General features: G+C 36.5%; 1 protein-coding gene across 1 annotated transcript; it reads left to right on the top strand.

The window, feature by feature from the left end:
• The first annotated feature begins 39383 nt into the window (after window positions 1-39383).
• Window positions 39384-60289, top strand: LOC129277664 (zinc finger protein 747-like). Its single transcript, XM_054913816.2, has 3 exons — window positions 39384-39552; window positions 49852-50295; window positions 58538-60289. Exons 1-3 carry the CDS (start codon window positions 39384-39386, stop codon window positions 59386-59388), a joined length of 1464 nt encoding a protein of 487 aa, XP_054769791.2. The 3' UTR covers window positions 59389-60289.
• The last annotated feature ends 1336 nt before the right edge of the window (window positions 60290-61625 follow it).

The following is a 61625-nucleotide window of genomic DNA, read 5'->3' as shown; positions in this document are numbered from 1 at the left end:
CTTCGTAAGCCTAATTATTCGGAATCATGTAATTAAAAAAAAAGAAAACGAGTGCACACATAGTTACCAAGAATGTATATAGCATTTCCATTTATTTGAATGTAGCATAAAACAATACGTACTGTCGATTAAATGCGCTGCTCACCGGCATATAGGTGCCGTGGCCGGGATCGGACCAGGGACTTTCAAGTGTCAGCCAGGCGCTTAGACCACTCGGCCACGACACCCTGGATTGCACACCTGCTACCGATCTGAACGCCACAGATTAAAAGCAGCAAAAAGGTTGCCATTCATAAGCAAACTATTTAATCCTTAGAATAAGATTTAAAATTTTTGAGATTTGAGTTCGACAGGCCGCTAACCACATCAGGGCCCTGTACTATAAAGCTTAGTGAATGAAGGTAAGACTAAATTATACAATTGATCACACACAATAATAATCAATGCAATCAATCTGAGAAATCAGTCCCATGCACGATCAAGGGGCCCCTTATGTAAGTTTCTCCATTAAGACAGGGTCATGTATCTTCAACCCTGGACCCAGTAACATAAAGCTTTGTAATTGATCATAAGGCTGTTAATCTATGATTGATCATACACAATAATCAATGCAGATGATCTATACTTCCAGAGTAAAACATCAATTACCTGTTTTTGATAATATCAAATTTGCACTTCAGAATTATTTCAAGAATGAAAAATATATCGCAGAGTCAAATTGTAAAATGGTAAAGTTTACAAAGAAATGGTTTCAATTACGTGCCATGTTTACATGAAGTGATCTGTTCAGTTCCCTTTCCATGTACAATGATACATATGAATATTATTGTTCATTTACTCCTTGCTTGTTCCTTAAATTGTTTACTATTATGTAAACCTGACAGTTCAATTTATGTATTTGTTACAATTACTGTTGTATTGTATTTCGTTGTTATTAATTTGATTTGTCATTGAAAAGATATCTTGTTATGTTTTGAATAATAATAAAATCCCTGTGGAGGGGAAACAAATTGAAAAAAAAAATAATAATCAATGCAACCAATCGCGGAAATCAGTCCCATGATCAATCGCTAAGCTTTGTGTTACGGGCCCCTGATGTAAGTTTCTCCATTAAGACAAGGTCATGTATCATCAACCCTTGACCCTGTAACATAGAGCTTTACAATTGATCATAAGGCTGATATCTATGATTGATCATACACAATAATCAATGCAATCAATCTAGAAATCAGCCCCAGATCTATCACTAAGCTTTATATTACAGACCCCTGATGTAAGTTTCTCCATTCAGACAGGGTCGCGTATCATCAACCCTGGACCCCGTAACACAAAGCTTACCAATTGATCATGGAGCAGATTTTACAATTGATCACACACAATAATAATAATAATCAATGCAATCAATACAAACAGCCCTGCAATCAATCCTGATCTGGATTTACTTTAAACCCATTTAATTCAGGGTGCAGGCCTACAAAGTATAATTGCAATTATATTAATAAAAATATTGAGATTTTTCAAACTGTTCTTTTCAAATAATCCATAATAATCACGAGGCCAAGCTCCAATCTCCTTCATTCTCCCACCCCACTCTCTAACTTTTCATATTGTATGACCCTAAAAACTTAGAGTCATCTCTGCACATTCCAAAATGCTTTGAAAAAACAAAAAATTTTAACTTCTTCTTCTGTGTTGAATTCCTCCGTTCACCGGAGAGCTGCAAGCCTTTATTTGCAGTACGGCATGGTAAAATAAACAATAACTGTTAATGTTGTTCATGAAGCAGTAGTTTGACGATAACTTGTAGGTCCCTGTAGTGTTGATTTCAAAATCGTTGCATCTAACAAAAAAACTGTGATTTTGAAAATTGTCATTTCAAATTTATTCCATCCTATTTTCAAACAGCTAATTCAACATAATTTACTATCTTATCTACGCGATTCTAGATGTTCATCATAATGTTATGAATGAAAAAAAAAATTAAATTATGGTATTGAATTAATTTTTACTTTTCAGCCAAGATTACCCCATAAAGCCCAAACAAACCCCCCAAATATAAAACAAAAACACAATCAAATTAACAGTAGAAATTAAATATACAACGATGCACCCCTCACCAGCGTGTAGATGGGGGGCGGGGGCTTGGGGCCAATCGGTTCAACGACCGAGAACGAGAAAAGAATGAAAAAAAGAAAGTATAAAGGGTGAAATATGATATGATTTTCTAAAACAATGTCAAAATGTATCACAGAATGAGCTTTTCGTATTAAATATGTACAAATTCTTCTCGCTCACGACATTTTAAAACAAATTTTGCCCCATTCGCCATGGTTGACCCCCCCCCGAAAATAAAAATGTTGATCCAATACGCCGCTGTACCCTCTCTCCATTCATCACCCATTTTCACCCTTTCTTGCCCCCCCCCCCCCTCCCCGCTCCTATCCACTTTCACTTTTTTCCTTTACGTATTCTCTTCACCTTCTGCTTAAAACAAGATACAGGCAGGTGCCTAGAACTGTCGAATATTTGTCTCGAATACAAGTCTGAAATTGAATTAGAAGCTAATTCACAGTTGCATCCAGACATTATACGCTAAAATTATTAGGTAAGGAAAGGTCGAAACGCAGGAGGGAATGAAAAGATGTAATTTTGTGTCCCGTTCATCGGGGCGTTCCATCGACCAGTATGTCTCATATTTTCACTTATTTGAAACGTGAGATATCTGCATAAACCTCGATTTTTATCCCGTATCAGACTTCAGAAGGCTTTGTAAGTATTTTGCATCCAAGAATGGAGTTCGAAGCGGCTAGAATGCGAGGAAGAACTCATATAGGGAACAGCGATTTCACTGGTACACTGTATAAAAACAATCTCCGAAGTTAATGTGTTTTTTCGCATGAGCGCTTGTAATGTACGGCACGCGAAGGCGAGCTTCTATTGTGTCGCGTGGACGGGCGCACGCGTCTGAAGCAGGCACGCGCGACGCTTTGTAAGAAGGGCGGGGCTGACGGAACTCACTTTCACACCTTATATGGTCACATGAAATGACGTCCTATCAGAATAATGATTGTCCTCAAGTTCAACGAAAGTGAGAAGGCAAGACTGGTTTTTTTTCAGTATTATATTAGAACAAAATCTGAAACTATAGAGTCATAATAAGAATTCCGAATAATGTAAACATTTCGAACAATTAAACGTTTTATCCGTGTTTTCTTTAGTTCAAATCTGCCCTTTTCCCCTTCGAATTGCAATAACAGTCAAAATAACTCATATGATAGTTTAAATGCCCCTTGTGATAAAGGAAGAGATGTTAATTGATATGATTAACACTTTTCCTTTCGTAATTACAGTGCCACAATCGTTGCTAACTTGCACTTTTTTTAAAAGAGATTGATTGTCAAAAATTCGTTGTGGACATTATATTTCAAAGCGCAGACGATTTGGATGATACGAGTTTTCGTTTTGTGTCACATCTCGCGTCGTCATCAGCTGTCTCAAAACTTGGCATAACAAAACTCTGACAACTAAAATACAACTAGGAAAATGAAGCGTGCCCGAGATACAACCACAAACTGGCTATCCCAAAATCTATCAGTCCTCTTTTTCAGTGGAAGGATATATTTCAATTCTGACGATTTTTTTTCTCGGCCTCGCTCACGTCTGTAACTCCAAGTTTAACAAGTCTTTTAACAACATTGCTAACAACAGCGGAATGAATGGGAGAAGTGAGTTGGAAAATTACAATGAATCGATCATTTAATTTGTGGTCGTCTGCGCGAACGCGAGCACGAGCCTGCAATGTCAAAAAAAAACGAAAAAAAAAACGATATCACCGAATTAAGGTCGAACTTTCGATCGTTTTGTGCTGTATTCCAGTAAGCCTGATTATTTCCAGTTTCCTAGATCACTCAGTGCTCTATATTCTAGGATAATTTATATCCTTAATGACAGTTTAACTGAGAGCTGCTAATGACTCATGAATAAATTATGACGGTCTGTTATATTACAGTCTAGATTACATCTCTCTAAATTACAGCTGTTCAGTGCGATAATTTGTTTAATTTTCAAAGAATGTTTTTGCCACCACTCCACGCTGACTACTCAAAACATTTATCCTCTGTTCACTCAACGAACAAAAGGTGTAGATGGTTTAGAAAATTGGTGCGATAAATCTACCCCCGTTGCATGTATACGGACGCAATAATAACCTATAAATCAATTTGGCATATTTTTACAACCCAATATGTTTCCATTCAAATCTCGAGTGAATTATGACGTGGTATGCCCTAGAAATATCATGAAGTGCTAGGTAACAGGATTGCTCCGACAAATGATATAACAATCATGGAATAATTTGTGGAGATCAAGAGAGTGCATAAGAGAGAGAGAGAGAGAGAGAGAGGGCGAGGGGGAAGAAGGAGACAGAGATCAAGTATTTGTTCATAACTGTTGTATGTGAGAAAGAAAGAGGGAAGGTGGAAAGCGAAAAAAAAAGAAAAATAACAATGGGAGTGTGGGTATTTATGTGCCTCGTCTTACAAAGACTTACGATTGATCAAATCAATCACAACTATGGAAAGCCAGCGTCAAAAATCTCAACATCTAAAATGCATGTTTCTTCAAAATATTTTCTAGATATGATGTATATTCATACATTCACTGTTTCTTGTCAATTCAGTATGCTTCTCTGTGTTTTCAAACGACATTGTGCAAATTTCCTAAAGAAAAAATTATGACATTGATGGATTTCCACATATTTGCTGTTGATCGGATCAATCGTAACTCTTTGTAAGACGGGGCCCGCCCTGCTGTTCATCAAGTTTGTGTGTGGGTGTGTGTGTGTTTATTTTGTTTTTGTTCTTATTTCGTTTTGAATTGTTTATCGGGGTTGGCATGAATGGGGCAAGTGAGTTAATATATATAGGGTGGTGCTGGAGAGACAGAGAGAGAGAGAGAAAGAGAAAGAGAGGGGGATGAAGAGATGGGGGGGGATGGAGGGATGGGGCAAGGGGGAGAGGGAGGAGGAGATATACCTTGGAACATTGCTGAACAAAAGAACTAATCTAATTCTGATGATGTTCGATTCATTTTCCTTCAGATCTGAATTTCCATCAGAAAAACAAAACAAAAGCATGTGAAGTTTGTGGAAACATATTTAATTCTTAAAGAGCAAAATTCGAAAATGATATCGTAAAAATCTGTTCAGAGGGCGAATTGATTTGATAAGTGTATGAGTGTATTTTGTCATACCCTCTCCTCTCCTTACGGCATGTAGATAAAAAAAGCACCAGTTTCTAACTTTTAAGAAAAACCAAAGAGAAATCAATTTTGTATCAAAATCCATTCCTAATGAACTCGTTATTTTATATTTTTTATCCTTCTTTCTTTCAGCTGATCAAATATCAAGGTTTCCTAAACCTATCCTTGTTTCAACCCTTTTCTGGTTCATTTGTCCACCTTCCTATCATGTCCCTACGTTTTTCAATGATCCCCCTCGTGGATCGATAGTAACCAGAATCAATAATGTGATGAATAGCGGAGCAGCGAATTAATTAATAGGCCTGCACAACCTTGATTTTTTCATACGATTACTTCGAGAAAACGTGACACGAAATCGTGGAAGGATTTCGCCTGATTACCCGGCGTGGAAGCAGCACTGGTGGTATACGATGCTGGAAGGAAGTAAAGATTGCGAAGTTTGAGAGGGGTGTGGACTGAGGGGTTAGGGAAGAAGGGGGGTATGCACTTTTAAAGATAAACTTTTCAAATTTTAATAGAGTTCTTAGCAGAGGGTGCATTGTTTGGAATAATATATTTTATTTTAAGTAGAAATCAGACCTCTTAAATTTGTAAAAAAATAACCAATTAATCTGCTCGTGAATAAATGACCGATGACCCACACCCCAAAAGAAAAAGATATACAAATTACAAATATTTTAAAAAATGAATTAAAAAAATCAGAGTTAACCAAACTTTGCTAGGTTCTAACCAATCCTTATTTTGGTTTGTTTCAACAATATTTCCGGCAGGACAAAATAATATTCACCAAAACATTTTTTAAAGCAGTCTTTTTTATTCAAGTAATGTATGCAAATTGAGAAACAAATGCTATAAGGGATGACTATTATAGAATCCATTATTTTGTATGGGATGGGCTCACATTTTTTTTAAATTCAGACAAGAAAGAAATGGTGAAAGGGGCAACCCTCCAATCACACACCCCTGTTGATGCCATATTGGGGCTCAATATTTTTCACACAGTTTTGCATTGTTCATTTTTTGGAAATATTGAATAAGTAAATAGCTTAAGAACCATCAAATGTGTAACGAATATAAAATGTAAAAGAAAATTAGTTTGATGGGTGTGATATTCAAATCAGTTTTTGGAAAACATGAAAGTGAGATAGGAACTCATCAAATCGAAGTATTACATTGGCCAAGATTTTGAAACTTAAAAGCAAAAGGTCCAATTCTATAAGATCGTCTAGCACCATCCTGGCTTAACCCACTAGGTCTAATATTAATTTGGTCTAAATGCCGTTTCGTCCAACAATCGCTTACTCGGTTTGAATGTATCATGCACTGATGGTTTGATTTTCGTTAAGTTTCATTATGTCCAAAATGTATTTGGTTCATAAACAGATAATAATTATAGATAAAGTGATTTAAGACCAAGTGGATATTAGACAAAAAAGCCTAACTGGGAAGTAGACAGAGTGTTGTGGGCTAGGTAACCATTACACTCTTAAAATGTTGGGCAACTTACTGTCCACACAACAATTGGTTAAAACTTTATCCAATTTTGGGTAGTTTTTAACCAATATTGTGTGCTTTGGGTGAGAACTACACAGTATTGGTTGGAAACTACCCAGAGTTGGATAATTTTTTAACCAATTGTTGTGTGGACAGTATGTTGCCCAACATTGTAGGGCAATTGGTTAGTAGACGAGCTGGTTGTAGACAAACTAGAATTAGATTATGTGGATTGAGACCAAACTGAAAATAGACCAAGTGGCAATTTATCAAGTCATCTATGCGTGGTCCATGGTGCATCAAGCGCAGAATTGCTCGCTGATCGAGACACGCAGCTGCCGGCTCATGTGATACGGAAAACCGACTAGTTCCTTTTTATTCACCATCCACCGGTCAAGAAAAAAATATTGTCCGAATCCTAAAGTTGACAGGACAACGACGAACTCTAGTGGTCACCTGGCCCGTTGACCGATACCCGGCCGGACGACTACGCCATCCATGAAAAATCGTTTTTGTCTCTTGTTTATACAAAAAATACAGTTTATAGAAAAGGGCACGTCCAGCGTATAGCTTCCAGGTTTCATTGATTCCGGAGAATAATCGCGGAAAAAAATTGTTGATTTTCTTTTCTTCCAGTCTTTTTATGGAATTTGGAATGAAAAATGGAAGGGGAGGATTGTCCGATTCGGACATCACGAGATCGATAGTATTGACCGAGACGTCAGGTTGGGACGCTTGAATTTGTCGGCTGATATCGCGAAGATTGAACGATGACTTCTTCATCCGTTTATGACGAAGCAATCATGACAATGGAATAGGTCATGTGACTTTGATTACGTCCCTCCGTGTCTCCCTTCTCTCTCTTTCTCGTTCACATATTTTAATTAATCATCAGTTCGTCTGCGATAAGAAAAAAATATTTCGTTTCGCCACGAGGGTGACTATTGATAAACAATTAATTAACCTATAACTCATATACAGAAGCTGTCAGATTTTCAATTTACTGTTGAAAAAAAATCCTTTCCGTATTATTGTTGTAGTAAATCTGCTTGTAATTGGGAAACAAGATTGCCGACGTATCACTATATGCCCCAAAATAATCATCATCATCATTTTAATTCTGAATATTTGAACAAAAGTAGAGACATACCAAATTTACGCCATACCTGGTTAGAAAGTCAAGATTTGTTCATTCGTCATGAAGAGATCAACGGAAAATAACAATTTTCATTTTGAAAATGTACTGTATAATTTCTTTATTGTTATCATCAGGCAAATTCTATTGGAGAAGAAACGACAAACATATTTGTGAAAACAGAAACAAAAAGGACGCTCTAAAATAGAAAGTTGTGAACAGAAATTAACTTTAAGTATAATGATATCATAACTTATATTCCTTTTCAGCAAACAATCATGATTCAAATTCTTACGACTGTTTATTCAAAAGAGAAAAAGGGAAGATAAGAATAAGGGCAGAGCAAAATTTGAAGTAGAACTCTTACTGAAGAAGTGTTGAAATTAAGATAGAATATAGTCTAGGTGGAATGGGAGAATATGGAATATAATAAACGGATGGGGGGGGGGGGCAGAAAAGATGAAGAAATCATGCGAGTGAATTATTTTTGTAGGAAGGAGGCAGAATTTGTTGAGTTTGGAACAAAGGCGACTGAGGACGCGACGCTTGAAAGTTCCTGTCTTCTCCAACCTTTATAGTTGATGACGAAGTTGCTAATTAATTATGGACGTGGGACTTACGCACATGGACGTTCTGTAATATACTTGTTATATCCACAGTATGAATGCATCATAAAGCGAGGCCCCCATCTCTCTCGCTCTCTGTCTCTCTCCTTTTTTCTTTTTTGTTCCCCATCTTTCTCTCTTATTTCTTCCTCCAGTTCCACTCTCGCGACCTCTCTTTAAAAAAAAAATCTACAAAACCTATCTTCTCTTTCTTCACCCCTTTTGCTCAGGATTGAGTGCTTTCCATCGAAAAGTAAATGTTTTAAATCCTTGACCCTTTTAAGGGGTGCTTTAACCCCTTTTCCCTTTAATCAAATAATTATAGTGGATTTATATAGCTACAATCATGATCAAAAATGCATATTTTTGTACTGATAATGAAAAACCGTGTCCTTTATTCTCTGCTGTCATTATGTCGTTGGAAAAAAAAAGTACATATCAGCTATTATATTTTTTATTTGTAGGTAGAGTTTAGAGTTTGCTAGGTTCACCAGCGACCCTTTCAACACCAGCATTATGTACTGTATGTATGATAAGGACGTGGTTTGGCTGTCATGGTATTTTTTCCCCCAGGGCCTCTGCTTGCGTTCGCCCCGAGCCCTTAACCTGCGGCCATCGATCGGGCGAGTGCCAGGCACGCGCTGCGGTGTTTAGTCCCCATGGCCGCCTCGTGCCTTTAAAAAAAACGAGATTTAACTTTTAATTCTTGATACAATAACATATATATGAGATATTTTTAAGAATGGGTCGAGCTGGTCACAAGCTAACAAAATTTCCGGCGGAAGTGACACCCAAAGAATCTGCTTGGTTGGTTTGTTCTCATGAAAAGATTTTTTTTTAAATCACTCACAAGTCAAAGCGACACCAGTATCCTTTTCCCTATTTATTATTATGAATTTACACTCGAATTTCGAATTTTGTACAGCAATCAAGTATTGGAAGGGGCCGTCCCCCTGGTCGCGACAATAAAAAAATCTAAAATTTACCTCGACTGTAAGCAACCATATCATACTTTGTAATAATGGCATTGAAAATGATTGTGATCCATTTTCGGAAATCATTAGCTGTCTCGTTTGGATAAAAACTATTGGATGCATGTCAATATTTCCTGTTTAAAATGTAAATCTCGAAAAATTACATACTTATGTATTTGATTTCGATAAAACATTCAGTATCAAGATATTTTTGTTAATTTTCTATTCATAGTCAAATACACTTTAAAGTCTTCAAGTATTTCATCATCATCATCATAATCGCATTACCATTACCCCATCACCACCACCACCATCATCATCACCATCATCATCATCATCGCCATCATCATCATCATCATCATCACCATCATCATCATCAACATCATCATCATCACCATCATCATCACCACTACCATCATCATCATCATCATCACCACTATCATCATCATCATCATCACCATCATCATCACCATCATCATCATCACCATCATCATCATCATCAGCAGCATCATCATCATCACCAACATTACCATCAAAGTCCGTAATCATCATCACTACCACCACCACAACTACCTCACCACCACCACCATCATTATCACCACCACCAACACCACCATCATCATCATCACCATCATCATCATCACCATCATCATCATCACCATCATCATCACCACCACCACCATCATGAACATCATCATCATCATCATCTCCACCACCATCATCACCATCATCATCATCATCACCACCACCACCACCATCATCGTCATCACCATCATTATCACCATCATCATCATCATCACCATCATCACCATCATCACCATCATCACCATCATCACCACCACCACCATCATTATCACCATCATCATCATCATCACCATCATCACCATCATCATCATCATCATCATCATCATCACCATCATCACCATCATCATCACCATCATCACCATCATCACCATCATCACCATCATCATCATCATCATCATCATCATCACCATCATCATCACCATCATCACCATCATCACCATCATCATCATCATCACCATCATCACCATCATCACCATCATCATCACCATCATCACCATCATCACCATCATCATCACCATCATCACCATCATCATCATCACCATCATCATCATCACCATCATCGTCATCATCATCACCATCATCAACATCATCATCATCATCATCACCACCATCATCATCATCATCATCATCACCACCATCATCATCATCATCATCGCCATCATCACCATCATCATCACCATCATCATCATCACCATCATCATCATCACCACCACCACCTCACCACCACCACCACTACCATTATCATCACCATCATCATCATCATCATCACCATCATCATCACCATCATCATCATCACCACCACCACCTCACCACCACCACCACTACCATTATCATCACCATCATCATCATCACCACCACCACCTCACCATTACCATCATCATCATCACCATCATCATCATCATCACCATCACCATCATCATCATCATCATCACCATCATCACCTCCAACACCACCACCACCATCATCATCATTATAATCAAAACATCATTACGAATTAATAAACTGAATAGAAACAAGCTGAAATAACGTGCTTGGGGTTAACTGGTAAGCATTGTCAGAAAACAATAGATCACAAATTCAGCGTAAAATTAGACGCTCATTTCATCGCCGGCGGTATATTACTCCCGTCCCCGAGGACCAAAGTTGGAGGGACGAAGTCGCGTCCCTCTCCCCGATCCAAACGCCAGCTGAACGATGTCTCGCTATCCTGAGACTATTGTTTCCCGACTAATATCCATGAATACGAGAGGTAATTCTTCGAAGGGGAAAGGGTAGATCAATTATTAATGTTCAAGCTGAACTTCTATTGTTTATTTGGCAACATTTCGGGTCTTCTGCGTTCTCGGAGGCGCACAATAAAAAGACATAACGCAGGCTCGGAGACTCGCTGCAAATTCAAGAAAAAAAAGAAGCTTGCTATCGTCTCGCAAATGAGATTCTAAATAAGACAGGTGGCTTAATGAGAATGAATGCATTAGAAAGTGATTAAAATCGCTGAAAGGATTATATGTTTACTCGAAATAAGGATTGTAGCAATGAAAGACATTAAAAGTTAATTACATATAGAAGTCCAAACATGCCTATCCCAATTCATTAAATCTTTAATAAATCGATTGATTATTATTTCATCATTTCAACGAATAATATTTAATCAATTTCTTATCTATAACTAATCAACTAACAGATGTTTGATGGTTAATAACATTTGATAACATTCTTAATAACATTTTCTTAACTGTTTCTCGTTTTGATCTGTTATAGTTGAAAAAAAATAGAGAAACGACAAAATTCTAAAAAGGTCATGTGTTCAATTTTTGTGCATGCATCGATAAACCATAGAGCTAATAGCTCCATGGATAAACGCTATAATTGATTTGTTTGAGACACAAATAGCATTAACAATGAATTTGAATTTAAAAGAATTAAGGCTTACAGAAATGTGCATAAACATGTTTGGTAACCCATTTTTTTATTTATATTTTAGCAGAAAATAATATATAAGCGTGGGCCTCAGCCCCGTAGCCAGAGTTTTCAATTTGGGGGTTCGATTCCTTACGTGAAAATTTGACAAGCCAAAAAAGGTCATCACTATAAAATGTTGGGTATTTCGTCCCGAAAAATTGTAATCCTCCTCTATATTTCTTGATTTGGAAAATAAGGGGGGGGGGGGCTAAGGACTTGGACCTCTATGATGTAAGTTTAAGTATATCAGAGAGCATATTTTCAGGACTCTTGTGATTAAGTACCATGTTTATAAATATATTCTTCGTAATCTAATAATAATTTGCGGGGGGGGGGGGGAATGGAACTGAGTGAGTTTGATCCTGGATCTTATCTTTTAAAGCATTTTTGGGGGTTAAATATGATAAAATTGACCCCCAAATCACTATTTACAAAAAAAATAATCTATTGAAGAGAATCATGGAACTAAAATGAAAAAAGAATATGTACAACATTTTTAACATATCCCCTATAATTTCACAAATTCAATTCACTTTTTTTTCAATTCAGTTCAAATCCAATTCAATCTATTTTGAGGAAAAATCGTTGAATAACCTTGGGGGTAATTAGTTCATGTGTCATATAACTTCATCCACCTTATTGGTTGGTAAAGAAAAAAGAAAGAATAGCAACGATAATTCTTGTCTTCTGCTATAAACCCCTGTCAACGAAAACGTGCGCTTTTCTGTATTTTTTCGTCTGCAAAAGCCATTCCGGCGTGAATGCATTTAAACCAACCAGCAAGAATTGATTATCACCGTCTTCTCTGCACCGACCGGGCTACTCCGGCATCAACAGCTTGCTCCGTTCCCATCGCTCAATCCATAGCTTATGACTTAACTCTTTCTCCATATTAACGTTTCTTCTCACATCATTACAAGTTCTTCCGCACGATGAGCGCGCTCCGTCACTGCAAATATTTGAAGACGGAGCAATAAAATCGCGTCAAAATTGTGAATTTGCGCAGGGGCTCCTCGCGCGATCAATGTTAAACAAGTTACAATGATGAAACGGAAGAAGAATCATGTTAGCTATATACCTAGAGGCACAATAAATCGTCGGGGAGGAAATCTTCAATTTCAAAGCTGGAGTGAGACGGGTTATTAGACTGGATTTCTTGAAATAATTACCTAAGAGGTAATATACTTCTGTGACGATATAATCGTAGAATGCTTCAGGTGGCTCAATAATGTCGGTGAATTAATGATAAATGTGTTTAACATTGATGTACTGTACTTGCTTTCCGAAACGCAGCATCCGATAAATCAAATTATGTTTTGCACGTCTTCACTCCAACACCAGTGGGTATATTTGGCACGTCTAGTCAACGTTGGGCATAAACTGAGGAAGTATTTCGCTTCGTATTTCCATGATTCTCTGCCACAGTTACCATAGAAATGCAGTACCAGTCCCATTAAAAGAATGTGTCTTGCGTACCAAGTTTCATGAGCATTGGGCGAAAACTGAGGGAGTAGTTCGCTCCGCAAAATTTTCCTCTAATTTATTGTCATTAAATGTCATAACCATGGAAATGCGGAACACGAAACATTCCAAAATGTGTCTTGCATTTATTTTCTCCAAGACAAAAGTGTCTCACGGCATCTACCATCCGACCCACTGACCGCCCTTTCTTTCTTATGTAGGCGGTTTGTTCGGCGGGGCGATAACAAAACCCATGACGATAAATTTATTCTAATAGACGCAGAACAATTAGAGATATATATTCGTAATGTTTTGATGAAAATCCGTAAAAGAACAATGGAGTTGTGATTTATATTAGTTTTTTTGTATTATTATTTTGCGACGTCACAGAAGAGCAGCTCCTTCATATGCCGTGTGATATGAGTTCCAGTAAATGCTATTTTCTTTTTAAAAGAATTGTATTTGTGGGGTGGATATATCATCAGACACATCATTTGATATCCCCTTCTATTAAAAGTTCTCATTTTTTAAAGTATTTGTTATGACACGGCCGAGGATCGAACCCACGATCTCCCATTCATGAGGTGGACACTCTACCACTGACCCACTATAAATTGATTGCGAGCAAAGAAAAAAATAAGGAGTAAATTTAATGTAAAATGTTTCTTTTATTTCTTATTTCTAAATAAGTATCCTAATAGATCTCAAGTAATTTCATTCTTATTCTCATAAATTCGTGTCCTTGAAATGGTTTTCAAGTGCCTCTAAGAACACAAAGGGAGAAAGAGGCAATTTAGAAAAAGTACACGTGCATTTCTTTAATTGTGCACACCACAAAGACAGGCAAACTGAGGGGGCATTAGGAATAAAAGTATTTAAACAAAACACAAGCGACTAAGTAATCATAACTGTCAGTCTTACCAAGTTCACTCAAAATCTAGTCTCAAACCAGGGTGATTTATATCAGAGGAAGATTTCCTTCCCTCGCTGAAGAGAAAAGAGAGGAAAAATCTAAAGATAGAGCGAGAAATGGAATGAAGGTGGAAAGGAAAACAAATCTATCAATAACGCTAAGAGATTTTTGCAATAAAGCTCTGACATTGGACGGTGAAAATAAGGAAAGCAAAAGGCAAACACATTAAACATAGCAGCAGATGCCGAATGACGTTATTTTTCACACGCTGGAAGGAGAAAAAGAATCCATAACAGAGCCGGGGGGCGAATGCACATGCAAAAATGTTAACATTATTGCAGACGATCGCCTAAGTTGTTGTTACCATAGCAACGTATGAATTTAAACCATCATACCAAGAGGAGGAATAGTGTGATACATTGGTAAATAAACCACCAATTCTGTCAAGATAGATGACATTTATTTTATTCGTACCTTCTAGGATTTTTTTTCATGCGGTATGAACCAAGAATAGTTTCGAAAACAAAGTGTGTAGTATCAATTTCTTATACCCTCCTTTTATTCTTTTCGTGGAAGGAGTTATAGGCTCCGACCACTCCTCAGGGCTATGGAGTAATAATCATTAATTACTTTTTATTTATTGTTATTACTTAGTATTTTGGAAAACGTGGAGTATCCTTAGACCACAGCATCCAATGAGACTTAAAGTTACGAAAGAATCAATTATCATGCCTCTTGAGTCACCTCTCTTCTACCACATAATTTTTATTTATAATGTGAAAAAAAAAATAATTAAAGAAAAGTATGCTCAGAAAAAAAACATTTGCCTGAATTTCGAATGAAAACTTTTGTCAGGGTCTATTATGTTGACATTGTTCTTTAAAAAAAAAATGGCAATATCAAAATTAAAATCAGTAATTGTAGAAACAAGAAATTAACAACAAACCAAAGGGTTGGAATGTAAAATCATTTTTTAAAGGTTTTGTGTCCACTTTCATGATTTTCGGGGTCTATATTCTGCTTGTAATTCGAAAATGAACGAAAATGAAGGGAATTAGGAAGGAAGGAAGGAAGGAAGGAGGAGGAGAACAAAGTGAAAAAGAAGGTAGTAAAGAAGAAGGAGAAATTGAAAAAGGGGAAGACGAAAAAAAACAAGAATAAGAAGAAGAACAAAAAATAATAATTAATTCAAGAAAAAGAAGACTAAAACTTACAAGAAAGAAAATGGATAAAGATGAAGTAGGTTTCGACGTGACTATATCTACTCAATACGAAGGGCGTAATATGTATGAGATGGATTGGAGATCACAAAGACCGTTTACATAGGTGGAGAAACACGAAATGTTGAGGATAATTGGTATTTATCATGCTTATTGATGTATACCCGACGAGTGTGATGGATCGAGAGAGAGAGAGAGAGAGAGAGAGGGGGTGCATGGGAGCGAAGGGGCGCTTGAGGGATGAGGCACAGACGTAAAGAAGGGGGGGGGGGGCTTATGAGCACTTAACCTCCACCCCCAGAAAAAAAAAGTTTCACGACAAAGGAAGGAGAATAAAAAAGAAATAAAGGAAAGGCTATGTATGAGGCTATTTTCTGAATGTTTTGTTATTTTCAATATAGCTTTCGCTCTCTCGATTTGACTGTGGACGAGTTTTTAAACATAAATCTTGCGCCCCCTCAAATTGTTTTGCGTATTAGGCCACTCACAGAGGGTGCAAAGAGAAATAAATGGAGATAGAAATGAAGGGAGGGAGTAAGAAAGAGAGACAGAGAGAGATAAAGAGGATGGAGAAACGACGGTGGAAGGGGGAATGTGAATGGAGGAGGATGGGGGGGGGGGCATAAAACAGAGGGACGTGACAGGTGAAATGAAGCAAGAGCCCCATCTCAGAAGATGTTAACTCTAAAGATATCCCCCAATATAGGCGCTATGGAACACAATTAGATGAAAGTACGAAATGATGATGATGATGATGATGATAATGACGATGATGGGGATGTTTTTCTCGTCATTTATGTTGATAACGGTGATGATGATGATGATGATGATAATGATAATGACGATGATGGGGATGGTTTTCTTGTCATTTATGTTGATAACGGTGATGATGATGATGGTGATGACGATGATGATGACGATGACGATGGTGATGATGATGATGACATTGATGATAATGATGATGATGATTGTGACGATGGTGATAATGGTGATGATGATGTTAACGATGATGGTGGTGATGATGATGATGGTGATGCTGATGGCGATGATGATGATGATGATGATGGTGATGACGACGATGCTGATGACGATGATGAAGATGATTATGATGATGATGATGATAATGATGATGATGACGATGATGATAATGAGTATTTCTCTCATGGTGTTGACAGTGGCGTAATGAGCCAACAATTTTGAGGGGCTCAGTTGTGGTCTATTTACCAAAATTTATTAAAAGTTGCGAGCGAGCAAAAAAGTTTGTCATTTTTATTACAAAAATCAAATTTTGTGTTTGATTTTGACATCATATTCAGACAATATCAAATTTCACCCTTCTCTCTTTCCGTTTCTTTTTTTTCTTTCTTGGTCGCGAAAAATAGGGCAAGCGCCAAAGCCCCCCCCCCTCCCATTTTGTACGCCGCTGAGTGCTGATAATGATGCTGATGATAGAAATGATTATCATAATGACGATGCTGTTGGTGATATGTGGATGATAACGATGATGATGTCGATTATGACAGCATCAAGAAAAAATATATCATTGGGGATATAAATCGAAATATCAAGCTAGAGCGTTTCAAGGACTAAGATCTAAAAAATATAATTGTTTTTATATGTTAAAACAACCTCGTTGTCATTATTATTCATAATGGTTGTGAAATAATTATATATTAAAAAACAATGCGCAGTCGTATCATATCAAATTTGTGACTGTTATCATGTAATAAAGCAACCACAGAAAGTGACGATAATAAATTGTGAATATCTGACAATCATTAGGGTAGAGTAGTTTAGTCAAGTTCATCTATAATACTTGAGCAATGTATACGTAATCTGACACAAAGAGAATATCTCGGTACTTAATCACGTACTTAACACGTGTTGTATTCTCATCGCCCTTAAGTGTTATTTCTCTTTATAACCCCCTTGTTTGAAGTTCAGAACAATCACTAGAAACATAAAATGACGAACTCCGTCATTGACTATCAAGCACGTGCTTGATCTTTATTTTTGTTTATCTGAAAATGTACACTTCAGCCAAATTTGAAAGCGTCTATCGTTTTCATACTGTTCTCCGTTGTGTCTTTTTAAACAAAGATGGCAAATTTTCATTTTTTAAACCCCTCGTCACATTAAAATGGCCTGTTACACAAACGTCAAATCTGACGCCATAGACTTCATAAAGTGCACGTGCAAAAGCATTTTATTTGATCCAGTGCAAATTTGCTATACTTCGTAACGATGTTTGCGGTCGAGTGGGGTACATTATTCTTTTTACATTTTGGACAGAAAACTAATACCTAGGGGGCAATTTGCCTTCTAAATTATAAACGAACACCTTCATATTCATTGGATTTACTGATAGGCTTTTTGTTTATGAATGAATGAATGAATGAATGAATGAATGAATGAATGAATGTATGTATGTATGAATGAATGAATGATTGGATGAATGATTTAATAAATGAATGAATGATTGAATGATTTAATAAATGAAAGAATGAATGGTTGAATGAACGAATGACTGAATGAATGAATGAAAGAAAGGAAGAAAGAAAGAATCGATGAATGAATGAAAGGAAGAAAGGATAGATGAATGAATGAATGAATGAATGGAAGGATGGATGAATCAATCAATCCATTGATAGATGGATTAATAAAATAACAAAAATAAGTTAATGAATGAACGAATAGTGAATAATATAATATTGTTTAATGCACTTCCTTCAAATTTACAAGTTTGTACCTCCTTGTTAGTTTAAAAAAAAAAATTTAAAAAATTATGCAAAGCCTTTCATACGAATTGATAAAGAGCGAAATGATATTCCATTGATTTACAATGCTATGTATGTTTAAATTGTCACTTCCCACTCTATATTTTGGTGTTAATTGTTTCTGATGTTAGATATTTTGTATTTTGTATTTTTGATGTTGTTTGTTGTTGTTGTTCATAGTTATCTTGACATGTATTTTAAATTGCAGGGCGCCTTTGTAAAGCAGTTTTAAGAACTGAACAGGCCTACCCTGCAGTATAAAATAAATAAAACAAAATAAATAATAAATAAATAAAATCATCAATTATTAGGATCAAGCAACCAGAAAATCAACAGTAGACATTCTGAACTCGACACCCCTTTTCATTGAAATATGCTTTATTTTTAACGTTATAATTTTTTCATCAATTCTTTTGGGATTAATTAAATAACAGAAGAAAAAAAACACGAAATGAGGATAGCTTATGCAACTATTAAAATTACCACTTGGGTTTGGTTGGCCCCCCCCCCCCACAATTTTTTTTTGTTGTTTTGCTATAACTCGTTTGTTTATGTTTACTTGTTTATACACTTTTTTGTATTTTTTATTCATTCCCCATAGCCATTCACTCAATTAATTTTTTTTTTCATTAATTTTATTTGAAAGATCATCTTCATGATTACAAAGGCGATGTTTATGCATGTTTATTTTCACTCTTTCTTTGTTTTGCGTAGCCAAACATAGGTCCTTGTTGGCCCCTCTGTCAGCTTCTCTCTCTCCCCTTCAACTCCCCTCTTCCTATCTGTTTTACAGTTGATTTGGTCCTTTTCTTGTTGTGACTTTATATTTGTATCTGGCATAGCTATGCTCTAAACTGAAGTATGGTAGTTGAAAAGGGGGTCAGTTGATTTATGGACGACGGCCTCTGTTTCCTTGCCCACCTTTTTCTTTTCAAAGGATACTGATCATCACCTTCCAACATCGAAATTGTGTTAATCCCTCGTTTTTTAATTAATGCAAACTATAGGGTCGCACGCGACAAAACGACTCCACAATAGCACGCGAGCCCCACCGGGCACGCGACAGCACGTCAAGCCGCAAGCGTCGGCCTGCGGTGAGGCGGCAGCCGGTCGGTTTGCCGCCGCGTTCTCGTCACTCATAAACCACATGAAGTCTCGCAAACTTTCCATATCGATGAATCCTTTTGTGATTTCTTTCTAAAAAAGGCTTTCAGTAAATCACCAGAACCATCAATTCTTCCTGTTTTATTTGAACGATTAGTGACACCATTACCCTTGTTTTGCTTAGAGGATCGTTTGCAACAAACTGTGATAAGGCCCATGCGATAGTAACATTTTAGCGCCACAAAACACTTAATTTTCCCACTCGCTGTGCGATAAAAAAAACTGCATTTTATCTTTTTTTCAAAAGATTAAAAACATGCTGGCGATGTTTTATAAGGATTGTGACCCGCTTTCAAAGCATGTATCTTTTGTCGCGATCGTTTAGAAAATTTTATTCGGTATTGAAAACATCAGTTAGGTCCAATACACGGTTGAGTAATACCAGCTGTTTGGAAACAAAGGGGTACATTGGTTGGACCATTTAACACATTAAACGAAGAGATACCAAATAAATGACGGGAAACGATATGATTTTGAATGATCTTTCCGCATCTTTTTCAGATGAAATTGATTTAAAACTTCAAATCACATTGTTGAAGAGTTCGTTTCAGTTCAGTTAGTTTACCCCATTTGAATCTTCCATGGTTGATACTACATAAGAAATCATGGCGTCATGGAAACGCTGAATCATTCCTAGTGATAGCTGCATTTATTATTAATTTTCCAGAGGAAAGTTTGTGACGAAGAAAGGCATGTCAGTATAAAAACAAGTTAAAACATAAAATAAAGGCTATACAAAGATAGACAGATACATATTTCTAATATTAGCAATGACAAAGAGTGAGTGGGACATTTCTTTTCATTTTTGCTGTACCATATTTTACCAATTGTGATTGTTATGTATATCTGGGTCCCGTGTTACAAAGAGTTGCGATTGATCCGATCAACCACAACTATGGATGGCCAGCAACGTCAACATCTAAAACGAAAATTTGTTGAAAATATGATATGATGTATATTCATACATTCATTGTTCTCTTGAAAATTCAGTGTGATTCTCTTTGTTTACTAAGGAGATTGTGCAAATTTTCTGTAGAAAAAATATGGTATGTATGGATTTCCATACAGCTGATATTAATTGGGTCAATCGTAACTCTTTGTAAGAATAGGCCCTGGATTGTATATTCCGTGCAAATGTATGTCTGTCGACATTATAAGAGTTACTTTATATGTTATTTTACTCTCAGTAAACATAATACTATATTTTCTATTTTCTTTTTATAGTTTTTCAATTGACTCGCACAAAACTATCTTATTGTGTGTGTTTTTGTTAAATTGAATTTGTCATTATAATTTTCTAACCATCAAGTCAGAATAAAGCACTTAATTTTGAAGTTAAAATATATTTCGTCCTATTACACTGCGCCGGGGATCTAATTAAGATGGAGATCGAGTGCGTTAAATAATTATTATGTAGCATCATCATCATTATAATTATATATATTTTCATCATTGATATCATTATCATTATTGTTATTATGATTTTTATCATTATTATTATTATTATTATCATTATTATCATTATGATTATTATTATCATTTTTATTGTTATTATTTTTATCATCATTATTATCTTTATTTTATCATCATTATTATCTTTATCATTATTATCTGCTCATATATGATTAATATGATATGGTAAAAAATATGTTTCGGTTTGTCATAATTTTCAAGCATTTTTTTGCTTACTATGGCAATCCATCTTCTGCTATTAATTTTATGCTAAATGATTTATACCTGATTTATTGTCAATGTATGTTTGTTACATTTATGTTATATTATATTGTTATGTAGAAGAAAAATAAATTCAAATCAAAAATCAAATTAGAAGTATTATCATTATTAACACTATCATCATCATTATTACTATTATTATTTACATTCTCAAAAACGATTGGTCCAAATAACAAAGGTGTATGCAAATATCTGCCCGACCCAACAAAATTGTCAAATTGTGAGATGATTTGTAACATATATTACAACAACAAAAATTTAGATCATGTTGACATGTGTTTTGTCTGTGCGCTAAAATTTCCTCTAACGCCTCAATTTTTTAATGTCATAATTAGGATATCAATAAAGGAGAGCTCATAAACCGTGTTGATTGTACTAAACTTTCTATTTCGGTTAAGTATCACATTTTCGTTTATTTTTATTTATTTATTATTTATTCGGCACTTCAAGATTACAAAAGCAATATCAATCATTACATGAAATGACATAACAAATTTTACAGGTACTTTTGCTGGGATACCCTAGAAGATTCAAGAATAAAGATAATTTACACAAAATACACAAAATTTGATCCTTCAATGAAACGAAGATTTTGTATAATGTCATGAACATGATGTTACAAATTGCAAATATTTGGTTGTTCATGCTTTGGGCTAGCAGGCTTTTTGTTGTTCAATATTCTGTCTATTTCAGGTTGCTAGACTTTTACATCACTAGTAAATTAATTGAAGAATATTGTTTTCCGATTTGGATTAAACAGTTAGTTTTTATCCCTGCTCAGTTCTTTATTTATCCGTGCCTCCTAACCCCCCCCCCTCTCTCTCTCTCTCTCTCGCTATTATTCTTATCGAGATTGTTCAGACAGCGGTCTTTTGTATTCATCTCGCTGGCTGCAGCAGCAATATGTAAACTTCCATGGTAATTTTCGGTTCTATTGTGTGGAAGTATTCATTGTTTTGTTGCCCTCTTCCGTCGTTTGCCTTCAGCGCGTGCCTCCACGAGCCACTATATAAATATTCATAATCTCTCTTGTTTAAGCCACGCCCCTGAGATTTTCGGCGCGTGCCATCAGCGGAACAACAGGGTCTTGGAATGAGCAACAATGGCCCGTTGCAAAATGGCGTCTCTCTCCTAAACCGTAATTTCAAAGTTTTCCTTTGCTGGTAATTAAGTGAGTTTTTGTTTTGTATTTTATGATAATAACGATATCCTTCTGTGGATCAATCAGTCAAATTCCTAGCATTCCTTTTATTGGCGATTGGTCATGTATTTTGGTTATAAAAGAACCAATTACAAATGATATATTTCATACCATTTGTTATCTTGTTTTTATTATTTGTCAACCCTCCCCACCCCCTCTCCCCGCACTTTCTTTTGTAGCTTGCAAGATGCATTGCTCTCTATCAGATTCAAAAAGAAGTATTTTTTTCTTTACTTCGATAGCTAGTATTCATATGTATTTTCTGCCCATATCCATCGTTTTTCTGCTGTTAAAATATTGTGTCAACAATATAATAATCAAATTTGATAATACCAAAAAAAGATGAACAATTATAGAGAGTGGGTTACGCCAATGCAAACAGGTTAATGCTATGTATGTATTTATTCTGATCCAATTCCTTTTCATTACAGTTATAGAAATATGGCCACCTACGAGGGTCGAATATTCCAGCATCACACGTGGCACTCCATAGGCCAATTTCTTGTTGGACCTGTGAATTATAATTCTATTAAGCAAACTTAACCTTGTTGCATAAATACAGTTATCACTGATATGTACATAATAATCCTAGACATTTCGCTTTATTGGCTTACTGTTAATTTGTAATAAAATTCCAACAAAACAGTTCCAGTGAAATGGAACCATGAGTATTTTCACTTTCAGCTTTCAACTTTATTGGCTATATTCATTGACTATGAGTCAATGTACTCCGATAACATGACCACAACGGAATAATATAATGAGAACGAAATAAAATTTACGACTTCGTCTCAAGATATATTGTAAGTGATCATGAAGCAATTTAATTTGTGTTTTTTTTTTAAGTTCTCATATATACATCCAGTTAATACATTTTTATGATCTCATTCATATTATCCATAAACTGCTCTCATAATACTTGATGATTTCGTAGAAGAGTAAATCTGGTCAACTTTTCAGAAGACACTGAGGAAGCATGTTCTTTAAAAATGAAATGCATCTTTTTAGACAAAGTCCTTTTTAACATGTTTAACTAGGGCATTCCCGAAAATACAAAAAAAAAAAAAAATTGATACGTATACATGTAATATGTGTAAAGGATTTTATTTTTAAATTACATAACCTATACTCAAAACATTCTTGTACTTCTTTTCGAACCTGATCCACGTATTTTTAAAATTTGATTTAATTCGATTTATAGATTTCTTCTGCAATATTACAATTGGTATCATAAAATAACAAACATGATATATTGATTACTGTTTTGGGCATGAATCGGGTCGTGTGGTCCAGTGGTTAGAGCATTGGACTCATAATCGCAAGGTTGTGAGTTCGAATCCCCACTCTGACATTGTCTCTACTTTGATGAAAAGGCCCGAGAGTAATATCTATCGTCTATAACTTCAGCCACTATGACTGATTAACCTAGACGTAAAACGTTTCATATATGTAATTGGTTATATACCAGCCTGGCGTTTACCAGCAAAAGCTGTCCATAGGGAGTTACCATGATCAGAAACAGAAACAAAAATCATAAGAAAAAATGTACTAAAGTAAAATTTTATTGGAAATGAAAATGATCTACTTTACCAACAATAGCACTCGCAATTTGCAAGAGAGGGATTGCCGTATATTATAAGCAGATTGCTTAAAAATTATAACCCCGGATTTAAAACTCATTAAATGAATCAATACATCTATAGAGCCGAATTGAAAATCTGTTCATAATAAATGATTTTTTTTTAGCAACTTACTAGAAAAAAAATATATTTTTTTACGAAACACATATTCACACAATTAAGGCAACATATCGTGTCACGTGACCAAAGCACGATATCAATGACTGTGTGATTCATGCAGGCATTCCGTAACACAATGCTTTGGGGTTTTAGATTTTTTTTAAAGGATCGGATGTAATAACATTTTTTTTTTTTTGGGGGGGGGGGGAAGAAGGGGCAGATGACGGAATGAAATTCGAAGTCAAAATCCTCTCGAATATTTCATTGTTTTTTTTTTCATGTAAAGTACAGGTTGCCCTTGGATCTGATTTTGTTGCAGGCATCTGCTAAGAAAACCATTCATGTGAGTAGAAGACGGGTTATACATCTCTGTATCTCAGTCCATACATTATGTTAGGTAAGGAAATTAACTCGATATGCAGGTAGCAGTTAGATTTTAACACTGGAATCATCTTAAATGTGCTCTGATTAATATTGTCATTCCTTCTCCATTTCTCCTCTTCCTCCTTATTTTCCCCTCCTTCTTCTTCTCCTCCTCCTCCTTCTTCTTCTTCTTCCTCTTTTTGTTCTTCTTCGTTTTCTTCTTCTTCTACTTCTTCTCCTTCTTTGCCTGATTTTTCTTCTGAAATTTTCACATTTCTGCTTGATTTCTGTAAATTAAGTGTGAGAAATTTTGACTATTAATGAAAGTGTGGAAATTGAAAGGTAAATAGTTTGATGAAACTTAAATGTACTATAGATTTCCGTTTTGGTGAATTTAAGTTTAAAACTGAGCGATAAAGTTGTGAAAGGTGAACAAAATCATTATTTGATAGTTATTGGTTTGTTTGTTTTATCAACGATTTTTCAATCTGTAGTTATCCATCGAGGTGTCTAATACAACATGATACCAAACCGTCCAAACATATACTGATGAAATTCATACAAATGAAATGACAAAATTCAATTTCGTTATAATACTTTCGATTTAAATGATTAATAATTGATTTGAATCAATGGCAATTGTCGAACAGAACTATAGCTTTTAAAACAACAGCTCAATTCTCTTTGATGAGATCATTAGCCTCAAGAAGTACAATTTCAACGAACTCATAGAAATGACCGTGATTGAATAGTATTCAATAACTTCCGTGAAATAGTCATAACTGCCATCGGGTGACCAGAACTTTAAGCCTCCAGCAATGGTCAATGGTCACTGCTGACCATTGTCTCGTGTCAAAGTGGACGTGATAAAGATTTGCGAAGGTAGATAATTAAGTATGGAATATATACCAGGATATTTTAATAGACTGCAGAACCCAGATGATTATTTCCTGTATTGACACCTCTGACATGTTTGCGAAGTCTTCCCTTTGGAGTGTATTTTTTGTCATTTTCATGACTGATCATTTTCATCCGACCACTCGATCAAATTTACTGACCAGCACTTTTAAAAAGTACAATGACAGTAATAATCTATATAGTTTGACATTTAGTTGTTTGTTATGCTATCATTGATGTCGGAATGTGGCGTTATTGTTGAAGAAGTTGAAGTGCATGAAATATGTGCGGGTTTGGTCAAGAATAAATATATTGGCATGTATTCTAAACTTGGTTTTAATTCAAACTCTAGTTGGGGTATAACTATTTATGGATAGACAATCGTGACAGAAATCTCTAACAATACGAGTTAAATTTATCAGCTTATTTGATATTCGAATTGTTCATACATAACTGTCTGCTAGTATAAATAAGATAATTTTAGTACAGATAATACCACAATGGATTAAGTTGAATTGGCTTCGAAATGCGTGCCAATATATTCCGAAAAGCAGTGGGAAGCGGGATGCTGAAGCAGCCCCCAAATTTTTCTTGGGGGTGCTGCGTGTGTTATTTTCAATAGGCAGTACCCCCTGGAAATCTGATAAATGGCAGAAATGAAAATGAACGACATTTTGTAGTAAAACACGGTTGTTTTCTTTTGCTTGTCAAGTTCCTCTGGAGTGAAACCAGCTTCATTATTTTATTGAAACCTTTTTTTTTTTATTTTTTGCTTGTCAAATTCACTTCAGCACCCCCACTAAAAAAATCGTTCCCAGGGCCCTGGAAAAGTCCTATGCTCCTAATAAAACGACAACTATCTGATCTTTAAATTAAAATTACACAATATAATAGTTATCTGAACTTAAAAAAAATACTTTAATCATATTTAATTCAACCCAAAATATTGAGGTGCCCGGAGTCCATACGTGTAGAATACTACTCGTTGAAATTTGAAAAGCTAAGGGAAATATAATATTACAATAAAAATTGTTTAGGTTGAGGTTAACATGTAAAAGGTTTATATAAAACAATATACCAGGTTTAACCTAATTTGTTGCATCAAATTGATTTTTTTCCGTTTCCATCATCATTCGTGATTTGTTTATCTTTTTATCACAGGGAAAATATTGAATGGTCTCTTCTTACGAGGCGTCAACTTTGCTTATTGTTATGTTTGATTATTGTTATGTGATGTCGAAAAATGCTTATACTTGTTTATATTTTGGTTATTGAAAGGTGGAAATAAAATCGAATCGAATGCATGTGGAAATAAAATAAATTCCAATTAAACTTTTAGTGTAAACGAGGGACTATAATCGATTATGGAAGAAAATTATAATCACTTTCACTTCTCGTCATTTTTTCTTAAAGAGCGCCCTCTGTGAATCGTTTGACGACATCATCCGATTTTATTGACTGGGCGTTGTGGCGTGCGCCTGTAATCCAAGCTATGTGGGGAAGTTACAAATTGATGCAGAGGTTCGAGGTTCGAGCCCTGGTCACGTCTTTCGGATGGTGACGTTAAAGGTCGGTCCCAGACGTAAATAATCATATATGATTGATACACATCTGACAAAACTCAAATACACACACACACACACACACACACTATCTGGTCATCTTACTGAAGATCCCAGTTTTTATTTCAATTTTGTCTTGTCGTCTGATATTAACCCAAATTCAAGAGGCAATTTTTTTTTTAAAAGCTTTTAAAGCAAACAAAGTGAGGTTTCATCAAGTGATAGATGGCAACATATGTATATCAAGTGCCATTAGATAATTAATCCACAACTAAGGAGTAATATAAGCTTTTAAAAAAGATAAATTAAATGATTCTTTCTAATTATTACCTGTTATGAGTTCATATTTTTTCACCTTGTCTTGTTAAACTCTTTTCCCCTGCTTCTTATTCTTAATAACTTCGTGTTTTATTCTCAATTTAATTACAGGTACACATGCTAAAAGTGGTATGATATATTGTAAAGTCGGCCGTTTGTAAGGGTCATTTTTTCCGTTCTGGCTGCTACCTGCATACTTTGCAATATAATGTTTGTATTTTATTCTATGTATGTGTATCATGTATATTTTTTTTTCATGCTCCGGTGAAAGAAATTTGCGATGAAATTGAGAAAAAATGAATCGATAATCTAACAATTACTTAATCTAACGCAGTTGCAACTGTGAAAATGTTCTATAATGAAACAAGATTAAAAACGATTAGCGGAAAAAAAGTAACATATTTTCAAACTGATCTTGTCATATAGGTATCATTTACATGGTTGCTTTAAGTGCATGGGTACATGTTGTATTCTTGTATACTGCTTTTTCTGTCTCTTTTTTTTCTTTTTCGCTTGTTTGTAATTATTGTAATTTCTTATTGATTGCTATGCTTGTTATTTCTATGAATCTTGAAAATCAATAAAGACTTGGAAAAAAAATGGTTGCTTTAAGAGTAAACTCAATCGTAGAAAAAATTGTTTTATTTACCTAACTACACTTCGAACTTACTCGAATTGTAATATGTTATTCTGTATGCAGCATTGTCGATACGATATTGTACTATTCATTTCTGTTAATATTTTTGTGGAAATGGAAGTAAAGATTAATTCATTCATTCAGTTCTCCAAACCCAACTCAGTCGTCATTGTTTCAGAAGATGACGATTTATTTTAATTCCTCACTGAAAGGAAGACACAGAAACTTATTCCCGACATTTTTATATACTAGTATTTCAAGAGAGATAAAGGGGGGGGGGGGAGAAAGAGTAAGAGGGGGAGAGGAAAAGAGATTGGGGAGAGAGACAAGGGAAGGGATAGATGGAGAGAGAGAGAGCATATATTTTGAGCATTTTGAAGGAGTGTGAAAAATTTTCAATTAACCAAAATTTATATAATAACCCCCCCTTATTTTCCCTTCTATTACTTCCATTTCACCTTTCAGCAAAATGAATAAGTTTTCGATGTTTGCATTCAGATATGAATTGGAAGGTTACCAATATGAACTAATAAAAAAGTACGAGAATAACACTCCAACGGCGGTTCAATTTTATTTCAGTATCCTTTCATGTCAAATAAACTTGTTGGTAAAAGTAAATACAAAGAGACAGATACTTGACGATAAAGTCTGGTACTGGTCACAACAGAAAGTAAAATATTCATAGAATAACGCACTTAGAAATAAAAAATATAAATAAATGAAATCTGTCGAACGATTTTTCAGGAAAATATATATTTAGGCCTACAGAATAATGACCAAATGAAGATCAGAAATAATTGCTGAAAAAAGACAGTCCGTTGTTTCATGTGTTTACTACACCAAGAAAAGCACGTGGTTATGAAATGAAGATAATTCATCCCAAGCCTGAATCATTTTGATTATTGTTCTAAATAAGCATTTTGGCGTTTAACACTTTAGGATTACTTCTAACCATTTCCTATGAAACTGTGATTTCTATATCAGAACTGAAACTTATCTTTACCTAGAATTTAACTGAAAAAAGAAATCTATGTAGTTAATATTTATGAATATTGAACCTACTAAAGTATATAATCTGATTGTATACAGACAAATTATTACAAGAAAAAATAAACAAATAAACAATCATGTCTTTAGCTTTCCGATCCCAAATACATTACCATGTCTTTAACATGTTTAATGAATTTGTTACGACCAAGTATAACATTTTGTTTATTCAACCACTTTATAACGTTCTATAAATGATGATTTTTTTTTTTCAATTTTCTTGCAAATCAAAAGCATTTCTCCTTGCCAAAAGAGGATGCCATCGAAATGCGCGGGAAACGAGAAAAGACCTCTTTGCACTATCGCGAACTGTCGTCTGCGGAAGGAAGATGTCAGCATTCCGAACGGCATTGCCGATAAATGACACCATCGGATGCTTATTCGATCACCGAACAGGTTGGAAACGAAGTAAGGGCAGCGGTGAATAGGTCAGCCTCATCACAGCTCGCATCTTCTACCAAAAGCAACGTCTTGGAAACATATCGGGAATAACTTCTGCTAGTGCATGCCCTTAAATCAACAGCCGAGCTATAATTAGGGTCCAGGAGAAAGAAACGTGGTTGGAAATGCCTTGGCTTGTAGAAGCGTAAGGAAGATGAAGAGTGTCGGCGCCATATTTGACCGATGGGTAATACTCTATGGTGACCTGGAAGAGACACTGCTATGTTGATTATGAAGAGAAGTAAAGAAAAGTTTGTTTTTCCTAGTAAATTATGTTATAAGGGGGAGAGAGAGGAAGGGCGGCAGAGGGAGCTATAGAGAGTGTGGGTGGAGGGGTGGGATGGGGAGAGAGAGACAGAGAGACGATTTGTTTTATTTATGGTGTCAATAATTTGGTATAACTCCTCATCGTCACCACAATCCTCCTCGTCATCAACCAGCATCATCATTATTATCCCCCTCCTCATCATCATAACCATCATCATCATCATCATCATCATAACCATCGTCAACATCATCATTCTCATCATCATCAACATCATCATCATCATCATTATCATCACAACCAACATCATCGTCATCATCATCCTCATTATCATCATCCTCATTATCATCATCATCACCATCATCAACATCATCATTATCATCAACATCATCATTATCATCATCATCACCATCATCAACATCCTCATTATCATCATCATCACCATCATCAACATCATCATTATCATCAACATCATCATTGTCATCATCATCAACATCATCATCATCCTCATTATCATCATCATCACCATCATCAACATCATCATTATCATCAACATCATCATTGTCATCATCATCAACATCATCATCATCCTCATTATCATCATCATCACCATCATCAACATCATCATTATCATCAACATCATCATTATCATCATCATCATCACCACCACCACCACCACCACCACCATAAACTTCGGCATCACCACCATCTTCATCATCAACTCATCACCTTTTATCTTTATCACCATCGTCATCATCGTTATCCCGGGCGCATCACCACCATCATTATCATACACCGAACATTTACTCATGTTAATGGCCTACACTTAATCTACAAACGAAAATACATCAAGTCTCACACTCCGCCGCTAGTGATTCACTGCTTGTCCCTTTAACGAATAAACGTGCAAAGTTTTTTTTATAAATCCTGTGGAATATTAGGAAAGATATATTATACAGAAAGACTTTCATATTAATTTTCACACACACACACACACACACAAATAAATCTAAAATGCGTGTGGAGTTAAAATCTATTTTTTAAATCGTTTCATTTTATTGTGTTCGAAATGGCTTGATTTAAATTTCACTTCAATGTATTGTTTCTCACTTCCGTTAGCATGATCACGTGGATAACAATGCCGAAATACAAATATAAAGCATATTCACTGTTGCACAAGAAGCCAAAATCATCTCACTCGCGAATAATTCATCATTCCATTGGGCACATTATTTGCTCAAATCACTGAAAATAACATGCCCAAAAAGAGGAAGAAAACCCGGAAAATGTTTGTATCTGCTTACACAGTCAGGCCTGGAGAGATCATAATATCTCAGCCAGCGATCTGATTTTTTTTGGGTCAAAATTATTCCTACATATGTTCCTCACGGGTACAGGGAAAATATGAGTCAAGATGCGTGCAACCGTGTTTATTATATTCTTTTAATTACGCCATGTGTGTTTTGGAGGTGTTTATTACATAGCTCCAGATTTTTTTCTTCTTGCGAGGGGAACGATTGAGGGAACGGGGTAGCGTAAAGATTCTCCAACGAAGCTGAGATACAAGATGGCGATATGGGAAAGCGATTATCTTGCAGAGGCTAATTTAGGCGATGATATTATTAAGATGATGACGCAAATTTGATTAAAGGAGCTGGAAGAGAGTCGGGACGAGCTCTGATGAGAATAAATCACTTATAATTAGACTCCGCTTCACCATGTACCCAGCCAGATAAACACACAAAGACCTGCGATTTATTAATTTTTCCTAGGCGCTCTTCGCTTCGCAGACGCTGTAGATTGGTGATGTGCCATCGATCTTGGAGAAGCGGTAGTTGTGTTATGGAATGCCCTTTTAACATTGTAACTCTGTTCACGAGGGTGGTATTGAGTGAATTGTTTTCATTAAATACGTGTGATGATTATAGAAAAGTTATAAAGCATTCAAAATATAATTCAATTTCGGATCTACATTCATATTAAAATGTATAGATGATTTTTTTTTTAATCCCAAAATGTCATTTTCCAAAAAAAAAAAATCATAGCGATTTTATTTGTCAGGGGGAATATAGTCAGACATTAGTATTTGATAACTGCTTCTATGAGAGCAATATTTTTATTCATCATGTTCAATTAAAAGAAGTGAAGATTATGGAAATTATATTCACATGACATTTGGCAGAGCTGCTGCGCATATGACGTTACAAATTAAAAACTTTAACAAATTAAATATTTTTCATTCTTTTATGAATTTTCTTCAAACCTTCACCAATATTTTTCTAATTTTTTTCTGCTCTTAGTAAACTAAATTACCATCAAGGGGAACTTCCCCTTTAATGAATACAATCTACACGATCTATTTGAAATTATCTTCGCAAATAAAAAAAAAGAAGAAAAGCTTTATGTTACGTGCCCCTGATGTAAGTTTCTCCATTAAGACAGGGTCGTGTATCTTTAACACTGGCCCCGGTAACATAAAGCTTTGTAATTGATCGTTGAGCAGATGTTACAATTGATCATACACAATAAAAATCAATGCAATCAATCGTAGGAATCAGCCCATGATCAATCGCTAAGCTGTGTGTTACGGGCCCCTGATGTAAGTTTCTCCATTAAGACAGGGTCATGTATCTTCAACCCTGGACCCCGTAACATAAAGCTTAGTGAATGATAATAAGGCTGATGTCTATGATTCATTATACACAATAATAATCAATGCAATCAATCCTATAAATCAGCTTTATGTTCAATCACTATGCTTTATGTTATGGGACCCAGAATTTGATTGATTTGTACCCTTCACCTCACGGTGCCCCCCCCCCCCCCCCCCTCTCTCACTTTCTCTCTCTCTCTCTCGTTCTCTTTCCTTCCCTCTCCCCAACGTTATAAAATAACTGTACTCTATATACACACATGGGACTATCAATGTACGGGTTATCTCAAATACCAGCATCTTCAATCCTCACTATAAATATTTGGAAATGTAATTTTCTAAACGAGGTGCTGGTTGACGTCTTCGCGTGTCTTATGTTATCACATATTAATCTCCGGCTAATGTGTATACAATGATTATTCGATCATGAATATAAAGATTTAATACGTTATTGGCTTCAGAATTCTATTATGTGGGGGTCTGAATGTGAAAACAATAAAGGAAATCAAACACTAATTATAAAAATGCGTGTTGTTATCATAAATCGTATATTAATGGAGAATTACATGATGAAATATTGAGAAAAGTTGGAAGTGATCGTGGATATCCCTACATAGATTATTTTTCTATTTGATATAGTATTGAACATTTCATTGAAATACGCCGAGATGTCTATTGCCATAATTGTGATTTTCCGGTTACTTTTTATCGCCTGTGTCTGCGTCTTATTTGAAGAACTAAAAAAACTTTTTTCTTAAACACTGTTCTTTAACTATTCATTGCTGCTATTTCAAGGTCATTGATTGTTCGTATTAAAATCGAAAAGAAAAATTTGCTGGTCACACTCTTAATCAAAATCTGAAGTCGGCTTGCCGTTCCACGACTCCGATAACGCCTACACCTGCGTAAGGGAAAATCATTTTGAAATGATTTTGATCTGTTGGATCAACGTTCTATTTTTGCCGGCCTCTTAATATGATCAAGCATTCCCCCACTCATCCAATCTCGCTCTAAAAGAGTCTACTTTCATCTCTTGAAATGACCTCTGTCTAACCCATTCGCTGCATGTAACTCACACAGCCTCGTGGGGAAAGAAAATGTAAAGCTGATCGGAAGAAAGATGCAAACGAGCCCGTGCAGATCTACAGGCGACGCCACTAACCCTTGCTTTAATTTGTACTGCAAAATTGCGAAAATGTATCCTCCAATTTACAGGCATGTGCAGAAAACATGCAGTGGCGCCGCGCGTGGTTCTAATGAGGGAGGGTTTTTTTTTAGGACGAGGCAAGTGTAGGAGAGAACTATATAAGAAAAATCTTGTCAGCATGACATGTAGCCGTCTTTCTTAGGAGTCATCCTCGTTCATTTTTGTTTTCTTCCACCGCCATGTAATCTACGAAACAGATCTTATCCCTATCATGTTAAGAAATATTCTTCCTCAGGTGCTATAGATGCATGCAGCATGCAACGAGTGTCTTCTTGCTGTAATACATTATGAATAAGCTTACATTGTATTACTCATCCGCAAACAACGTAGCATTCAAATGTAAATATCAACACGTATGATTCTCATTCAAATTGGTAAAATTCGGACAAGGTCTATATCAACTAAGTAATGAGTTTTTGTCGCGATTTATTAATGCCAATTTTACAATTTATTTCGGACCATGAAATTCATGAAAGAAATAAACTTTAAAAAAAGAATAATAAAATATTTAAACTGATTTATGTAAGATTGTATTCGTTGTTTTCAAACAGACAACTTGAAAGATAAAGCTTAGATTTCTCGTTAATCATTATGGACATTGCAAGATACCATATAGGCCGACAGCCGGACGGTTGAGATTTGCGACGCATTTTTTCTGACGCAGTTATTTGGAAAAATGATGCTATCCGCTTGCGCAGGCTGCGCAGAACACTTACTCCCATTCCACACAATAAAAATGATTTGAATAAAAAGAGACAAATTAAACAGAACAAATGATGAACATTTCATCAAAATCGTTTGTAAAATAAGAAAGTTATGACATTTTAAAGTTTTGCTTAATTTCACAATATATAGTTATGAGTACGTCCTGCTACGTATTCAAATGAGGGATTCCGTCACCCACTTAGTTTCTTTTGTATCTGAACAGTCATAATGGAACTATTTTGTTTAATATACTTTTAAATTAGAACTGTAGAGATTTGATAATTAATTTTCATTTAAACCGTGAAAAGAAGTCCCCTCAAGCGGCCTACCACCCGAATTATTATTTTTAGTGAAACAAAATTAAACAAAGTTTTCTTTCTTATCCAAACTTCGATGACATTCTCAGTGTTAAAATAAATTATCTTATCAATTTGATATTTGAGAGGACTTGTTACGTTATGAGCAAACCATTAATGTCAGTTTAACGATTAAAATATCATTAGTATGAATAATCGTTGTAATTAACTTTGTTTATACGAAGAAAAAATCAACCTTTTCTTTTTATTGCGTATCCTTAATACTTTATTTTTATCTTTCTCTTCTTGAGTTCCAAAAGATCAAGTTTGAGTCAAAGCTGATATTTTTTTTTGCCAATTTGCGTTTACACCTTATTAACCTTGAACCCCTTCCCGATTCCATCACTTAGCTAAAGTACAGCGATCAGAAAAGCAGAACACCGTTCAAATTCAGGTATGATTGGACGAATAATTACTTTATGTTCCCAGCTCATTTCAACAGTCATCTAGGTATATCAAATTAGGCGATTAGTTTTATGCTTGAAGGGCGACTGAAATTGTTTTAATTATTATGCTCTGATTAAACGCATCCCTATCATTCTTGTTGCCGATTGGTGTGATCAAAAGATGACACTTTTATCTTCATTCGCTAAAAGAAAGTCAGTTATAGCTTCCGCGCTACAAAATATCCATAACAATTACTTGGGGAGATGTACAATATAGATCAAATAATCGCTCTGTGTTGTGCCCTATATAATTGTACTGACAAATTATGATATAATATATAACGCAAGTAGCGTAGGAAAATTATCGTGCTCTATCAAAATTGAAAAGAATCCAATTTACCGATTCATCCGTTTGTGGCATGATTTATGCTTTCCATTCCCCGATAATAATTCGATGAATTATAGGTAAAGCCGTGACACCGAATAAATTTTGTTGACAAATCGTGTTTAACACAACTTAAGGGGCACTAAGGGTTGAAAATAATTATTTCTAAATACATTTTGTAAAATTCACTGAGTAAAATTCTGCATCATAATCTTATATAAAATAACGAAGTTATTGAAATTTAAACTTTGGCAGTATTCTGTGTAAACAAGCATGTATGCACGTCATCATGAATATTCATTCTTCATACTCATTCATTGTTAATTGATGACATATCTCCACTTTCTTTTTCTTAATGTTATTACATATAATCGCGATCATTTCATATTTTCATACACGTGTGTATGATTATGTATCCCTTGTGATGTAAAAAATTACAGCAATGATTATCTTCCACATCAAATCAGTTTAGTCAATCCATTTTTATTCATTCTTGGAGGACGAAATCTGAATAAATCTAATTTTATATTATGAAATCAGCGATGTATAGATGGGGGTGGCTTGGAGACGCTTGCCCCTAAAAAAAAATTCACAACAAAGAAAAAAGAGAAAAGGAAAGATAGAAGGGTGAAATATGATATTATTATTTAAATATTATGCTAAAATCTATCACAAACTTTGACTTTTGCAAAGTCGCTTCGCTCGCTCGCAATTTTTTTTTTATAATTTTTGTCCGATACGACATATCCGCCCCCTAATAATTTATTTTTCATTACATTACTGAATGAAATACAAAAGAAAAAGTTGGCATATGACGTCATCAGTATGCTCATTGTATATTCTTGAAGGAAATGCATACACATGTTTCACCGAAATAATGCCAAAATTTAAGATATCATAACATTGTTCATAAAAATCGGTTCCACCATCAAGGATTAGTCAAGTGTTACGATGTACTGTTTCTTCTATCCATCGCTCTCATTTTCAAGTTGTCTCTTCTTAAACTGAACTGAATTTATTGCCAAATAATGTCAAAATGCATTGATGCAAGGTAATCTATATACTTCATTGGTAAAGGAATCTTCTTCTTCTCCTCCTGCTACTTCTTCTTTCTTATTCTTCCTCGTTATCCTTTTCTTCTTCTTCATCATCATCTTACTTTTCTTCTTCTCAGGGCAAAATGTTTCATATTTCCTTTTCTATATATATATGTTTATATCAATATAAAAAAATCTGTTTTAGAAATCCAATCCACACATGTGATCCCCATGCGCACAAGTCTGCATTGACTCATTCCTTTATTTTTTATTATAACTTCATTATTTTCATACTTACAGAATTGATATTCCCTTACAATCGGTTCTTGGGAGCATTTCATGAAAGGATTTGACAGATATTTTATTCGACAAGTAACATTTTTTCCGACAGTTACCATAGTTACACTGCATCATAGCCAATCAGCATCGAGGAAAGTTGTCAGATCTGGGGGCTGTTGCAGAAAGAGTTGCAATCAATTGCAACTCTAAAAATCATGCGAAACTTGATTTTCAACCAATCAACAGCGTGCATTTGAAACTTGCGAATGATTTTTTGACCTGCGTTTAAACGCAACTCTTTCTGCAACGGGCCCAGATAACTTGTCGGACAAAAATGTTGATGAAACACTCCCCTGATCTTTTAATTGAATCCTGGGGAGCATTTCATGAGAGTTGTCAGCACTGCGCATGCAACGATGCTCTTGATAGGCCAATTCATTTAGCGATTAATCACTAATCTTTGTGTTACAGAGCCCTATGGGGCCCGTAACACAAAGCTTAGCAATGATCGTAGAACATTTTCTACGATTAATTGCATTGACTATATAATGTACAATCAATTGTAAAAATCAAGCGTACGATTAATCGCTAACCTTTGTGTTACGAGACCCTGGTAACATAATTGTTTCTTTTTTCTCATTTAATTAATATGTCTTCTCTCTTTATCCCTCTCTCCCTTTCTGTCTCTATCTCTTAATTTGTATCACTTTAATCCCCTCACCCTCTCTGCTTTATACGATACACCTTGCTACAGCTCCAATCTCCTTGTTATAATCTCCCTCCTCTCTCTTCTTTCTCATTACCTATCAATTAAACTATACTGCACTTCAAACAAGTTTAGAAGCACAAATTAACTGGAAAAGTTTAAAATCAGATTACTCTTTTTTTATCAAACCACCCCTCCCCCCAAAAAACCCCACATAAACACGCACCATTGGTACCGTGAATACTATGTTTGATAAATTTGTTGTTTCTCTGAAGAAAAAAAAAACACGGTCGCCCTGCAATGGAACATTAAAACAGAACGTTAAAAGTGGAAAAGAGGGCCCATTTCATTCCTCCCCATTTTTTACTGTATTATTCAATTTTCAATGATTAGAATTAAATCAAACCTGTTAAAGGATGCGTATCTCTGCCTTTTCAATTCGTGAAATAAATGCTTCGAATTTTTTATTTTCCTTTTTAACATACTATACGAAATAAAACTATTTGTGTTATCGTAATTCATTTCTGAATTATTAATAAAAATAGCTCATGTTTATTGTGACTTAAAATTTTGCTGTTCTGCACACACGCAGAGCTTGAAAAAATCAATGATTTTGCAAATTCATTATTTTTGCACAGCATCATCTACCAAACGCATACGTTATGAAACAACCTTCATAAAATATAGCGGAATAGACATCAGTATAATTATAGAATCAATAAATGCAATGAAAATGAAATGAAATTATGGTAAACTTATTATTGTTAGTCTAACTCTCACTTCCCTCGGATAATGAACATCATCCAGCATAAGCCCTGCAGCTGGGACTGGCTTCATGAACTTTGAGGAAACATTTTATTCACTAAATCACAAGAATATGTATAAAACATGTAGGGTATCGAAAAAAAAATATGCTCAAAACTGGTCTGGCGGTGATTAGCAACGCTCTTTGTTGCGATTATAATTTCGTTAACTTCAGTGGTCATTATACGGTAATGAGTGAGTGGCGTTGGAAAGGAAAACTTTTTCCAACCAAGGGAATGCGCTGCCCCGATGCTGTTGACTTGTTCCTGAACCCTTGACCAATCAAAGCACTGCGAAGCTTACGTGAATATTCATAATCCAGCAATTTGGCCAATCACACTGCCCGATGAACTTATCTCCCCGAAACACCACTCAAGTGGAGTTCATTTCACGCCGTGTGTATACCGTACTCGATCTATGTGAAAAGCGCTATACACACAAAGTGTATTTGCTCGTGTGCCGATGATATCTCCGTGGCGTACAGGAAGGGCTTTTGAACGGACACCTGTGTTAAGTAGTGCTCCTTAACAATTATACAACGCCATCGATTGGTGCGTCAAAAAGGACGCATCTCCCCATATAGTATCCCCTTTCCCTTTCTTTTTCTTTAACATCCACCACAATCCCGCATCCCCTTTATTCATCTACGGGTTCACTTTTTTTTTCTTCTTAATCAACGACTGGTTTACGATTGGGGCACCGTCTTGTGCGCTTCAGATAAACCCGTGTGCACTTCCAATCACGAACCGCCGATGAAGGGTTACACTATTTACTCAATAAGAGGGTAATCGCTAAAATCTGCTTAAAGCGCCGCTGACTTGTAAGCAGTGATCCAGTGTCTAAATAGACGTGGCAGGAGAAACATCTATTCACTGCTTGTTAAATCATCATCAAATACCAGTTAACTTGGAATCCCCTGATTTAATTTGTCGTCATAAGAATTTCATGTCAGAAAATAATGTTTTCTGTGCCGGGTTTTTAAAAGATATACCAACGTGTGGATAACGTCTTTAAATTCATCTTGATCCAGTATTGTCATTTTCATCTCATCTGGTTATCCGTTTCTGCTTACCAACTTCCATTATTTTGTGGTATTTGGAGAAATTACAAAAATGCCAAGATCATTTTTAAAGACGGTCAAAGTGAGCAAAAAGCCCCAGCGTTATGCTCCATCTCCCATCGAGGACTCGGAAGAAAGCTACCCCGCCTCTCCCGGGATAGCCGTCACTGCTGAGCCCAGAACTGGAAGTGCTTTTACACCCGTTACTCCAAAGAAAAAAGGTGAGCTCCGATTCCATTTTATTTCATGTTTTATGTCTTAAAACGATTTTCACCGCATTTGCATTTTTTCATGCATAATGCAATTTTTTGATTAGTCAGAATAACTATATAACAAACTTATCCGGATTGCCTCATTCCTTTTGGAAAGTGCATATATTATTTGAAATACCTTTGTTCTTTTGATGTGATAATGCCAGAAGGTAAACTTTGAACTTGTTGAAGATTTTGCTTATACTTTATTGTAATAATATATATATTTTTATATGCCCATGGTTATGCAAATCATTTTACTTTATTTCCGAAAAAAATAAACTTGACAAAAATCATTCTTGGATGAAATGATTTTTAAATTGTGTTCGGAAACAGATGAAGTAATTATTATGCCTGAATTTTATATTTTTATTCATTTTCCTATAAAATTCTTTGTTGTCATGGTAAATAAATCTTAGGCCTACTGGGTTTATGAATCTCGAAGCCGTATGATGACACGAATACAAAGCACACTTCAAAGTGCATTATTGCGGCGTTTTTTTTAAATTAAACTACAACAACTGTTTATTCCCTCTTTTGACGAAAGTTGACAAATACAGAATTCCGTATATAAAGACATAAAAAACACCAACTGTTCCTCTGCTATTGCATTCGAGTAAGGACATTCTAAATTGTCTTTTAATCATAATTTGATACCAATTTCATCACTCCCGACATGCGGTCGAGACCTGACACAAGTCCTTTTCTTTCCCAAATCGAAGCAATTAATAATAAATATCTAATTACTTAAAATAACATCTAGAGTGTGATCTCCTGCTGCAAACTGTTTCAAATTAAGCTCCCTGCATTGTTGGTCGCCACTGGTATGATCAAAACACCATACATGTTCATTATGGAGTCAGACTGCGGTTACATGCCTCAAAACCAGCGCTCATTAGTACGATGTTCAAGTTCGTGCATGCGAAGACTTCCCGCAGGCAGGCACGCTGCAAACCCGGTGAGAGCCACCATTTCTCAGCGTACTGCACTACACACGTTATTGAAGCGTGTATCATCTTTTTATCATCATTTATTTCCTCTCTTTTGTCGACTCCCCTCATGTGGTTACTTGCCTAGTCAGTCAAAACAAATCAGTCAAAAATCACGTATTTGGTCTAAAGAACAATTTAAAAAAAGGGGGAAAAATGCGCTTCGATAATTATCGTACTGGTACGGTGTGTAGGGTTATCCCACCGCTGCCATGGCTGTTAAAACTAAACAAAAAGATGGAATGAATGTAAAGTATTTCGTTGTTGCTAAAAATTACCGACGATTGGTGTAAAATGATTACGATTTTCCACACGTCAAATATTATTATTCCTTTCTTTAATTTGTAAAAAAATAAAGAATAAAATTCACTTGACTGGCCGGGGTCAACCCGGCGCGTATGTTTAATTTGATTGCGAGGAAACAGAAAACACACACACTTGGTTTGGCAAATAAATGCGCTAATTGATTTGAGTAGTAATAGTAGCTTTGGTGCAGTTCTCAATACTAAATTATTTTGGTTGGACGATATAGATATTGAACAAAATAAGCACTTCTACAAAATATGCAGTGGAAATGACAATCGGTGTTGTTTTTTTTTTCACTTTTAAAATTCAAGAAAAATTCTTATCTTTACAACGAAACTTTATGACGATATTTTACAGTACAAATGAAGATGTTCAGATTTATGATCATATCCGAGGAGACGATAAAACTAGTTACCATTTTTAAGAATAGGAAAGAAAAAGGCAGGTTTTGATAAACAAATTGGGGAATGACGTCATTAAAAAAAAAAAACATTTCACAAAAATCAAATAATTACTTCAAAATAAAAGATAAAAAGCGTTTGAGCTATCTCATTCAAAACAATGGTAAGGGAATTACTTGTTATTTTTTAATAAAATGAAGATAAATATAATTTCGTCAATGGTATCATATTCAGTTTAACAACGTTGATCTAACTACCAAGAAAGCAATCTTAATAAGATTTATATTATAGGAGAGTTACTGATTTATAAAACCAAAGAACAGAAGGAGTGGCAAAATAATAATAAAAGTTTGGATTGCCGTCTATAGTTTGCGTTTGAGGTTATTCAAAAGACAGGACGCTCAAAATTTAAAAAATAAGAGGGAGAGAGAGAGAGAGACAGAGACAGAGGCAAAAAGAAACACATAGAGTGGAAGGGGGATCCAAATTGTTACCATTTCGCATTGCTCATGACTTTTTAAATAGAAAAATATTGCTCTTTACACAATGTTTGGCCCCTCAAAACTGTTGGCTCAATGGTCACTTGAAATGAACATAATATATTCAAACTGACAGAATGTTTAAAAAAATCGTCGAAAAACGACGATGTATGGAAAATTATGACAAAATAGAAGGCGAAATCTGTTTAAAGTAAAGTATCCGAGTTTAATTTGCCCTTAATTGGTCGGATGCGGTCGGGCAGCGAACGAGAGAAGACGAGTCCGTCGCGAGACTCGCTCCACACTGCACGTGTAATGTATCCAGCAGAAGCTGTCTGCGTGGATACTGTATACCAATAAAGTAACGCACACTGAACACATGCGAGAGTAATGAACTCGAAAAAGCAGCTCAAAAAGTGTGGGAAAGCAGTAAAATCAGTGCTACATGGGGCTGGATGGGAATGAAATGAAACGATATCAAATGGAATGGAATGAAGCATAACTTCAATAACTTTCTCATTTTAATCGCTTCGCAGAAAATGAACCAAGTCGAAGTGACTGAGATGGTGGGAAAGTCGCACTATTTGGCTGACTCAGGAAAGATATCGAGATAAAAAGCACAAACTATTTAATCAGCCGTCTAAAATATAAATATCAGCTAGAAAAGGAGGGTGGCATTTTTTCATTTTTAGAAAATTAATTATAATTGGCAACAGTGTATTAATGAGTCACCTTCATAGATTAGATCGCGTCTTACTTACACGGGGTTTAACTATTTTAGGATTTTTTTTTGTTTTAAATCTTTATGCTGTTTATACTTCATAAGATTTACAACAAGACTGGACTCTATACTCTTCATCTTTTCCTTATTACGAGTTCAAAAGTTTGATTGTACACAAAATGATAATTACTAGACAAAATCTTTTAAAAATAATGAATGTGGCTAATTCTCATAGTTAAATCATTACGTTTATTTGATTTGATCGATTGTTTCTTCATTTCGTTTAGACTAAACGTAGGCGAGATAATGTCTGACTGATATCGTACCAAATTGCTCTTGTTCAATAGAACATGGCCATAATTCTTAGATATTTGGGGCACATTTTGTTGCTTTGGGGAAAATTTAGGATGTAAAAATTAGACGCAACCCAATTTGCATGTACTGAAACCATTTCTTTCAAATTACGTGATTTTTTTTTTCCATTGGATGACCTCAATCGAAACTGAAGACGAAACTTAAGCATCCTCATTATAGGCGAGGGGGAAGACAAGGGAAATATCTTATTTGTTACTCTCTTAAACTCCTTATAGTTAAGGTAACATGTTTAGTTTACCATCCCAGGTAAAACAAATATGATACAGGGAATAAGAGTATGGTGATACCACAGCTAATTTAGATATGAGGTTAAAGGTGATATACTATGTATTCGTAGTCTAGTCTGTTCTGTCTCAATATCACGAAGGTTTCGTTTTTTTCTCAGAATTTTTTGTTTATTTAGGATAACATCAAAGGAATCGAGGTGGAGCCATGCAAAGGATGTTTAACTAAGGACACCTTATTTCAATTAAGCTGGTTTATTATTGTCGAATGACGGATGCAAGATAAGTTTGGGCCTACTTAACATGTGTTTTGCAAATCTCCTTGATGGTTTATTTAGACTGATCCGACAGTCAGTCGCTAAAGGCATGTCATTTAGTATATATACGTTAAGTTTAAGGACAGCATTACCATTATTTACTCCATGCCATCCACATCAGACATCACAATCTTTACAGGTAGCCCTCAATAATTTCAATATTATCATCACTATGTTGGATTTAAATTCGATTACGCAAAACATGACCCATGCAATTTCTTCGTGGCGCCTCTGCTGACGAATTAGACACGAGTGGACTTTTACGACTCATTGTCGATGCGGGTTTGTGACATCCGCCATTGTACTCACACACACACCCTCACATACATACACACACCCACACACCCGTACTCAAACCCTGGTCGCAGAATGTTCAGATAACGGCTGAGCCGGCTAAGACTAATACCCCAAAGAGATTGACACCATAATTTTAGAGTTATCTAAATCATGTGCGCGTGTGGGTCGTGTGGCGTAGATCCCAAAGACCAATCAAAACCGTTGTATTTGCTAATCTCGGTCTAGTTTCGTTGACATAACGAACTCGTGTGTTCTTCCTTCCTCTCACGATTTGTTTTCTTCTCTCTCCACGTCCAGTCCGAAGGTTTATACACCTTATCTAGTATTGATAGGCTATATGATGTGTACATAACAGGCAGGTGTCCCCAAAGCTACAAATTCCGGCTCCCTTTAACCAATATTGTACCAAGAAAACAAAGAGTTCGGTTGCTATTTCGTCAGTTTATACACGCGACCCAAGATCAGTAGGGGGTCCCCTCAGGTCTTCCTCTCACGTCCCTGGTCCACTATAGGGTGGGTCCATACAGGGGTAACAGGAAGGGAGCATAGGGGTCATGCCCCCCTGGGAATAAATAACCATTCCTATCAAGTCTATACATTATTATCAACTTGTTGAAGGCACTTACGCCACCTTCCTTCGCGTGGATATCTTCAACTGTAATCAATCGTAAATGATTCTGTGATAGATCTTATCTCATCCAATCACCCTTTCACGGGACCTTTTAACTTGCAACTGATGACGAGTTTTATGAAACAGGGTACCCGTTGGAATACCATTCCCCCATTTAGCATGGTAATGGCTACTGGCTACACCCCTGAAAATTGCCATAATGATACGATTTCAGGGTTGCTTATCTTACTACCTGATAAAACGAAGTGCGTCATAACCAACTTGTAATCTGCGCACGCTTACGATACACTGCGTGAAGCGTTATTAAGAAGTAAAAGAAATCATACTTTTGATATTTATTTAAGGATTCTAAAAGAGAGGAAAGCTGTAAACTTTGATTTCTCAACTACCATGTTGACAAAGGGCTCGTCGGGGAGACTGAGTTGTGTGGGTTTTATCAACAGGTGTTGGATCGGGTGAATAAAGGCTATTATCGTTCGTGCATTGCTTGACTTTGGCCATTGTAACACTCGGAAGCATTTGCTCAGAACCCAGTCACAGCCAAGATTGCTTCCAGATCAACAGCAGATCGAGGGACACTGTTCCATTCCAAAAAGCTCCTATCAATCCAGTTGTATTCAGCGGGTCACACAGGCCGATAGTTACTTATTTCAGACCGAGATGCAATCGAATAAGACATTAACATTCGTTATGACAAAGAATATTACAAATCGGTAAATTGGAATGGTTATCGATGTGTCTGACCTCACTTATACATGCACAATAGTATAGGCCTACATACCTCGCCTTTGATTTATCATATTATGATATTCTGCTCTTCCAGTTTTTTGATAAGATAATCGAGCAAATATTAACTTGGGGTTTCTTCAAGATCCTTCGAAAAATTTGAATAAGTGATTCGGTTTTCAAATCTGGTGTATGGTTTACTCGTGACTTACTAAGTAAATCATTTAACATTTTCATTTTCTTGCACGAAATAGAAAATTGTCAAACACGACACCATACAGAGCTGGAGCACGGAGTTAGGGTTAGTCGACTTCCCCTTATTAATTATGAAACCCTAGAATTTTGTTTAAAATTCCCATTACATCTTGGTTAGTATTGACAAGCGGATCTTTTTTTTATTAAAATGCGAAACGCACTAAAGATAAATTTGGTCGCTGCGCTAACTCGGTCACGTATTCTTTGAGTCCTTAACATATTTTTGTACATCATCAAAATAATACTCATAATTTTTCATTTTATATCAAGGTCAATGACGTCATTGTAAGTTTAGATCATCAGTCTTTATCTCCTTCCCTACAATATGCCCTATGAATTATGTAAAATTTGTCACGGGGAATTAACATGTTCTTGTATTCATATCAGTCATTTGCAAAAGGTTGGATAAAGCGATCCGTCTACACCTCTCTAACATTCTAAGAATTCATGTTTGTATTCTGTCTAAAAAAAAAACAATCGCCAGGGACTTGGTAAAAAAACCATAACCCTATTGTTACGTTGCCCATGAGGCTGCAGGGCTCTTGAAACGTCACTAGACATTAATTAGATTAATATTCGACTTCATTGACAAAAGGAGAAGATAAAGAATGGATTGAAAGGAGAAAGAAGATTTGCATTTTGAAAAATTAACAAAGCGAGAATCCGAAATCATTCCGGTTGGCGGGAATTCGACATGTCAGCAGCGGGCTTGCGTTACACACTATTGATAGCAACCCACGCCGAGTCGCGTGCGGCCCAGCCTTCCGTAAACCACAGTGTAGGAATTTCATCGCCTGTTCCTCTCTCCATATCTTCGTTTGTTCTCCTTTGTTATCTTTTCATAGCGATACTGCCATAGACACCTTTGATCTGATGCTAATGAAGTGCAATAAATGATTTTAGGAGAGGAGGGGAAAAAACCCAGCCCTGATCTTTGAACGTGTTTGAGGTTATAAACACACTGCAGGCATGCCCTTCTACCGAGTATTTGTCTCGCGGAGTCTGTTCAAGTTGCGCGCGTGAGTCAGTGATTTTGAATAGCGCGGGCTGCAAGGCTCGAAGTACAAAAGAAACATTTCTTACTTCGTTGATTTCAGATAAAGCAACGTGAATGAATCAGATCGAAAAGAAATAAATCAACAGAAACCCGGGAATGTTAACTTTGCAGAGTTTTAGAAGAGAAAGGGAAACAGAATCTGTAAAGGTTTCGACACAAGCGTTAACCTAACGCGAAGCATGCAGATGATGGATGCAAAATCCAGGCGACGCGTTTTGGTCCACTTCACAACTCAAAAAGTTTTCGCGGGAAAATGCGATCGAAATAAGACAATGCGCTGGTCATTATGGAAAAATGTCATGGGTCGAGCAGACGATCACATCAATGATGAGTAGACTCATCGCTCATACCGATGGTTTATTCTTAAACTAAATTTGTTATCCGATTAGATTAAAGGCAAAAATCTCCGTAATCGGATGTGTCTTCTCTTTAACTTCAATACAAATCCGTTCCTCTTTAACCGCCTAATCCGGAAAGGTCTTTGAGTAAAATCGCACAAACAATAATCAACAATAGGGATGGATAAATAGAATAGATACCACAGTGATGAAAACACGGAGTAATAATGTGAACAACTGTCGAATATTAGCTCCTCGTCAAAGGAAAAGCATTTTATTCATCTTTTGGGTCTTCTTTGAGTGCAATTATGGTGTCTAAACGTTCTGCACAGATTGATATCAAGGGGTCATCTACCTTGAAGTTGTTTTTCTGATGTGTGTCAGAGTCTTGGAATGTGGGGAAAGACCCTTTGTAGTATATAGGAAAACAAAAATAACACAAAAAGACACATTCCATTGAGAAGTCTTTGATTTACTCGACAATAATGTGAAAAACAACCCATCTTGAATCATGTCAATAATGTGGAGGCAGGCCCTGTGAAGCATTTTGAACTTTTTTTTGTATCGTACGTTTAACATCGTTGTTTAAATAAACTTTAAATATGAATATGAAAAGTTTCAACAAAAGATTTCCGAACTCGGATATGGTGTACTGTGGAATACGTATAATGCCTGATTGGCTCAGTCTCGTATTGAAACAAGAGGGTTGTAGCAAACCAGAACGGGAACAAAGCAGACAGAATTAACCCAAACATCTACAAGGATATTATCTCCATTCCGTTTTGGAACTTTTGCGCAAACTTTTCACACACCATATAACCAATAGGCCTACTATTTAAAGCATCCATACTAATATAAAATATCGTCACGCGGCGAAAATTGATAACTAACCAATAAAAAGATCAAACCAAAGGTAGCATTTTGGTGATTGTTGAGGTATTGGTCTTGTGATGTGACAGGGTAAGATTGGTCGAAAGACGGAAGACATCTGATACCAGTCAGGGTAATCTGGGATAAGTGGCTAACGCAATCAGTCCACGTCAATACCGTACGACAGTGTTTGGAATCATCATCCATCAAATCGCATGTTAATCATTTATTTTCTTCTATCAAACCTCCCCTCTCACTGTCCTCTTTCTCGTTTTCGTCCACATTTCTCTCTCTATCTCTGTCCCTCGATATAATCCCTTTCTCTCTTAAATTTCGCCTTCTCCTTATGCTCCTTTTCCGATCTCTCATTGCGTTTCCACCCCTTCCCCCTCTTTCCACCACTTTACCAATTTTCCCTCGGACTTATTCCCCTCTCTGTTAACCTCCTCTCTATCCATCAACTCCCTCTTTCTCTCTCTCTCTGTTTTCCTCAATTCCTAGTTTTCCGCTTATCTGAAGATGAGGAATCACCCCTCAAGTAAATGATCTTTGACTGCACTGTTAGTAAACCCCTCTTCCGCTCATGAATAATGAGTGTACACGGGACACTTCCAAGCAAGATCGAATCAAAGTCAAGAGCTTGATTATGTTGCAATAATACAGTTTGTAAATTTTTTATTTCAAAGATAATGTGTGACATCTAAACATCGAACCAAAGTCATACATAAGCGAAGAGACTTTCGTGCAAGAGATTGGATATGTTGAGATATTATTACGTTTAAAGAAGGTTTTATAAACCAATCTTGCACGATTATGTATCTTTGAGCATGAAAAAGGTCGTTAGTAAAAAGGCACCCTAGAAGACTCAAGGAATTCAATGGCTAGTTTTAACATTTTGGTTACATTATTTTGCTCTATAGCATTTTCTCTAAATTTTCAGAGAATGATTATTGATTTTATTAATTAAAGATCAGCATGTATGGTCACCAATATACATGTACAAGGTACACTATAATTCCAGTTAACATGGTTAAAGATTTAATAATAAACCCTGATCATCTTTGCGAAAACTTAAAAAAACAACCCCCCCCCCCCAAAAAAAAAAAAAACTGTGTAACAATGTGGTTTCAATATATGTCGGGGTGGGGTTGGATGTGAATACTTCCATAACCTCCTCACACACACACAGGAGTGAAAAAAAGTATATTCAAAATAATATTAAACTGTAAGAGTAAAGAATGGAAAAATATGACCAAAATATATACGAATTTCAAGAATAATATTTAAGAATGTCCGCTTTGGGACACAAGATGCATCACAAGTATTGGAGATGGGACATGCGCGCCATATTCCTCAAAAAACTGAATCGCCTAGAACTAAATCCTAACCACATGCATAAATGAAACGAAGATGGAAACAATCGTCCCCCATCCTTCTCGGGTGCGTTCCAAAATGGCTTGTGGCCTGGAGTCGAATTTTAAATGACCCTATTATCGCCGTGATATATTTCCTTCTGTTGATTGAATATCATAATTGCTCAGTTTCGAGCGAGATTAATTGGTTTAATCAATTATCAAGGAGTTGGGCGACCCACGTCCTGCGCTACACGACGAGTCATCATTCGTATCCAGTCCCACACCTGTCAAATTTTGTTGGGTATCACAAGCAAAAGGGCAGCACTGTGCCACCGCACCTCTGGGACGTGTAGACCGAGGCAGTCACGGGTGGACGTAGGGGAATTTGAGATTGAAAATCTTCCTCGAATGCTCAATCATATTTGAAACACCTGGGACCGATCGAGAGGATTTGGATACTGGGCATGATTCGTCATTTTGCTTCAGCGGAATTATCACACACTCGGTAGAAACATAAGAAAAGTTTCCTCACAAAGTCCTGATCAAGAGTATTTTTTGTAATCTCTAGATACCAGGGTGTCATGTGAAAGACTCTATCTCATATGTCAAACGAGCTCTAGTCTGGAAAGTTGAGCCTAAACACGTTTCTTTACCATTACTCAAAGATATCCGCTAGCGGCTAACATAATAACGAGCCACTATTAACATGCTTAAGTTAAAGTACAGGAAAGGAACATTCATTTGAAAGACATTAATCATAACATGATTCGACCGTCAAATTAGATTGAATGATCACGTATCCCAGTTGCATTATAATGATATCGAACACAAACTTGGTATTTCATAGTACAAAGTGACCTTCTCCAATATATCTGCGTGTCATTTTGAAATGTCTAACACTTATGAACTTTTTATTGATTCATCCTAGATGCTTTGGATCTCAGGCTACCCACCAATGGCGAGATCAACCCCCATCATCGATATATGCTCGTCCAACCTCCCCAGCCGTCATCGCGACCGTTCCCGTTCACCGATTCGTCCACGGCAGCCGTCCCGACCAAGCAACACAGTCCGACTCTCAGCATTGAACAGCGCCTCGCTGACCTCACCAACGCTCGTCGTCATCCAGGCCTACCCGTTCCGGCCAGTACGGCTGGTAGTCCACTCCCTGGCAGGCCGTCTTCGGCTGATGTCCCTCCTTCCACGATGCAGTTGGCGCTGACCGTCCCGAAGCTGCATAACAGTACCAGTCCAAGGCTGAGGCCAGATATTGCCCCCTTGACCATCGGGGATGGTAGCCCTACCAAGGCAAGTGGCTACCGGTTTCAAGGAGAGATTTCGAGCTATGATATCCCTTCACCCCCGTCAAATGGTAAGCTTTGAGTAAGAGCTTTATGAACATAATCTAATCATCTAATTTCATTCCCGTCTCTTCTCATTAATCTCTCACAGCCTTGAAATCATTACCCCCACTTACCATATCATAATCACATCTAGTTGTTCTTCTCTTTCTTAAGGTGTTATTTGTTCTCTCTATCTCGATTAAAACCTTTATGATCACTTACTGCAGGATTTGGGTATGATAAACATGATAAAGGTCACTGAAGTGTAATACCTTAATATTTTAATTGCCATCATAATTACATAATAGGGTTGATGGCATGGTCTTGAGCAAAGTCGACATTAGTGTAGAGAATGAATGATCAGGCATGGGATGAACCCCTCAATTCGATCCTCACCCAGCTATTACCCAAGACTAGACAATAAAATCATCATAAGCAGATAATACCGTAACGTGAGAAGACCCTTTTCGCTCTGGTTGTTGCGAAATCAAATCTTATTTGCTGATGCTTGTCAAATAAAGTGGCTTCAAACATTCCCACTCCGTCTCTCAATGCCGATTTAAATACATCCTTCCAATCTTCAATTTCCAAGCAATCATGAACCTTTACCCACCCCTCCCAACAATCTTCACCGTCTTCCGCCATACGAGAAGTCACTTTGATTTTAAATTCCGCCACGCTTTCGCGCCCTCGCCAAGGCCTCGGAGCTAGGCGCTTGCTCAGGGGAAAGAAGAACATAGCGTTTAGAAGGAAGAAGCAGCCGATAATTTTTCATCCCTTTTCATTTTAATTCGTTACCACACTGATTAGTTCCGAAATATCAGAAGCTGTGACGGGTCGTCAGACACTGCATAAATCCCATACGGACGTCGCGCGGTTTTCAGATTAAATCGAGGGAAAACGAGGGAAACGAGGAGGTGGAATAATTTCCGAGCCTTTTCACCTCAGGTTAGGTCAAACTAATGACTTAAAGATGCACTCCTAATAGTTCCCGCCATTATTGCCTCTTAACGACTACTGTCATTTGAAAAAAGGAAATGCTTTAAAAGGATCGATCAATCAATAAGATGTTAATGACATCAAATGAGACAATAAACTTTACTCTAATTCCTTCAAACAAAGGATACAAAATATAATTTATAGTAGTAATCTGTATGAAATCAGAACCGAAGGCTAAATAATAACATAATATTTCAAGAATACAGCATTGAGCAAATAATCGTTCAGCTCTAAATAAGATACTCTGAGAATGTTATTTCAATCTTAGATGTTGTAATGTATGCCATTCTAAAATTAACTCTTAGATTTGAACGATATCCCTCTTCTTCTTCGACACCCCGCCTCTCTAAGATAACGACTACTCAATATTCCTTCGTGTTAAGAAATGCATTCATTAATATTTCACAAAGTTTTTGCCTCTTGTATTCAACATCATACCCTTGCAATGAAAGAAATCTCTGCTCTTTATTTTTTGAGGAGGCCATTTGGGAGACCGGACGAATATACCCTTAAAGGCAAAACAAAATTATCTTTGAAATAAGCGTGGAAAAGATGAGGAGGCGAGAGGGCAGAAGATGAACGCGCGTGAAAAATTGTGAGTTGGCCGCAGCGCAATTACTGTGACAGCCCCGGCCGTTCCAAGCCACTGGCCACGGCTGGTACGAAAGGCATAGATTGAGTTGTCTCCGGGCTGTCAAACAGTCTTCCTCTCCCCTCTCATCCGATTTCTTTTTCTTCTCGTAATGGCGCGAGGACACGGTGAAACAATATTAATTGATTCGTTATTCTTTGGTTTCCATTTCCTTGATTTCTCCATCTCCCATTCGGCTTCTCCTCAATACGCCAAGAGAGGTTAGACTTTCCTACGAGGAAGACACAGCGTCATCTATTATTCATGGTTGCAATGGAGTAATGCGAGCATATGGGTGGGTGGATGAAGCGCGCGTGTTAGTGTGTCGATGTCACATTTTCCCGCGCTTTAAAGATTCAGTGTTGTGATGACAATGATGATGATATTGATGATTGTAGAGGCTATTGATAGTGTCCTTTGATGGATAGCAGACTCGGTCAAAATGTTTATTTCAAAATGCCCTAGACCGAATCGCTAGTTGTTGATGAATTCTGATGACCAATAATCATGCTATAGTCGAAAAGGTAGAAAACCTCAGCGTACGAAACATCACTTTCCCTTACCATTACCGTAAAGGTCGTGCACCAAAAGAGTTGTATTGAAGCTTTTGATCACTAGATCCATCACAATCCTATAATTTATAGGCTCATATCTTTCTAATTTCACAATATATCGAAAAAAGAAACAGTAGGATATGCGATTTCAAAATTTGCATTTTTAAGAGGAAACTAGGAAATGGATTTGTACTTCTTTCATCTTGCTTTAAGGAAATCACAATCATTTACATGTAAATCAAGAGAATTCAGTGGCAGACTCCTAATTAAAAGAATCAGTGTATAATGACGTCCCGGTTCGTCTGGGGAATACTCGGCAATACTCGGCATTCGTCGTTGGCACCCGGGGCACGTAACCATCGCAAAGTGTGAAAGTACGAGGGTATATAGAAGATGACTTCATTAGGAGAGAGAGAGAAGAGAATTGAGATGGGAAAGAAAAGACGCGGGGAAACCGCGGTCCACCGGGATGTATCGGTTTACTTATTGCCTGTAATGTGTACGATGATGATGTTGGGTGGTGTTTTTTGTATCCTCGGTGGTCATACCGACGATGAATACGAAGATGAAATCGGAAAAGAAATAGACCTCCGTAATCATGGTAATATCCACAGAGTTGCGATTGTCATTTCCTTCTGATATCTATACCAAGGACACGAGCTGTGAATGACCGTCCCCGGCCACCCTCCGACAAGATGAAAATATGAAGATCGTATAGTGTTCCTTTGTCATATTGATGATAAACATCGTGATGTACTGGAGCAGAAAGAGGCCCCGTATTATCGATGATAACTTTTTCGATACCTGCCTAATTCCACAGTCACACCAACGAAACTGATTCCAGATCGATCAAAGCTTTGGAATGACTAATCATCGCTCGTTTGGAGTCGGTTTCGTTCTTGTGACTGTCGTATAAGTCATTATATTGTAATCAAAAGGAGGGTGAACATCCCTCATACATGACTTTTTGTAATCATATTTTGGGTTCGTAAGATTGAAATAGCGATTAATCACAATGGCGATTCGAAATCGTCTTTGCGCAATTAATTTCAAATTCGCAATTTATCCCGAGGCCTACGAGCCACCGTGGTTACGTGGCTCTGCATCATGCAGATTATTCCAGGGGAGCGTTTCATCAACATTTTTGTCCGACATGTTGTCAGATCTGACATCTTTCCTTGATTTTGATTGGCTGATAAGCAATGTTACTATGGTAACTGTCGGATAAAATAGGACTTGTCGGATAAAACGTCTGACAAGTCCTTTCATGAAACGCTCCCCCGATTTACGACGCAATTCTTATGACGCGCTTCTTTGGCAAAGTATCGGTATGCACAGATTCTCCTATCTTGCGCATGCAGCATCTTTGCCGAAATAAACGCCTCACAGAAGACGCGTCGCAAACCTCAAGATTTCTTAAGTCCATGAAATGGGCATAACGCCCCTCAGAGCTTCTACAGTTGTTTGCCTCCGGTATGTTTGTTTTGTTTCTACTAATGGCAAGTCCGTGGTTAAAAGTGAAGTGTGACAGAACTGCAGGAATAACGTCGAAATAAAACGATCAAACTAAATTTCTTTTCTAATCAACTTTGGAAGTTGAATTTAGAGCATACTAGATCTAAATTTTCAAACAAGACGAATGGGAAGATCATATTAGAAACCGTTAACTAAGTCGGAAATAATGCTTGCACGTACTTTACGGATGAAATGATAACGAAGGAGCAATGCTAATCTAAAGGAATGTCTGATCACTATACAAAATCAGATCTTTTCAACTGGACCATTAACTATGCGCTCGACTCCCCTGTTTGTTTTATCACACGAATTTCTAGTTTTGAGGTATAAAAATGCGACTAGAAAAGTACAGAGAAGATGTTAATCTTTATCTCATTTGTCAGGAATGAAAGAGTGCATACGGTACCCTTGATTAAGGAAACCCACTTGCAAAAATATTTTTAATGGGCTCGTATAACGTGAAAAATAGCCACAAAAATCACTCCACCAAATCTTGCCAAAACAAACGAAATCTGCAATAGTCACGAATCGCTCGGAGAACGAGTCTTAATTTTTTTCTGACTCGACTCATCATTTAATCATCGACTTCCTCTTTGTGAGAGCTCAATAAAAACCAACTTCATAGATTAAACTTTGTAGCAACTCCCCGCAAGATGAAATATTCCAGAATTTAGAAAATTAAGTAAAAAAGATAGATTTTTAATTTTATATTTTAGTAGGGGGGTCGGTATTTGTAAAGTTGTTATTATTTTAGTATGGGGGGACGGTACTTGTAAAGTTTTCCGTTGCAACATAATTTTATAACGAATAGTAAAATGTTTTTAAAGTATTTGCATGATGGGTGTGAGAGGGGTTCTAAACTCTTAAAATGAGGCACAAAGGACACACATTTATAATCTTAGATCAGCACGGTAAATGTTCTCAATATTCCTGCCTGGTAATGTTTGAAATCTTGAAACTCTATCATGAATACAGCTATTGACACATACATTTTATAAACTATTACAGTTATAATGCGACTCTATATTCGATATTCAAACTTTACAGACGGGTAGATGAATAAGATAGAAGGGAATATCTTACGTTCCAAATTATCTACAGATGCGTGATGTGGGCGGCAGCACTAGGATGCATCGATATTTTTAGGCGGGAACGAGGGTAATAAAAAAGCAATCCTCTCAATCTGTACATTGATGGCTAACACGATTGTGGCATAATTTTTTAAATGTAAGATAGGATTCATACGCGATAATAAAACCCGAGAATAAAACCAAGAGGACGAGAAAGAGACAAATCCTCATTAGTATAATCATCCTCAATTTCTTTTCATTTTTTACAAAGCCGTGCAGATACTAAAAATAAGTGCGTTACCATTGATAGAATTCTAGCAATATTTTCTGAAATGCAGTGCGTCGCAATGGTGTGGCTAACAAGGGGGGAATTTTGAGTGTTCAAATAGGGTATACAGTATTACTACCGTATTGAACATTTTAATGAACATTTTGCTCTTATGTACACAATTGTAATAGTGTGTGTGTATGTGAGAATGTGGAGGGGGCTTGTGCAAAAGACGTTTATATCATATCATGGTACTTGGGTTAATCTGGGCTTATCTGAGGTTGCTTACTTATCTATACCATTTTATCCTTAACTTTTGAGTTATGATTAGTTTGAGATGTATTGCGCATCAGACACTATCTTGGGAAGGAATCCCAATGAATTAAGCATGCACACTGAATAGTTATATTCTAGAAGTGTGAACAGACCACTAATGTATACGATCGTCACGCCTCGGCTATGGTGTAATAATAAAATGCATGAAAAATCTGCGCCCCACAACTCATAAATCCCGCGTCTCCTTTTATCGTCATCATTACGCTATATGCGGCAATATCAATCTACTGGGCCATTGTTCGTACTCCTAAATTACAGGTAATATGTTTTAACTCGATTAATTTTTGAAGCCAGGGAAGCAATATGGCTGCCTGATTAGGCAATGTGTTTTAAGTGAAGGACGACTGCCAAGGAGGTTGGTCAAAACTCTAAAAGTGATTGAAAACCCATAATCACGGAAATTCATCACCATTCCGATCTCGCTCGTCTCAAATCCTGTGACTCTTCGATATTTCCACACCGAAAATGGGGTTACAAAATTGATGTGTGTATGATAAAATAATGCATTATGTGTACGCAATGTAGGGTGAACTTATACCGAATGAACATGATTTTTTTGTTAATATTGTTTATCCTGACCAAGATGCATGTTCCCTCTAAAACACTATGAGGTATTCTTTTTTTGGTCATTTTGTACAGGGTGCACTGGTCAAGATACGAACTAAACGTAAACTAAATGTTATGTATTCCCGAATAACACACTGATGGCCTGTTGAGTTAGCCAGCGACTTGATTTATACATGATCAGAAATTGCAATTTCATAATACAATTCAATTTTTAGAAATAGTACTGTGTATACGTACTTTGAGTCCCTTGCCTTTGTGTATCATGAAATCTAAGCTGTTCAAATTTAGACACAGGTGTTTGTGATGGCGTGTTCAGGTGATAATAGAGATAATTGAAGGGTTGTGGATGGGAACTTGATTTCTTTTAGTAATTTTCTGTATGAGCTAATACTTGAGATATTGAATTTCCTTGGTTAAAATTCGCGTTCTCAAAAATCTCTTACAGGGTGTATTCAATTTTGCGTATTGGAGATACCATATCAAGTGTTTCTCCACACCCTTCAACGTAGCAAAAGACCAATATTTGTTTCACATGTGCAATCTGTGCCTCCGTAGTTAAACATCCATATCGAATTTCGGATAAATGAAAACTGATTCCATGCGCTACAAAGTTACAAGTAGAAAATCAATTTCATTCGTATGGCAAGAATCGTGATTTCAGTACAGGGTGCCTCACAAAATGGTGTCGTGAATCTTGACTATACACCACAGAAGTCCAATAAATTATCAATAACAAGTGTATGGAACAATGAAACTGGTAGCTATCCTTATGCAAGAACATCAATTCTTGAAAACAAAGTCACAGGGTTATCAAAATAAGCGCGTTAGGCAATTCAATGCAAATGATCTGGCAAATACTTAATGTCACTTCTCCCAAAATTGTAAGAGTAAGATTCATCCTCAATATCAGGCATGTCGTCAGTGTTACATAAGAACAACTTTGTAATACACTGTACTGCCAATGGTGTATTTCTTATGATGAAATCATTTGAGGAATATATCCAGTTTTACATGTCATGCGATTCGATACAGAAAGCAAACAAAACGCAAATTATAAGCTAATTTTAAATTCGCCTCCATCATACCCATGTCATGCGAATATCAACAGGTGTTTTAATAATACGCGGATTCTTATTGTAGATAAAACAGATTTATACCGTGATATTATGACAATAATAGCTCTGCATTGTGATTGCAAGAGCCAAAGGTCTTTCGAAGATATATATTTAATTTATATCTGATTAGCTTATTTCAACAGCTGTGCATAAAATCATTGCAAAGTCTCGTGAATGATTTCGTTTTGCTAACTGCATTCAGTCTAGAGGCAAAAAATGAAACATGTATTTTTGTAACTGTTAGAATTAGCTGGTGCAATCTGCAGATTTGAAATAATGAACACTTGCATAAAGTACGTATGGAACGAAACAATCGTAATAAAATAGCAATATGTCTCAAAAACAGAATAGTTATAAGAAAAAAAAAACGTGCTGTTTTGCACATCATTTTAAAGAAATACACTTTTGTTTCGTTCAGCATATTTGATGAAATGGTGGCGAGTGCATACCGATTCAACTAGTAAACCGATCGATAAAGTCGAGATTAGAGGGTTTACATTCAAGGATACCTTAACCCGCTCAATGAGGTCATTCTATGTAAAGAAAGAAACGACCTTAATGAGTAGATGCTGTGTTCTAACCCGATACCGCCGATGATAAACAACAAATCTGTTTTCTCGTTCCACATCAAGCCAGTATCGATTTTTGTGATTTCCTGAAAAATAACAATCAATGTGTCTGGAGATTGATGTGCAAGAATTAATAATAGTAAAGGGATTGTCATGAAGCGCTCAGGTCTGTCAGCTACGATACTCTTGGTGCTCCAAAATAATTACCAAAGCTTCAACATAGCCTGCCATTTTTAATCTGTTATGAATACATTCCTGTCAAGTACCCTTTTACCTCGGCTGGGTCGAGTGTAGCAAATTCAAGTCAATGTCATGTAAAATAATATTAGTGCCTCAGTCAAGGTTTGAATCCCAAACTTTGTGGTCTATATTCCAGAGTCATATCGACTTGTGCACGAAAAATTAATTCAGAATTGCAGATCATTTACTCATAATTATTCACGTCAAAGATGCTAACAAGCTGTAGAAGCATATGAACTAACGACATGATTGATACTGAACATTATTTAAGTTTAGGTTGATTCGATTCATTTATATTTTCTTGTCTTTAAAATGTGATTCATAACTTTCTTTGATTCACAATCTTAGTTTTTTGATAAATTTTGTTAGTTACAAGGGTGTGTTCTGTTTCATTTTACCCTCTGCAGATTTCATCAGTCGGGAGATGAATGAATTACTCAAAGACGGTCGACTCAGTTACACCGACGTTTACCGCGCTCGATTTGCCCAGCTAGAGAAGGACATAATTGGCACCTTGTCACCAGAAGATCTCCGCTGGTATAACGCCAAAGTGGGTCTCGCCATCCCAAATTTCGCCGCGTACCGTTCACCTCCGTATTCGATGGTCCAGCATGCTCACGCGCGTCATCAGCACGAAAAGACGCTGACACGTGACGGTATCGTCCATGGTGAGCCACCGCGTCTCCCCGGCGGCGGGATTCCGCTAACACCAAGCAACGTCCGTATTCCCGAGCACCACTCGCATCATCTCCAGCAGCGGTTGTCTCCAGAGGTTGACGAGGTCAGCGATTCAAAGCTCCTCGATTCGCCGCCAATTGGCGTCGGTCCCCACTGCACATTCAACTGTCTGGACTGTGGAAAGGTGTTCAGTACGCCGCACGGGTTGGAGGTCCACGTGCGACGTTCCCACAGCGGTAAGCGTCCTTTCGCCTGCGACATTTGTCACAAGACGTTCGGCCATGCTGTCAGCCTCAGTCAGCACCGCGCCGTGCACTCGCAGGAGAGATCGTTCGAGTGCAAGCAGTGTGGAAAGACATTCAAGAGGTCATCAACGTTATCAACCCACATGCTGATCCACTCAGACACCAGGCCATATCCGTGTCAGTACTGCGGCAAGAGGTTCCATCAGAAATCAGATATGAAGAAACACACCTACATACACACAGGTAAATACCAACTTGTTTTATTTGGAAACTGCATGGTGATGTTTACTCCCCCCCCCCTCCCCACACACATACTCGCAAACATGCCTTTATGACTTTATGAAATCAGGAAAGATACTTTGTGTAGTCTTCAATTGCCTTTACGCCACTCACTTCATAGATCTTCCACCAGCGTGTCATTTTGTACAGTATTATTCGGACAGGGGACAAAATAATATCTTAGTCCACAATCTTCACCGTTTTTAAACATGTTTTCATCTACATTTGATGAATTATGTTCTTTTGCATCGAGTTCAATTGTGTATGGTTACTTACTACGTTCACCTATTTGCATGTAATAACGGTATTGCAAAATAAAGCATTTATGAAAAAAATAAATGTACGACATTTTACACCACATCATTAAAGCTTTTCAAATTTGGAAAGAGAAGAGGGGATAGTGTGAACATTTGAAAGGTGTACTGTCTTGCATTTATCTCTTTTACTTCTCGCTGAACAATGTAGACATGGTAGCCGGGCAAAAAACAAGATACTTAAGAGATTGCTTTTCATAGATTACCTCATACATTCCACTGTTGGTGAGAGATCTAAGAAAAGGATTTGTGAAGGTAAATCTGTTTCGATCGTTCCAAATCAATCTTTCTTGAAGCAAACACAATTTACAGCCGAGTCATCTGATCAATATTCCTCCCAAAAGAATGCATCGATTCGATCGGACCGGGCGAACGAAGGCAAGGGAGAGGGGGACATAAAAGACAAAACTGAAAGCGCTAAGCAGATTTGTAAATAATCTAAATCTTAATCTGTTGCTATCAGACATTGTTTCAAAAGGCCAGTACAAGGAGGGGAACAGTTATCGATTGAGTCGCGATTTGAACCGAAAAAATAATCGATACATTCTTTGGCGCCGAAATACGGAGGTGATTTTTTTTCTTCATCTTTTGTGCAATATGCGCACAGGTTGATTTTCGCACGGCTTCCCCCCTAGTCTGTCAGAAAAAAAAAGAATTATGGTTTGTGGTGAACTTTAGTGACAGTACATCTGTAAATTCGTCGATTTCTTTTTAAATTAAGAGTAATTTTAGAGATGGTAAATATGCTACATAACCTTCATCATCATAAAAGAACCTCTACCATGTCTACCATGGGTTTTATCTGTAATGCCTCTCTGCTTTTACATAATATTTTTATTGTAAAGTGGGTGAGCAATGAAGTGTGTTCGAGTCTCCAAAAGCTTATGATCGTTATGATGGTTCATAAGCATCGGAAAAATACACATTTATTTCTCTCGCAAACTAACGGCAACATGTTTGAACTTTCTCACACAACTTAATCCAAAGAAGTAACTAAAATGGCGTAAACTCACGTTTCAAAAATCATCTTTACCCGATATAATCCACAGGTTTCAAAAGATTAACCAACTATATCTTGACCTAATCCCTTCATCAATATCACAAATCTCTAAAGAAGTCCACACCGACCCTTTACTTTTGTACGACCAAATCGATTTGATCCCTCTGCCGAAGCAAATCCTTCAAGAAATGCTTTCACTGTTGCTATATTGTGGCGTAACAGGTATGGTGTAGAACACCGTTAATCGTCAGCCAAATCTCTCAATTCTCCAAAGGAAGAAATCGATAGGGCATTCCAAAATGGTGGAGAACTGTTTATTAATTACTGTCAATGCTCCAACCTTGCCTGGAACACTTCGCAACAGTGATATGTAGACATAAATTGCATTGTAGGTTCTCAAAAATATGTAGTACACATTCCTGGATTACAATTTTTATTTCGAATCATCAATATAACCATAATATAATAATCTGGTAAATTAACTAAACTTTTAAACTGATGCAACGATGTATGATCATAATATCTGATGGGGGATACAAACATTTTTCTCTGAATGAAATTTGTTCGAAATAAGATCTCAAACATTTCATTCAACCGAGGGAAAAATAGATGAAAGAGAACAGTAATTATAATTAGAGGAAGTTAAGAAATAGAAACCTCTTTACAAAGCCATTAGAGCAAGTTCCGAAAGTCCATCCACATTTAAAGTTTATGGTATCCTATAAACCTGTTTTCTAATCTCTGAAAACAGGGCTCCTTAATGCCATACAACCTGGATTCCTCTGTTGCCCGATCAAGACCTAATCGGATAACCAATTTGTAAAGGTCCGAAAACAAAATGGTGGTCTTTGGAAGAAGCATATGGGATCCTTCCCACCTAACAAAAGGCGTTGTTGTCAAAACTTTGTGCTGGAAGCCACATAACATGTTTTCCAATCAGTACTTTAGCACTTTTATCCCTTCTTACATCTCGTCCCCC

Source organism: Lytechinus pictus, chromosome 15 (assembly GCF_037042905.1).
Source record: "Lytechinus pictus isolate F3 Inbred chromosome 15, Lp3.0, whole genome shotgun sequence".
Taxonomy (NCBI): Eukaryota; Metazoa; Echinodermata; class Echinoidea; order Temnopleuroida; family Toxopneustidae; genus Lytechinus; species Lytechinus pictus.
Note: the sequence above shows the minus strand (reverse complement) of the source record. Positions and strands in the feature narration are given on the sequence as shown.

Coding starts and splice junctions, on each gene's coding strand:
- LOC129277664 (XM_054913816.2), top strand. CDS start 39,384: ATGCCAAGATCATTTTTAAAGACGGTCAAAGTGAGCAAAAAGCCCCAG. Junction 39,553..49,851: donor CGTTACTCCAAAGAAAAAAG/GTGAGCTCCGAT, acceptor GATTCATCCTAG/ATGCTTTGGATCTCAGGCTA. Junction 50,296..58,537: donor CCCTTCACCCCCGTCAAATG/GTAAGCTTTGAG, acceptor TACCCTCTGCAG/ATTTCATCAGTCGGGAGATG.